The 72,089-nt window shown below is 42.5% G+C and overlaps 1 protein-coding gene across 1 annotated transcript; it reads left to right on the top strand.

Moving 5' to 3' along the window:
• The first annotated feature begins 17,331 nt into the window (after positions 1-17,331).
• LOC145346601 (cysteine-rich secretory protein LCCL domain-containing 1-like) lies at positions 17,332-65,976 on the top strand. Its single transcript, XM_080194066.1, has 15 exons — positions 17,332-17,511; positions 18,069-18,487; positions 33,032-33,150; positions 33,460-33,592; positions 36,523-36,638; positions 37,421-37,521; positions 42,873-43,040; positions 44,067-44,127; positions 45,356-45,422; positions 51,060-51,190; positions 54,317-54,360; positions 54,452-54,524; positions 56,946-57,021; positions 60,990-61,123; positions 64,311-65,976. The coding sequence occupies exons 2-15, from the start codon at positions 18,140-18,142 to the stop codon at positions 64,360-64,362; spliced, it is 1,623 nt and encodes a 540-aa protein (XP_080050192.1). The 5' UTR covers positions 17,332-17,511; positions 18,069-18,139; the 3' UTR covers positions 64,363-65,976.
• The last annotated feature ends 6,113 nt before the right edge of the window (positions 65,977-72,089 follow it).

The following is a 72,089-nucleotide window of genomic DNA, read 5'->3' as shown; positions in this document are numbered from 1 at the left end:
GTGTGGAGAGTCTGCAGAAGGATCTAGATAGGCTGGGCGAATGGGCCAGGAACTGGCAAATGGAATTTAATGTTGGCAAGTGCGAGGTGGTTCACTTTGGTAGGAATAATGGTAGGAAGGACTATTACTTACGTGGCGAAAAACTGCAGCAGGCGACGGTGCAGAGGGACCTCGGGGTCCTTGTGCATGAGTCGCAAAAACCCAGCTTGCAGGTGCAGCAGGTGGTCAGGAAGGCAAATGGGATGCTGGCTTTCATAGCGAGGGGGATTGAATATAAAAGTAGGGAGGTCTTGCTGCGGCTGTATAGGGCATTGGTGAGGCCACAGCTGGAGTACCGTGTGCAATTTTGGTCGCCGCACTTACACAAGGATATTTTGGCTCTGGTTTCCTCCCAAAGTCCGAAAATTGTGTTGATTAGGCACGTTGGCCATGCTAAATTCTCCCTCAGTGTACCCAAACCAGAGTGTGGTGACTAGGGGACTTTCACAGTAACTTCATTGCAGTGTTAATGCAAGCCTATTTGTGACACTAACAAATAAATTTAAACTTTAATCTGTGGTCCCTTGAAATGTAGCACCGGAGGAAACCCAGGCAGACATGGGGAGAATGTGCAGGCTCCACACAGGCAGTGACCCTAGCCAGGAATTGAACTCAAGTCCCTGGCACTGTGAAGCAGCAGCGGTAACCACTGCCACCATGAAGACAATATAGCTACAACCAAGAATTTACCTGACGTAACATTTGAAATAAATAAATGTTATTCATTTGGGGAGCAGAAGTAGTGAAGTGTGAAGGATTCATGTGGCACCTACCAGTTTGCTGATGATTGAGAGTGCGCTGAAGGGGTAGGAATTGGCCTGGTGGGATTTGTTCTGCTTTGTCGGGTCATACCTGGGAGATTTTCCATGTTGTCATGTCGATGCCTGTCTTGTAACTGTCCTGGTGGAGATAGGTTATGAGTGTGGCTGGTTCGGGAGCACAAATCTACAGCACTTTGGTCAAAATGTTGTCGGGACCCAAAGCCCTCTGTATCTAGTGCATTCATGTACTGGGCTCCCCCACCATTGGGGATTGGAATGTTTCTAGATTCTCTGTTTCCAAGAGGCAACAGTTTAGTTGTTTGACTTTACTCCACCGTTTATGACTGGCTGTGGTAGGGCAGCAGAGCTTCGATCTGATCCATTAGTTGTGGATTTGTCTGTGACATCTTATTTCCACTGTGTAGCATGTATGTGGACCTGTGTTGTAGCTCATCAGATTGGCACCTTATTTTAAGGTGCACCGGGTGCTGCTCCTTGCATGGTCAGCTTCATGACGTTATGGATTGTGGGGACACTCTGCTGTTGATGGACTAGTGTCTCCCATTTAGCATGATGCTAGTGCCACATAATAAGGTGGAGCACTTTCTCAGTGTGAACATAGAATATAGAGGAACATAGAAACCATACAGTGCAGAAGGAGGCCATTTGGCCCATTGAGTGTGCACTGACCACAATCCCACCCAGGACCTTTCCCCATATCTCTATATATTTACCTGCCAATCCCCCTAACCTATGCATCTCAGAACACTAAGGGGCAATTTTTAGCATGGCCAATCATTCTAACCCACACATCTTTGTGAAGTTGGGATTTGTTCTCCACAAGAATTGCAGTGTAATAATCATTCTAACTAATACCATCATGGGATAGAAGCACATGCAACAGGTAGATTGGCGAGAATAATGTCAAATAAGCTTTTTGCTTCCCTCACCATAAGACCATAAAATCATAAGATATAGGAGCAGAATTAGGCCATTCAGCCCATTGAGTCTATCCTGCCATTCAATCATGGTTGATATGATTCTCATCCCCATTCTCCTGCCTTCTCCCACATAACACTTAATCTCCTTATTGATCAGGAACATTTTTTCTCTGACTTAAAGACACTCAATATCCTGGCCTCCACAGTCTTCTGTAGCAAAGAATTCTACAGATTTAGCACCCTCTGGCTGAAAAAATTCCTCCTCTTCACAGTTTTAAAGGAACATTCCTTCACTCTAAGGTTGTGCCCTCGAGTTCGAGTCTTCCCCACTAATAGGAACATCTCCTCCATGTCCATTCTATCGCGGTCTCTCAGTATTCTGTAAGTTTCAATTAGATTCCCCCTTCATCCTTCTAAACTCCAATGAATATGGACCCAGACTCCTCAGTCGCTCTTTATATGACACCCTTCATTTATCTGTATCATCTGGCAGATATGTCCTTCAAGACTCAACATGCTCAGTCAATGCTATTGAGATAATCTTGCTGATGAACATTAAAATCATGACCAGGGTACATACTATCCTCAGTGCTGCATTCAAGTCATGTTCAAATAGGATGGGAAGACAGAATGGTATTGGAGAAGATTGAGTATGATGAGGAACAAGGACTCACATGGGAATTAGGTGTAGAAAGGATATTTCTGGAAATATTGTCTCAAACTACAATTTAAACTAACAGTTAAACTCTGACTTAGAACTTCAAATGCTCGTTAAAATACCTAGTTTAACACAAACTATCTGGCTATGGCAGTCATCTGTCAACCTGTTTGATGTAAATGCCTAAATAAATGTTATTTACCTTAGCAGGATGCTGACTTGGCAGTTGTAATTTAAGTGTAAGTCACCAAGGAAAGGGTACTGAGAAAACTATTGGAACTAAAGGCTAAGACAGATAGGTTAATAAGGGGATAAGGGGTCATGGGCAGAAGAAGATGAGAAAAATATCAGCCATGATTGAATGGCGGACCAAACTCGATGGGCCGAATTCTGCTCTTCTGTCTCATGGTCTTATGACAAGTCTCCATGATCTGTTGGTCTGTGTCCTAGGGTCTTAAAATAAGTGATTGCTGAGATAGTAGACTAATTAGTTAGAATTTTCCAGAATTCCCCTGAATCATCAGATTGGAAAATAGTGAATGTAACTCTCCTATTCAAGAAAGGAGGAAAACAGAAAGGAAGTTACAAGGCAATGAGGGAAACTGCTAGAATCTACGATTAAGGAAGTTATAGCAAGGCACTTAGAAAATCTTAATGCAATCAGGCAACGTCAACATGGTTTTTGAAAGGGATATCATGTTTGATTAATTTATTAGGCTTCTCTGAGGAAATAACACAAAAATATCGAGGAGAGTGGATTGTGAAGAGGACATAGGAGTCTGCAAAGGGTTATAGCTGGATTATGTAAATAGGTAAAAATTTGGCAGAAGGAGTTTAATGCGGGAAAAAGTGAATTTATTCACTGTGGCAGGAAGAATAGGAAAGCAGCGTATTATTTCAATGGAAAGAGATTGTAGAACTCTGTGAGACAGAGATAGGCTAGAATTTGAAGAATGAGAAATGATTTTATTGAAACATAAGAACCTGAGGGGACTTGATAGGGTGGATCCGATTTGATGTTTCCCCTTATGGGGGAGACTAGAACAAGGGAACACTAACTCTGAAGTCATCCAAACGCTGGTACCCATGTACTAGTCCCATTCACTCATCACCCCTGCACTTACTGAGCTATAATGGCTGTGGGTCTAGCAACACCTCAATTTTAAAACTTGTATTCTTGTTTTGAACTTGTCTTTACCCCCACCAACACTGCCAGATCCCCCCTGTAACCTCCACCTCCCAATTCCCCAAGATTTCTATGCTCATCTAATTTTGGCCTCATTAGCAACTCTGATTTTAATCATTTCATCACTGGTAGCTATGTCTTCAGCTAAGCTCTGAAATTCCTCCCCTAAACCTCTCCGATTCTCTCCTTTACTTCTCTTCTTTAAGACACTTCATAAAACCAAACCTTTGGGCGGTGACCCTACTGCCTCCATGGATTGATACATGACAGACACATTCAATGTTGCACTGCCTTCCTCGCTGGCAGTAACTCTCAGGTATATCCTAGGAAGGTGTGGGGATAATGAACAGTGGGAAGAGGTTGCTAATCATGACAGCGTTTCTGGGAATATTGTGGAGCTGGGATTCTTGCTCTTCCTCACGGCAGAAGTATAAATTAAATATCCCTTACATTGTCAGTGGCAGCCATTGGTGAGGTTGCATCAATGTCCTGAAATCTTGAGCAGAACCAGCCTGAGACCCACTTGCTCAAGGCAGCACATTTTCCTGTAAGGTTCCTCAGAGATGGTAGGCTCTTGATATTCAATTTTGCAAAGCCCTCAGTTAAATGGGCAATCTGGGAGCCTAAAAAGTGGTCCGACCCAATTCTGAACACAATATTTTTTAAGTGTCTTTGGGCTGCAGGGCATTGCATTCTGAACACAGATTCTTTTTGTCACGATTTGTGTAAAACAGCACAATAAATCAAATTTCTACTCCAATTTGTTAGTTTTACCTTTTTCTGTCCAATTCTTATTTGTTACTCGTAGAAGTGTTTTTGATTCAAGTGGCAATTTTTTTTCCATGAAATGAACTCTGTAGAAGTTCAGTCAGCGTATTTAAAATCATTTTTTGTGTTGTAATTTCAATAAATGTCCACAAGGTGGCTACAATTCCTTACAGTGTTCAAAAGTAATAAAAGTACTAAAGGCCGCACACTTTAGAAACAGATTTCTCCAGGAAAACACTGTAGAAATGATTCCTTAGAGTATAAGTTCTAGGAAAGTAATAGTTTGTTAAAGAAGTGATAGAAACCGAAAGAGATCCACAGGTTTAAATGGCTAGTTTTGCAATTTAGTGTTTCCAGGTTATTAACTGGTAGATCCTTCAGTGAGATGTTTTTCATTACATTTGTGTAGTTCTGTTCAGTTGTTCCTACCCTCATTCAGACCACTTGACTATCTTGAATCCTCCCTGATCACATGATGGACGAAAGCGAGTTAGAAATAAAAATATATTGAAAAACTGCTCATGTGCCTGCTGCCATTTTTTTAAAGGTAGGTTGTGAGGTGTGCCTGTGTCTCATGTCAGTGAGGTGAGCCTTCCTCACGTTTAAATCAGGCTTGCCTGGTGCAATTGGGAACTTCTTTGAAATTTACAGGATAGCAGTTGTGTTTTCCAGGGCTCAGAAAACCTGGCAGTAAAATTGAGCTGGGAGCTCGAAGCACTGCTTGTGGGCCAGGAGGAGAGGGTGTGTTCTCTCCAACCAGACCTCTTGCTGCTGTGATCGGCTGAAGCCCTCCAATACCCAGTCTCATGGGTATTTCTTCATGGAGAAGCAGTGGCCCTGTGGTATTATCACTTGACTAGGGGATCCGAGTTCAAATCCCACCAAGGCAAATTTGAATTCAATAAACATTTGGAATTAGAAGTCAAATGATGACCATGAAACCATTGTTGATTGTTGGTTCACTCATATCATTTAGGAACTTTGTTATCATTGTCTGACCAACATGTCACTCTAGATCCATGGTAATATAGTGGACTGTTAAAGCTCTCTGAGTCCAGCCAGCGATACCCACATCCCATGAATGAACAAAAATAAAACCTACCCAAAATGTCCTCCTCTCCGGATTGTAATGGGTTTCCCGTGGTCAATCTTGTTGGTTATCAGGCACAAAACAGAATCGAAAAATAATAATGAGGTCCTGCTGTTAAATTGGTAGAGTCCATGCATCCCCAGGATTTCTGGGTTTCCTCCCATAACTGTGCTCCTTCGCTCCTACCCTTGCTGCCATAAACAGTGGGACTTTTAACTTAGGCCAATCATTGGATAGTGGCTTAAACTATTTGAATATAATAATGTCCATAGTTCACAACCTTTCATAAGCTTCTGACCACACATCCATACCATAAGATCATGCATTTTCACTTGCATCACATTGCTTTGAGAAGACATGGACATGTAGTCCCAACCCTCTGAGATTTCTGTGCTCACCTACATCCTCAATATTAATTGCTTCGTCACTGATGGCTGTGCATTTAGCTGCATAAACTCTAATGCTGGATTTTAAGTTCCCTGATGGGTGTGTTTTTGATGTGGGGAGAGCGGTGGGCACATAAAATAGGTCAGGTGCCCACCCCAATACTTTCCTGCCCACCCCTGAGTTCACCCCCAGACACAGTGCTGAAATTGGCAGACTGTGAATCATATTTAAATAAATCAACAAGTATCAATTGAGCTTGACAACAAACCAATTGGCCCCAAAAATATGCTGGCCATGCCGTAATATATTTGGACAGTAGGACGGGAGTTGGCTCGTTTCAAAGAGCTTTTTAAAGGGAGTAAAGAGAGGCAGGTTACCTTAAAAAGAGGGGTCATGGGTACCATATCCCATTAGATAGTTTGTTAAAGAAGTTATAGAAACCAAGAGAGCCACAGGACTAAAGGGCTAGTTTTATAATTTCTCTTCCTACCCAGTCTCTCTCAATACAGCATCCATTGGGGCTTTTTCTGAGAACTGATTGCAATCCCAGCAGTGCCCACAATTGCTCTTGCTGATGCTGGGACTGGTGGCCAATCCAATTCTGAAGTCCCTCTGGCAGGCTATTTCGCTCACTGGCAGCACATTACGGTTGCAGGCAGGCTGGCGTGAAGTAAGTCAGCTCAATGCTCAGTTTGAGTTACTGGAGAAAGGGGGCTGCGTAGTCAGATGTTTCGGAATTTCTTCTCAATATCTCGCTGTTGCTCTAACATTCATACTTTCTTTAAGATGCTCCTTGAAGCCCAGTTCTTTGAGTGAGCTTTCAACCTAACCTCATTTCAGCTTTCTAGTCTTTGATCTTCCAGTTGTAGTTACTGATTGCTCAGCTGCATTCTCACTGCCATTTCTGATGCCCTAATGCCCAATAAAACCATTATACTTCCTCACTCTGGCCATACTGCGGGCAAATCTCTCATCTCTGTTTCCTAAGTCCAAGGGGCACAGTCTTCAAAGAATATGGTGGACAACAGGATTGGCCACAACTGGCTGAACCACATGAAGTACCATCAGAACCTGCTCTCGTAATTCTAGGATCATCCTGGAATGAATGGATAATGCCTGAGCTTCTTTGCTTTACTGCAAACTGCTTTCTTAAACTCCTTTCTCTCTCCTGTCCACCCTCACCTCCACTAATAAGTGTGAGGAGCTCATGAACTTCTTTGTCACAGGTGGCAGTGCTAACAACTGTGCCACCGTGCCACCCACTAATGTCCTCCAACTTCTCTCCCCTGTTTTCAATTTCCTCTATGTAATTATGGTTAGAGTATCACTTGCAATGGCTTCTCTTCCTGCTCCCACACTATTGTGGTATCTCCTCGATTCTTGGCTTTTTGCTACTTCTCATCTACATGCTGTTCCTCGGTGAAATCATCTGAAAAGAAAACATTTGTTTTCATGTAAGCTGACAACACCCAGCTCTGCCTCACCACCATCTCTCTTGACCCCTTCACTGTTGCTAATTTACCAGATTGCCTATCATATATTAATTACTGGATGGGCAGAAATTTCCTCCAATTAAATATTGAAAAAACCAGAACCATTATCATTGCTCCCTGCTCCAAACTCTATTCCCTATCCACACCATACCTATCCACATACCCCATTCCTCTCCTTGGAAACTGTCTGAGTGTAAACCATGCTGTTTCAGATCTTGGTGCCATATCTGACCCCGAGATGAGCATCTAACCACATCACAAAGATACTCTGTATCTTAGAGTTACTTTGCCCTGCCTCAGCTCACCTGCTGTTGAAACTCTCATTCAGCCCTTTGTTACCTCTTGACTTGACCAACCTCCCAACTTTTACAGTCTGTAAATTTAAAGATGTCCAAAATTCTGCTGCCCAAATGCCAAGTCCCATTCATCATCACCTCTGTGCTCATTGACTTACATTGGTTCCAGGTCAAACAACCTTTTAATTTTAATATTTTCATCCTTGTTTTCAATTTCCCCCTGACCTCATCCCTCTCATTTTTTGTAATCTCTTGCAGCCCAATCCTCAGAGATCCCTGGGTTCGTCTAACTCTGGCTCTTAAGCATCATCAACCTTAAGTTGCTCAACCATTGGTGGTCATGTTTTCAGCTACCTCTGCCCTCAACTCAGGAACATCTTTCTTGCAACTCTCAGACTGCCTCCCTCCCTTTCTTCTTTGAAGTCTATTCTTAGATCCTACCTCCCTTGACTGCCTGCTCTAGCCTTATGTAGCTCAATGTCTAACTTAGCTTCATATTGCGAGTGTAAAGTGCCTGTGGATATTTCATTATGTTAATGCAGCTATTTAAATGCAAATTGTTGATCCAAAGCAAAATTCTGTGGGGATGCTGGAAATCTGAAATAGAAACAGAAACTGCTGGAATTACAAGCAGCATCTCAGAGACAAAAACTGTGGGTGGGGAGGGGGTGCAGTTTTATGATTCCCCCCAGCCACCACCTTAACTAAAGGTGGGGGAGGAAGTAAAATAAATTGGGTCACAAGTCCACCCTGATCTGTTCCCCATATCACAGAGTGGTTAGGACATCAGGCAACCAACCTACCCTTAGCCTAATGGTGCCCTCAACTGTCTAATTAACTTATCAAATAATTGATGCTACCAACTCATGGTAGTTTAAGGTTTTGATGAAGGGGGGGAATTGTGGTACCGGTCACATTAGTCTGTTTTTTGGTGAGATAGGAATTTATGCATGAATTACATAAGGTACAAAATATAGACCAGCACTTCATTACAAATAAAAACATATAAAGACTTGAAAGTGTTGAAACTGTAGAAAATACATTGGCTTGAAAAGGGATGTCAAAGGTAAGTTACAATAGGACAACAGCATGTGCAGGACAACACATACTGTTTGCACTGACTGAAGAGATGATTGTCCAACTGTTCAACCAACAGGCAACAAAGTGACCACCTCCACATCAGAGTGCTTGGTCTGTGACAATATGTCAATGTGCTGCTGAATGTTTTGGTCAGAACTAAGTATCAGCAATGCCTTTCAAACCTTCAGTTTGAAATCCAACACCCTTTTTAACATATTCACTTCTTACGGTTTAATGCATTTGTAATAAATTAATTAGTATGAGATTCCCAGACTTCCCCGGTGCTTTATTTCTTCCCTCTTACTGCAAAGGTCAACAACAATTTTGATCAGGCGGTCACATTTAATCATGGCAAATCATTACAACAGTGATTACAATTGAAAAAGGTTTCATTGGCTGCAGTGGGGACATAGGACACCATGTGGCTGTGAAAGATGCAACATAAAAACCCATCTTTTGATAGCACTGCACCAGAGATACAATGGCTGGGATACTCCCATCCGGCTATGCTAATTTTTTAGCGTAACAGGCCAGGAGATTCTCGCTTCAGCCGATTTGTGGAGTTCGTGCAAGTTTTCGTGCCCCGCTTGTGTCTCCTGGGACTGGATTTCTGGTGGTGCCTGCTCTGCGCCGGAATTTGGAGGGAAGACGCAGAGACCATTTATGTGGTCATTTTAATATCATTTAAATACAATTAGCAGGCCCAGGGCTAAGGCTCTGGGCTCGCTAGCATCTCCCATCCTGCCAGAATTTTTCATTCCAGCAGTTAAAGTAGTTAAAGTAATTAAAGTAGTTCCCCGCTTTCGGGGAACTAGTAGCCTGGTCTGCTGGACTTAATGGGAGCAATCGGGGCCCCTGGGCATTGGCACCCTGGCAGTATCAGTCGTGCCTCCAGCACTGCTCAAGGGGCAAAGTGTCAATGCCCAGGGGGCACCTTGTCTCTGCCCATCAGGCATGGGGCAGTACCAAGAGGGTGAGGCATATAGAGGTGGGGCCTGATAGGGCAGGGCCCAAGAGGCGATCGGTGAGAGTGGGGGTTCCTTCTGCCACTCTGCAGAGGGATCAGTGGGAGAAGGAAGGAGGCCAGCGATTAGGGGGGGACTGGTGGGGAGACGGTCAGCCTCCTGGGGCATCTGCTCTACTGGGGGGGGCATATTAGGACTGCGGGGGCAGGGGGAAATCAGTAGGGGGGGGGGTGAGGTCATGGCAGGCCGAGGGGTGGGGGGGTTGGGGTTGGGCCCAGGAATGGTTGGCAGGCCAGCGATCAGGCCACTGGGGCTGTGGGGGTGGGGGGCAGAGAGCTGACAGTGCAGGGTTCACAGGGCTGGCCAGTTTAATTCCTGGCCAGTGATTGGGAGGCCTCAGGGCGGGGCCACTGCCCGTACGCCAATCTCGGTGCTGACAGATCGGCACATGTGCAGTGGTTTGCTCAGCGTGCTGGTTTCACCATCTCCAGTAGGAATAGGTCCAGGTCCCTGAAATGTAATGATATTCATAACGGTGGTCTCTGCAGTGCACAGAATCTGGGAGATTCTTCTCTGAACCCCCACTGAAAAAAACTAATGTGAATTACTCCAGTTTTCACGCAAATTCAACACTTAGAAGTTTTTTTAGGAGAGTTCTGCCCAATATCTGGAGTTTTGCTTCATTGGCTGCTTTGGTTACTGGGAACCCTGCTGAATTTTGGCTGACATCTCCACAGTCACCTTCTGAATTGCAGCTTGGAGGGAACACCATCAGAAACAGTGTGGATTGGCCTTAACAGACCTATCACACAGCAAGAGTGTGGAGAGACCATTTGCCAGCTTAGCCTCATTACTTGATAACTTTCTCTTCAAGCGCTGTCATGTTGCTGTTGCTGTTCTATTCTTCAAAAGCCACCTTGAAGTTTATCACCTTGATCTTGCCTGGGCACCTCCACTAACTCTCTCCCTTCCACTACATGAGGTAGAATTTTCTCCACCTTGAAGGCCCTATTTTACCAGTTTGATACCAAGTGCTGGACGGACTTGAAACTGGGAGTGTTTCAGGTCTGACTTTCAGACCCATTCTCAGGTGCCCCCCCATACACACTCTGTCTGCAAAAATATCAGCGAGTCCAAATCGCGCTGCACAAGCCTGCGGGCAGGACTTAATATGCCCGAAACTCTGCAGCTCCGATCGGTGCCTCCAACTGCGCATGCACAGAAAAAAATTATAGAACGCTGCTCCCATAGTTCCCAGGCTGGATAATGCCTTGCCCCGGCCCCCACAGACATTGCTCCACCCCCACACATCATTACTGAACCCCCCTTATCTCCCCACCCCCCCCACCCCCCCACCACCTAGGCCAATCGTGGCCCCTCTCCCTCTCCCCCCACCCCCACCCCCCAAACGATCTCAGGCAGAGTGAGCCACCCTCCTCCTTCCCCTCACTGACCTCAGACAGACTGGCAGTGGACTGCCCTCCGCCTCTCCACCGATCTCAGACAGAGTGGACCCACTCTGCACGCTGTCCTTCATGAGTTCTGGCTCACCGTCCAATGAAGCTGGAGAGTGACCTCTTGAATCCAGCCGGCTGGTGGGAGCTCTCCAGCTCAGCAGAAGCTGCTTGGTCAGGTTAGTCAGAAAACGAGATGAAATCCAGGCCCTGATCCTGAATCTCAGCTGCATCAATTCTGCAATGTTATTTTTAAATGGCCGGGGGTGAGCTTGCCTCAGTACTAAATGCACCAGGGGCCTCTGGGAGACTGGATGTGAAGAGGTGACAATAGCAGTTGGCTCCTCCAGGACCAGCTCTACCTACTGGTGATGAACGGGGCCATGTGGGGAAATGAAAGGCCATTGCATGAGGCAGTCTAATTGGAAGTCAGTTTTAAGGCAAAGAGACATAATGGGTGATTTTACCATCTCATTGAGCCTGTGTTTCAGCAAGGTGAGGTTGTAAAATCGGGAGTGAGTGGATGCGTGGGAATGCACCTATTTTCACGCCCATTCCCACCTTACCAATAAAAGAAAAGGTGCAACCTGGAACTCGCTGAAAATGGGTGAAATGTCAATTAGCATGGTTCTACACGTATCTCAATATGACTAGCACGGTTTACTCGCAATCGTCCCACCTCACTTACCTTAATGACCTTGCTCGTGGCAACTGCAACCAGTGAGTAAAAGACCTGCAGTATGAAAGTCTGCTGCAGGTGCAACAACACTGACGGTGAGCGAGGAGGTAGGTCGCTTTGTGTACAGGGCTCTGTGCATTGTGCTGCCGGTGTTGGGAAGATGGGAGGTTGGGTTGCGGGTTATGGGGGGGGAGAAACTGCCATGTTGCTTTCCAAGTCAGGAATTGCCTGCATGTGCTGCGGTTGGGGGTAGACATTTTTGGGGGGGGTGTGGAATGGTGGTGGGGGGGGGAGGAATGGTGGGGAGGGAGGAATGGTGGGGGGGAATGGCGGGGGGGCGAATGTTGTGGGGGGGAATGGCAGGGGGGAATGGTGGGGGGGGTGGGGGGTGGAATGGTTGGGGGGTGGGGCGGGGAGTTGGGGGAATGGTTGGGGGGGTGGGGGGAGGGGGAGAGATTGTTGGGGGGGCAGGGGGGTGGTGGGGGGGAATGGTTGGGGGGGTGGAGGCAAGCTGCTGGTCCTAACACTGACCTCGGATCATAGCGCTGACCTCGGGTCCTGGCGCTGACCGCGGGTCCTGGTGCTGACCTCGGGTCCTGGCGCTGACCTCGGGTCCTGGTGCTGACCGCGGGTCCTGGCGCTGACCGCGGGTCCTGGTGCTGACCTCGGGTCCTGGCGCTGACCGCGGGTCCTGGCGCTGACCTCGGGTCCTGGCGCTGACCGCGGGTCCTGGCGCTGACCTCGGGTCCTGGCGCTGACCTCGGGTCCTGGTGCTGACCTCGGGTCCTGGCGCTGACCGCGGGTCCTGGCGCTGACCTCGGGTCCTGGCGCTGACCTCGTGTCCTGGCGCTGACCGCGGGTCCTGGCGCTGACCTCGGGTCCTGACGCTGACCTCGGGTCCTGGCGCTGACCGCGGGTCCTGGCGCTGACCTCGTGTCCTGGCGCTGACCGCGGGTCCTGGCGCTGACCTCGTGTCCTGGCGCTGACCTCGTGTCCTGGCGCTGACCGCGGGTCCTGGCGCTGACCTCGGGTCCTGGCGCTGACCTCGTGTCCTGGCGCTGACCGCGGGTCCTGGCGCTGACCTCGTGTCCTGGCGCTGACCGCGGGTCCTGGCGCTGACCTCGGGTCCTGGCGCTGACCTCGTGTCCTGGCGCTGACCGCGGGTCCTGGCGCTGACCTCGTGTCCTGGCGCTGACCGCGGGTCCTGGCGCTGACCTCGTGTCCTGGCGCTGACCTCGTGTCCTGGCGCTGACCGCGGGTCCTGGCGCTGACCTCGGGTCCTGGCGCTGACCGCGGGTCCTGGCGCTGACCTCGTGTCCTGGTGCTGACCGCGGGTCCTGGCGCTGACCGCGGGTCCTGGCGCTGACCGCGGGTCCTGGCGCTGACCTCGTGTCCTGGCGCTGACCGCGGGTCCTGGCGCTGACCTCGGGTCCTGGCGCTGACCTCGTGTCCTGGCGCTGACCTCGTGTCCTGGCGCTGACCGCGGGTCCTGGCGCTGACCGCGGGTCCGATCTGTGACATTGGGTCCTCGAGCTGACCTCGGATCTTGGCGTTTCCAGCAGGCTGCAATGGTGGGGCTGAGTTTATGTAGACAGTGGGGGGGCTGGGGGTGGGGGGCTAGTGGGAGTTTGGGAAGCAGCAGTGTGGTGGCAGCATTGTTTCATTTGAGTCCAGTGAGGCAGCACTGGCTAGGGTCAGTAATGTTGAGACTGGGTGCGGGCCGGGGTGGGGCTTGGGGGAAGGGGGAATGATGGGGGTTGGTGAGAGGGAGGCTTTGTAAATGGGGGGAAGACTGTCATTGGGGGCATGAAGGGAGGGGGAGGTGAGGAGGGGGGAGTTGCGTACTGCAATTGGGGACATGGGACAAAGGGGGTGAGGGACAGTTTGAGATTGGGGTAGGGGAGATGCGAGGAAGTGTGTGTGGGGATGGTGTGCCGGGGATAGGGTACGTGTGGAGGTGGGGGAGGTGTTTGAGACTGTGAGGGAGGGTCTCCGAAGTCCATGGAGGGTGGGGAGAGGCTGTTCCCGTGGTGGGAGGCTGCTGGCTGGTGAGCTGTCATTTTGCAGCTTCTTACACCCATGTGCATTCTGGACCCCTGATCCGAGCTGTTGACAGGTGAGGATCAGTTTCTGCTTTCCTTTTTGTCTGAGTGGATAAGATTGCAGTTTGAACTCACCCAAAAAACTGATCAGAAACTCTCCTATTTTCATGCCTGTCCTGGTCTGAGAATTTTTTTGATAAGATCGGTCCCCATAAAGGTCATTTGGCTCCATGGGTGTACATTAATGTGCACCAGACAATTCAGGTTTGCTGAAATAAAGTTTAAAAATTCCACCTGATTGACCTCTTAACAAATTTCTTCAGGAGCTTAAGGGACCATTATGGGCAGCGAGTGATCTGCCCCTCTTTAAAAATTACAAACTTACTTGGAGGCATCCGAATCTCAAGACCACCTCTGGGACCAGGATTTTCCAATCCTGCCCACACCGAGCTCCAACTTGATGGCCCTTTGGGATTACTATTCAAGTAATATAACTACAATATTACTCAATTCTTCTACTTACTAACATTGGACTTTGAAAAGCAAGATTTACCTTTGCGTAAAAAGCCTAGAATTGGCGGATCGGCTGTATATTTTGCCAGATCTAGTTGACTCAAACATATGCAAAGAGAAGTGCTCTAAATATGGTGAGCTTCTGCATCTACAAGTTTAACTCACAGAGCTTTGCTTTCAAAATGAGAATCTTTTTGCATTATATTTCACAATGAGGGTGCGGGGTAGGGGGTGGTTGGAATTTATATGGAGGGGATGGGATCTCCTTTGTTGTCTGGAGAGCCTGTGAGATGCCCATGCTGTCTCCTCATTGAACGCCCACTGTAATTATGTGCCAATCAGCCAGTTGAGAACTCAGTGGTGGGCATTCCACTGGATAGTGATGGTTGGGTGAAGTCCCACCCACTGAGAGCTGCCAGCCAATCAGAGCCAACAACTCCTCCAGATGACACCTACCGGAAACCCTGGATCGCAGTGTGACCCAAGCCGAGTACAAGTGATGGAGGGCTTCACTGGGAGGGGATTTAGGGGTCGAAGCAGCAAGGACTGGTGGAAGGCTCTTAGTGGGTACCCTTCCTCCCAGTGCTGGTTCCGTCCATCATACACTGAATGCCTTTGAATGAGGATCCCACTTTGAGAGACCATAAGCAAACTACACAGGTTTGCATCTTGTTCTTCCCTTCGGATGCCTGGCCACTGCTGTGTTAATGCCAGTGGTGGCAGGAAAAGACCCTTACCTGGACATTAATTTCCCCTTTTCATCCTCATTCAGCAGCAGGCCTTCCCACCACAGATTTAATCAGGGTGGAGGCAGGAAAGTGGCAGGATATCCATCATCCAGCCCTTTTAAATATCCCCGTCTCCAAACATGCCATGGCAGAGAGTATAAAGTACTGCAAAATAGGTTTCACTTAAACTTGAATGAACTATTGTCAAATGATAGACATATAATTCTGTGAGTCAGTAACACAATGAACTGTTTTGTCTTCCACATATAATAAACTGACATTTTCTCCCTTGATGTTTCAAATAAAAATGATTAAAGGGACATTGAATACTTAGATAATCTGATTGTTTAAGCTCTTCAAAACTGGATTTACTAAGAACCTTATGTGTTTTATGTATTAGTATGCCAAAAATAATAGGTAGCATCACTTCATTAAGCAGGTAGATGTTCAGCAAATGACTCAGTATCTCCGTCCATTACACATACTTGGATCATAACTGATGTTTCTCCGAGCCAAAGGCACACTGATTGTATAATAACTTATACAACTCCAATTGAATTAACAGTGTCCTACATATACCTCACTCATCTGAGTGCTAAGGCTGCTTTATATATATATATATAGAACAAAAGCAAATTGGGAGCTAGCCAACATCATTTGACAAGCATCTCCATAAGTGGATCACAACATTGCTGGGAAGCACTTTAACTACATTAATAAAAATACTAGGATCTTTTACAAAACATGATATTCAGGAGATAAAAAAAGACAGTCATTAATACTGGATAGTTGCAACAGAAAAGGGAAAATATTAAAAATTCAGGGAACACCAACTAGTATTTAAAAGTGGGTGGGACTACTGCAGGCTATTCTGAAAATGCGGATGAGATATTGGACAGTAAAGATAAACTGATTGTAACGGAAGTGGAATCTGTTTAAGTGAGAGACTGTGACGCTGTACTTGAAGTATATAGTGCACATTTAAAATCTAAACACCCCCATTCTCTGCACTGTCCCTGTGTTGGTGTCGTTTCTTTAATTTAGTGTCTCTCTGTATGGTTGCAACCTTGCTACTCCACTTGCTGAATTACTAACGCCCCGGCTCTCTCTCTGCGTTATCCCACCTTATCTCTCGAGATTATTTCCTTTCCAGAACCTCTTTATGGAATTCCTCTACATTTTGGACACTCTGTTTTTCTGCTTTCTCTAGTTTGCTATTTTTGGAAGTATTAAACTATATGAACCTTTCTCTGGACTTTTTTTTGTGTGTTGATCATTCTGAATTGCCCGTATATTTTAAATTGCCACTTATCTATGGATTTCCTCCTTGTTTGGTTGTTCCCCCCTCCCACAATTTGCGGTTCTGCCTGCTCCTCTCCCATCTTCTGGTTTGGATTGTCCCCTTTTTCCTTATTGGTTTCTTGTCCCTCTGATTGCAGTCCAATTTATTTGGATTGTCTGACCTCTAAATTAATTCTCTTTCCTGCCACGTTCTCTGATTAACCTTTTTTGTTCTGTTTCTAGGATTACTACTGAACCTCTCCATCCCTTTGCGCTGATCCGCCTTCTCTAGAGATAACTACAACGAGCCCCCTCTGGATTACCCCTTTTGTCATCGTTGCTCTTACCAATTTACTCCATTATTTGATGTTTTTCCAGCTCCTGGATTGCCTTTCTTTATTATTGCCTTTGTTTTGATTGCCCCTTGAATTTCATTGCCTTTGTTACCGACTGCTCCCTCTGAATTATTTCTCACTTTCTGTTGCCCCATTTCCTGAAAGATCTTTATTGTTTACTGCCTCCTCTCTGTTTAGCTCCTTGTTTTTAGATGATTTCCCCTCCTAAATTACTCTCTCTGCCCCATTACCCTTTTGGCTTAATTACCAATTTTAGGGTCATCTCTCTTCCCTTATTCTGACTTTTTTTTCTGTATTTGCCCCCTCATCCCATTTTCTCTGAGATTTTTTTTCTAGATTTCTCCCATTTTTGGATTGTCTTTTGTGCATTTGTTTTATTTTTTGAATTACAATTGCTCTGTTTGGTTTGCCCTGTCTTTGGGGTTTTCCTTTGTGGCATTGGCCTGTGTGTGCATTCCCAGTGTATCTGGCTCGCTCCTTCCCTCTCTGGATGCTGTTTATGGGAGTGGGCGCTGCGCCGCCGTGTGGGGCGCGGGTGAACACGTCACTGAGCTGTGGATAAAGGCGGCGGCGGAGAGCAGGCGCCCCGCTCTTGGAGCAGCAGCAGCGGCGGAGGCAGCACAGCACTGCCAACACCGGGATAGCACCGTCAACACCCTCCCCCCAGCGAAGGAACGCCTCTCCAATCGCATTTTGTTATTTTCTTCATTCAAAAGTTACAGATACATAGCAATAAAAAAACACTTTATACATCAGAACGAACGCAAGAGTTGGAGATTGTGTGAAGATTGAAGGTGAGTGTCGCCTGAATCATTCAGCAAGGACTGAGCACCAGTTTAAAACTGTTCCAGCTAATTGTGTTCCCAGGATCTCCAAGTACCCGGGTCCAGGGAGTGGATTGACTGTCTCAGGCTGCACACCAGCAGCTTATGGTCCAGAGAACACCGCGCCCCCCAAACATAATTCATGGCCCAGAGACCCCCCCACATAATTGATGGTCCTGAACCTCATCCCAACATCGTTCATGGTTCAGAGACCACCCCCCCTCCCGCCCACAATATTAATGGTCCAGACCCCCCACGTAATTCATGGCTTAGAGACCTCCCCATATGGTTCAGACCTCCCCCACCCCCACTTGCCCACTTGTTTGTAAAAATGGCCTGGGTGCCTGCAGCTAAGGCAGCCTTTGCATGAATGGACATATACATTTACTGGTGTCCTGGGTTGTCTCTATGACAACACAAGTGCCACATTTTTCCTCCCAACACAGGACCATTTACCTTTTGTTATTTGGTAACTTAAGATGCTTGAGTCTTTTCACCTGCAAATAGTGCACTTTTTATCATTTCAGCCTCAAATGTGGAAGGGATTTTGAGTGAAGTGTCTTGGAGCTAATCTCAGAGTGTTTAGAAGTTATTCATCATGAAGTGTTCAAAGTTGGGATGGATAAGGCTGACTGCTCTGCTACTCATTGCACAAACAGCTGCGATGATGAGCCCCAATGTTACTTCCAAATTGGATGTAATGTTGGCAACATTTAAGGAAAACCGGGAAGAACCCTTGACAACTGAAACAGTCACCCAAATGAGCAACAATTTTACTAATACTTTGGATTCAATCATGAGAAAATATATGGATCAAAATGAACAGCAGGAAACATCCAGAAGGTCAAAAAGATCTATCACAGACATTGATAGACAAGTAATCTTGGATCTTCATAATAAATTAAGAGGTCAGGTATCACCAAGTGCCGCTAACATGGAATATATGGTAAGTGCATACATTTCTGCTTCAAAACATCATAAATGCTTAACCATTAAAACTAAGAAATGTTGCTTGTTGGGAATTAGGAGCAGAAGTTTTATTCTTCAAGTTCCATCCTTGGTAACCAGTGCAAAAACCAAGCAGCACTTTCTGGTAAGGAGAAAACAGTTGAAGTGTCTGCTTTCTTTTTAAACAGTCACAAAGTAAAGTGGAAGTTTCTATTAATTTCCTTTAGAAGGATCAAATGACCTTTATGTCATTTATTTGCATTTGAAATTGTTCAGTGTGACATCTCATGTCATGGCCAAAATTGTCCTGGATTTCTGCAGAAATCTCAGTCATGTTAGGAAATTGCTTAAATTTATAGATACAAATAAAATGTGTCCCCTTGTCTCAGCACCAAATGCTTTATATGAATAAAGTCTTACATGGAATTATATAGGATGTGAAACAGGCCATTCAGCCCAGCCAGTCTATACTGATGATTATGAGCCTCCTCCCAGTTTGCCTTATTCCAAATCTATCAATCTCTTCCCTTCTCCCTCAAAATCTTCACCTCAAATTTATCTATTCAATTTGCATCATCCACTTCCTGTGATAGTGAGTTTTATATTCCCACCACTCTGGGTAAAGAGATTTCCTCTGAATTCCCCTTTGGATTACTTGATGAGAATCTTATATCGATGCCTCTAGTTATGGTTGTCCCCAAGAAAGGAAACATTCAGACTCTACCAAAACATTTTTAAAATGTTAAACACCCATCTTTGGTCACCCTCAGTCTTTTTTAGAAATAGAAATAAGAAATAGGAGCAGGAGTAGGCCATCCAGCCCCTCGAGCCTGCCCCGCCATTCAATAAGATCATGGCTGATCTGTCGCGGCTCAGTTCCACCTTCCCGCCCTCTCCCCATAACCCTTAATCCCCTCTCTTATCAAAAACCCATCAACCCGCGTCTTAAAAATATTTAGCGAGGCAGCCTCCACCACTTCAACGGGCAGAGAATTCCAGAGATTCACCACCCTTTGAGTGAAGAAGTTCCTCCTCAACTCCGTTCTAAACCGCCCCCCCTTTATCTTGAGGCTGTGCCCCCTAGTCCTACTGTCTTTTTTGAGTGGGAAGAGTCTCTCCACCTCGATCCTATCCATCCCATTCATCATCTTATACGTCTCAATGAGATCTCCCCTCATTCTTCTAAACTCTAACGAGTACAAGCCTAGTTTATTCAGCCTCTCCTCATAGTTCAACCCCCTCAACTCCGGTATCAGCCTAGTAAACCTCCTCTGCACTCCCTCCAAGGCCAAAATATCTTTGCGCAGGTGCGGCGCCCAAAACTGCACACAGTACTCCAGCTGCGGCCTCACCAATGCCCTATACAGCTGCAGCAAGACCCCCCTACTTTTATATTCAATCCCCCTCGCTATGAAGGCCAGCATCCCATTCGCCTTCCTGACCACCTGCTGCACCTGCAAGCTGGGTTTTTGCGACTCATGCACAAGGACCCCGAGGTCCCTCTGCACCGTCAAGTTGACCCAACCTGTCAATCCCTTTTTGATATGCAGATCCATTTATTTCTGCCATTATCCTTGTGAATCTTCTCTGCATCCTCTCCAGTCCCTGTGTGTCCTCTATATGATATGGTGAGCAGAACTGCATGCAGTACTGTGAGTGTAACCAAAGTCTGATACAGGTTTAGTATAACTTGTCATGTTCTTCAGTTATATCCATCTAGAAATAAAGCCTAGTGCTTGGTTTGCGTTTTTAAGACCATGCTAACTTGGTGGTACAGTATTTAGTGATTCGTGTATCTATACTCTGTGACCTTCTCACTCCTCCACCCTGCCTAGACTTGCACCTTCCAAGTAGTGACGTCCCTTTTTGTCCTACCAGAATGTACTACCCCACATTTGTGTTGAACTTGTTCTGTTATCTTTTTATATTTGTTTTGATAATTTGGAAGGGCAGGGGTAGTGGATGTTGCATAAACTTGGGTATTGTTCCCAGCATCTACCTCAACCACAATATTAGGTGGCCTGAGCCCATGGGGCAATTAAGCTGCCAGTTAATGATCACTTCAGGATGTTCTCCCATCCAAGTGCTATTTTTCCTATGTCAGCCAAAGGCCACTGCTGAATGGGAAGCCTGGCAGCTTTCGCTGCTTAGACTTCTGGCTGGCAAGGGGCGGAGGTACCTCTTTTATGAACTCCACTCCCTAGATCTTCTCCCCCAGGTTTCTTCCCTTGACTGGCCTGTCCACCCAAGCATCCCATCCCCTCATCTGCTTGCCTAACCTACCAAATCCCCCCCCACATCCCTACCACCCTTCCATCTGGCTCCAGTGAAGATTTCTGATGGCTGGATGCAGTCCTACCAGTGATCTGGTGGTGCTGCAAGTCATTTCATTGATTGGCACCTCACTGAAGTGGGACTTCCTCCTTGGATAATGCCCATCATATGTTAAGTGGCAGTGGGGTAAACCACAGAGCAGGCTTGCCCCTGAAATCTACAATGCAGGTGCAGTGGACCCAGCTCAGTTCAAAATTCTGCCCACTGTTCCAAAAGGCAATTGCTGCAATTCTGTTAATTTTGTTGCAGTTACACAATGTGCTCTTGGAATAACTTGCCACCTCTTTTAAAAAGCCTTAATTTCTTTCATCAGTACTGTTAGAGCAAAACATATGAATTGATGCCAGTGGGGGGATTGTTTTTTTTGTTACACTTTCACTTACACTGTTCACTTTCACTGTTTTAGTGTACCGTGTTTCTTCTTGGAAGGCGTAAGGTTCCATGTGTAACAAGCATGCAATCAGAGCATGTGAAATACCTCTTTGGTATTTATGAAGGTGTTAATCAGTTTGAAATAAATGGGTTAACGCACTTGATAAAATATCAGCCGGTGGAATTTTATCAAACACGTTAACCTATTTGATTCAAATACTATTCAGCACCATTTCATTAAATAAAGCTTCTTCCAGAATTTTAAAACCACTGTAAGACTTAGCTGATGACTAGCGCCAACGACCTGGAACGTTCTCTTTACGATAGTGTTTGAATAGGATTTCTCGTATGTTGGTGTTTGGCAGTGTAATAACCACACTGTGCTTTCGCTTTCAATGACATGAAGGAAATATGTAACCGCACCTGTGTCATTTCCTCAGTGATACAGCAAATTCTGCAGAATTCCACTGTGCAGAAGAACGAGAGAGCAAGCTACATAGGGAAGCACTTAATTTGCAGTGTTTCTCTGCAGTGCTCTCATTTTGACATTTTGGTGGTGGCTCAGATGACTGCAAGAAAGCAAAATTACTTGGATGCATTTGAAAAATAAGAATTCGCCCATTTAAGACGGAGATGAGGCCAGTTTTTTTTCTCTCAAAGCGTTGTAAGTCTTTGGAAATTTCTTCCTCAGAAGGTAGTGGAAAGAAAGGGTGGGATTTTATGGCCCTTCCTGCTGGTGGCATGTTCTGGTATCATCAGAATCAGCCCCCATCCCGGGTTCCTTTTTGACGGGATATGTGAACCATGCAAATTGCCATTGATTTTGGCAGGACCACAAGATCCCGATGCAGTGAGCGGCAAAGCCGGGGGAAGCCTGCTGCCTGGGATGTTGCAAAATTCTGGCAAGTGTCTTTGAATATTTTTAAGTCAGAGGTGGATAGATTCTTGTCAAACAAGGAGCTGATAGGTTATTGGAAGTGGGCAGGTTACAGATTTAAGGTTACTGTCAGATCAGTCATGACCTTATTAAATGATGAAACGGGGGCTGACTGGCCTACTCCTGCTCCTTGTTTATATGAATGATTGTTCTATTTGTAATGTCATGTTATTGCTGTCAATTACTGTTTTAATTAATCACACTGAATTTTAAGTCACAGTACAAATAGACTATTTTGCTTGTATATTTTAATAAATAAACGTGTGGTGCGCTTGCACACTTTTGGATTTATAAAGTTGAATCTAGGTCAGGTTGTGTTGACTTTCTCAATATGCAACTTGAATGCCTTTTTTAACTATGGAGTTTTAATTATTTTTTACAATTTCCAATGAAACATTGGGAACAGTAAGTATATAACACTGGATCATCTTAGTTTAGTCCACAATCAATAGATGTCTGACCTAGACTTCAGTAATTTATATGAATTCTTAATTAGCCAACGTGAAGATAACTTGATCCAACTAGAAGAGAGCAGATTTCCTGGTAAACAAATGAAGAAGGCATATCCTGTAACTAGTGCTTTCCAATAATCCCTTCCCTTTAATGTACTTAAACATTAAGAAAACATCAAACACACGATGGTTAGCACTGCTGCTTCACAGTGGCAGGGACCCAGGTTCAAATCTGGTCTCAGGTCACTGTCTATATGGAGTTTGCACATTCTCCCCATGTCTGCATGGGTTTCTTCCAGGTGCTCCGGTTTCCTCCCACAGTCCAAAGATGTGCGGGTTAGGTGGATTGGCCATGATAAATTGAACATTAGTGTTAGGGAATCAGCAGGATAAATAGGTGGGTATGGGGATAGGGCCTGGGTGGGATTGTGGTCGGTGCAGACTCGATGGGCCGAATAGTCTCCTTCTGCACTGTAGGGATTCTAAGGAATAATTAAATATATTTCTTTGCAGTAACAAATGTTGAGACATTGACAAACTTCTTGTGATTTTAGTAAATGTCTTATGTAATCTAACAAAGTGCAGAACTGTCATTCTTTTTGTTAACATAGTTTAAACTGTTTTGTGTCTACTCAGCAATGTTTTGATGTACACAAATATCTCATAGAAACATTATTTAATTACGTTGAAAGTCAGACCTCAAAAGCAAGCCACCATACTCTTTGATCTTTCCCACTCTTTTTAATAATATTTGATAAATTAAAGAAACATACAAAAACATACAAAAATATGTGAAGCAAAAACACACCATGAGAATTAGTACATGAAAATGCTATTTACACGAAGCTCCTTTCACTTCTAAATAGTTTAGCATACAATCAATGTCGTTTTGAAGGATATAAAATAATAGTGGATGCTCTCAAAACGTGGGTCACACTCTCTCTGTAGTCTAATCATAACTGTTAAGGGATATTGATTATATTGGTACTTCTACAGCCTTGGATACACATCAATGCAGAGTAACAGTATCACTCAGGAGTTGGGACCCAAATTGACCCTAGGACACCTTAAAGTTTTGAGTACCTCTCTGGGTGGCTGTTTTAATTGTTTGGATTTCAAATTTTATGAAGTATTAGGACAACAGGATCTGCTAACTGCTTTACTTGGATAATTTTCTGACACTGCTGTGGGTGAAGCTGACTTCACAGTTGCTTATACTGGAAATTCAGACTTGAACAGTGCATAATTTTCCAATGATTTAAATTGTTATTTGGAAAATTGTGTGCAATGTCCACTCAAATTTCTGATATGCGCTCCAGGCAGGACTACCGATGCCAGGAGCCTAAGTGAGGAAATCACTCCTGATAAAATTGATGCAGAGACTTTTTAAATGACTCAGAATTTCCTAGAGACTGTTGCCATTGAGGCAGCACATTTCTCCCATTTACATTGTAGAACAAATTCAAAAGCCTGAGGAATTTGTGGCAGGAGCTATGCCATTATTTATGCTGTGCAATAATTTAATGGGATTTTGGCTTTGCTTTGTTGTTGTTCTCAATGAAACAGTGCAGAATGATTATCATTGCTCTGCTGCCCAAGTTAAGTCCTCGATGATTAAATTTCCAGGAATCATGTCAATTTTCTTCTTGCAGTTGCAGTCACTTTGACAGAAAAATAATGGCATAGGTGAATCTCTTGAAATTCAGGAGTTCAAAGTAGTTAATTAAAGCCAAATAAAATCTTTACTTTTTTTTCATGCTTTTAATTCTCAACTATAATCTATCAAAACATAATGGAGGGAGAATGGGGGCAGAGGGTAGATAGCAGTGGGGAATTGCAGCTTTAAACTGCTGGCTCAGAAGGAGCAGTTGAAGAGTAAAGCTCCTCAGTGCTCTTCAACAACACTGCACCTTAATGTATATATTAGAGAGGAGTCCCCTTATGATCCGGACAAATGCCCACAGTTGTTTCTCAGCAAAAATATTCGTTACTTAGTCAATTAACTGATCTAAAAGAATAAGATAAATGCTTTCACTGGACTCCTCATTGTTTATAAAAGGAAAATATACTCCACTGGAAGTTACAACATGAAGCCAAGGGAATTTGTACAAGTACTAGTTATTGATCAAAGCATGCTGACAGTGTTAACTAGTCTTTCAGAAAAGATGAAAAGAAAAACAACGCAAATACCAAAATATTAAATAAAGGAAGAAAATACTCTAAGTACTCAGGTTATTTAATCCATTGATGTTGGGTTGAAATATAGGCAGCATGCCAACTTCATGTCTGACTGCTTTTTGTAGTCCGCGCTAACCTTGTTTGCACGCATTAGCTGGGGGGTTGGGGAGGGAGTGGTGGGGCGGGGAGGTGGGGGGGGGTGCATATTCATTTCTACCTGGTAACTTTTAAAGCTAAGCCTGCACTCTTGAAAGATGATGAATGATTGTTGATGTAAATTATGACAAAATGCAGGAAATGAATCTGGTCAGGGAAACATTGAAGAGTGGCACAACATGCGACAACATCCATGGTTTTTAGACACTGCACTGGAGACCTTGGTGGAGGAGTGAAATGTAGATTTCTGCCCTGTATCCATAGGAAGCCAGGAATTCCTTCAGGTACATGTTGAAAAGACAGTGGAAATACATAGTTATGGAAGGCAATGCCAAGATCCCTTCCCCAAGGACTTGGATTCAGTGCTGCAAGAAGTTCATTGACCTCACTGAGTCATCAAGGTCAGTGAAAGAATCTTCAAATCTCCTATCCTACCGGCTGCACCACTAGCCTCAACTGCTCAATTCACCACATCACTCACCTAACAACAATTTCTATCAATCATGGTTCAAGTCTAACATTCACAGGCTCCACAGCTTCCTCACAATTATATGACAGTTGCAAGCCTCACACCTACACCTCACAATGTGCATACATCATCCACCACTTTGGACACTGTCTTTTCCCACGTTGTGCCACTCTTTGATGTTTTCCAGACCAGATTTACTTCCTGCATTTTGCCATAACTTACATCAACAGCCATTCATCTATCCTTAAAGAGTACAGGCTTACTTTAAGCAGAATAATTTAACTTTAAAAGTTACCAGGAAGAAATTTAATTTGCAACCCCCCCCGCCCGCCACCGCAGCTGATGTATAGTTAGTGTGAACTACAAAAAGCAATCAGACATGCTGTCTGTATTTCTATGCAACGTCAATACATCATATACTTGTGTACAGTATATTCTGCCTTATTTTGTTTAATATTTTCAGTATTTGCATTTTTTTCTTTTCACCTTTTCTGAAAAAACTGACTGCACATTTTTCTGTCTCTTACAGACAGGAGACATAGAACAGGAAATAACTACTTGCCTTATCTCTTCCCTGCAGCATAGCCTAATGCTTCTGTCTTGCAACTTGTAGACACACAAAAACTGGCCAGGTAGCGGAGCAACAAGAAGATAATGATATGGGAACGGGAGTATATTGGTTCTGTTCATGAACCAATTATTCAAAGGACTGGATGACTGAGCCAGAGAATTCATTTGAGGAATTTGAATTTGATTGACTAATTAACTAAATTGGAAATTTAGAATAAATCAACAATGGTGACCATCTAGCTGCTGGATTGTGGTAAAGACCCATCTGATTCATTAATGTCTTTTAGATAAGAAAATTTGCTCGCTTTATCTGTTCTGGCTTTTATGTCACTCCAGACAGTGTGGCCGACTCTTAACTACTCTTAGGCAGGAATGAAGCAACAATAGTCAGCATCAAACGCTCGGAGAATCAGACCATCAGCCAGATGAAATCAGCCATTATTTAATCTGATCACTTATCAGCCTTTTGGCTCAGATCTGGCATCAGATCAAGCCCAAGATCATCTTCCAGGTTTCTTGTCAGCTTGGATTTTGCATGTCTCTCTTGTGGGGACCATAAATTGAATTTAATTTGAATTATTTTAGGAGCAAGTGAGGAGATGGAGTAACGGATTGCCCTGTCCACTCTGTGCATTGCCTTTGAAACTTGAAGAATGATGTTAAAATTTTTAAGAAAGCTGATGACCTCTTTAAGTAGTGTCAGACGTTCTTTATTGCTATTGAATGCGTGGTCAGTGGTACGAGGTTAAAAGAGGGTATTGGTTCGAGCACTGAGCTCTAAAATAGCAGAGCTGGTGTTAAAGCAGTATCGTAAGGTGGTTGATGTCATGATCTTCCTGCTCTGCATAATTCCAGTGGATGTTAAGTGTACACTGCTAAGGCTTTCAACAACATGACAGCAATTTACAGCACGTGTGTGCACACAATCATCGGACACCTCTGTCCCATAAAAGGTACCCGCAACAATCAAACAACAGGCTGGACTGAACCCAAATTCATATCCAAGCTATTCACATTTTTTTTAGAGAAACATTTGTTCATGTGTTCATATACCTGTGTAAGTCTATAAAAACTTGGTTACCAGAAGACACACAGATAATATTTCCAGGATCTGAAAAGTGTGGAACAAACAGTAGGTTGACCTCACTGGTAATTCTGGTCTGGGAAAAGTAAGTAGAACCGAGTGCCTTCATGGATAAAAAATAAACAGCTACATCCCTTGAGGCACAAAACTGTTGAATGATTGAAATGCAAATGATGTGCAATCATGAATAAAGAGTCTTGGATAGGAAACAAGCTCAGATCGCAAAAGAAGGTTTCTTCATTCCGTAATGTGGGCTACTGAGTCTAGAAACAGATGCCAATTTCTTTCCAGATGCACAATTAATTGTTTTTAACCACATCACATTTCCTTTATGTTTATGATACAACTTTTAGTTGAATTTGTAAAAATTATATGTACTAAATTAACGGTAGGATTGATCTAATAACCATTTCATTGAACTCAACAATATAGGTAACAAAATACTAAGATTGGGACTGTGTTATCACAGCTGTTAAAATAAACAGCAGTGTTAGGTACATGGATATATGGTATTATTATAGCATCGACTTTACAGATAAAAGAGGGGCAGAGGAAGGAAAAGTCATGTTCGTTTTTGTTTATTTCCTCATGGGAGCATTAGAATTTCCAGGAGCAGGAAGCAACCATTAGATATAACAAATCTGTCCCTTTTTTTGGTAGAGTTCGACCCAAGAAAAGAGTCTGTTCTCTTTGGAGGGAATGTGCTCTGTGCAGAAACAAAGAGAAAAGTCAGAACCCAAAGTCCAGGACTGAAAATCAAGGATGGGAAAATAGAAACTGAGAATATATGTACCTTAATAACACTTCTGTTAATGTTAAAAGCGAAGGGACTGTGTTGCTGGAATTCAAAAACATCCAGGATGTACAACGTCATGGTGAATGTCCATAAAGATAAACTTATGAGAAAACAATTTCCTTTTGTAATAAAATTTCAACATAAATAATAAATGAAGATATATGCAAGGAATTTAAATAACTTGCAAAAAATGTTAATATGAAGGTTTCCCTAATCATGAAAATAACTCTTTTTTGCAATCTACTTAAAACAGCAACTTAATTTATTTAGTGCCTTTTACCTAGAGTTATGATACAGAACTCAATCCCTTTTGCCTCATGTTGTAATCTGTTTAACTATTTGGGAAGGTGTTATCTGTTCCTAATTAACATTTCGAGATTCATTAACATAGAGGCCTGACACTCGCTTTAAGTGAAGAATTAACAAGGTAGTTTATTTAAATAACCAGGAACTTTAACTAAACAAGTAACATATTATCTAAGGTACAGTTCTACTGAAAAGCTGTTTGGATAATACAAGGAATATTCATTGCCCAAAACAGAAATAACAATTCTAGTCACTGTCAAAGAAATGATACACCCAGACTTGATGGAATTTGGAAGCTTTTTGGAGTTCTTCTATAGTTGTCTGTTGTCTGTAAGCGCTGATGGATTTTGTACTTTTCGTTGATTAGGGGGTGAATTATTTTAAGACCTATCTGAAGCTGGCAGAGTTAAGAACTAACTGGTCCAGTTGACCTAACTGCCTTTAACTGCTTCAGGTGGTCTGGTCTCCTTCTGGTTGAACTCCTGATGGAACTGAACTCAAAGCAGTTAGCTCCTCTTTTTTAATCCTTATGACCTATCAACATTCCTGTACTCGATTGGCCTCAGATTGACAACAACAGCAAAATCCAAATATGATAGGTTCCTTTTAGCTGAGTGTTTTCTTTAAACTCATAGACTGTCAGCTGAATGTCTTCTTTAAATTCATCGGCTAACAAAAATGCAAAAACCTGCAGAGCCGGTTACCAAGATTTTTGGTCTCTGAAATAAATGTTGCCATTTGTGTACTATGCGTACCTGCATTTTAAATGTTCCAGCATTGAACACAAAAACAACAGTTTTATTCCCTCTAACAGTTTTTACAATTCTTTTACTACTTTATAAGCATTCTTTACATCTTTACAAAGATCAACTTCACAACTCTGAAGAAGTGCCTTAATTCACTTCACCAACAGAGGCAACTAGGGAAATTAATACTAAGGGGCGGACTTTCCAGCGATGCTTGCCCCAAGACCAGAAAAGCCCGCCGGAGGTCAATGGACCTTCGACCTGCCTGCACCAATTCCTGTGGTGGGATAGGAAAATTCCGCCCAAAGATTAATGGGGAGAAATTGGGGAATAACAAAGGTTACTTGCAAAGACTTGTGTTGTGGGTGTTGTCTATATAAATCCGAAGAAGGTGTTTGACAACATACACACGAAAGGCTGGTTAACAAATTGAGACTTATGTGGATTTGGATAAAAATTGGCTGAAGGACAGAGAGCATTGAATCATGGTAGGTGGCTATTTTTCAAACTGAAGGGTGGTAGACAATAATGTCCCCGAGGATCTGTGTTAGAATCACTTCACTGTTTATAAGTGACTTGGCAGCGAAATATGGTGCAAATTTTCCAATGATACTAAATGAATGGCCAAATGTGATGGTGACATGAATTGACTGCAATAGGACATAGATCGGCTAACAGAATGGGCAGAAATGTGATAGTAGGATTTTAATACAGAAAAGTGAGATGGTGCAGTTAGGTGAAATGGTGGGAAGACGCAATACAGACTCAATGGCACAATTTTAAAGCATATACAGGGCAGAGGGACTGAGGGGGTGGTGGCATAGGGGGGTGGTTAGTCACAAAGATAGGTTGGAAAAACTAGGCTTGTTCTTTAGAGCAAAGGAAATTGAGGGGAGAGCTGAAAGAGGTGTGGGACAGATTTTGTTAAGATCAGCAAGGAGAAGTCTTTCCATTAATTGATGGTACACGGACTAGAGGCACAGATTTAACAATTTGGGCAAGAGACAAAGGGAGAATGAGACAAAGAACTTTTTAATGCAGTGAGTGATAATGACTTGGAACCAGCTGCCCATGAGGGTGGTGGATGCGGAAATAATGATTTTAGAAGGGACACTTGAAGGAAGCTGGTATGGATGCAATGGGCTGAATGGCTGTGCTGTTCGTGCCTCACATTTAATAAAAGATACTGGGCACTAAATTCAATGCTTCAGTCCCATTGAAAATGACACAAGGGAGCGCTCAAGCTGTGTTGCTGGAGTGCCACGCAGCACTGAATTATCCTGTGCAACCCAATCTGATGCAAGTGTTTTATCAGGAAATTAGTGCATGCATGAGCATCCCTCTCTGTACATTAGCTGTGAATGTGTGTTATCCTGGGGTCAGAAAAGCCAACCTGCTGAGCAGTGCCAGGATACTAGATTTGGACCAGGCAAATTCCGTGGTAAACAGCAAGCTGGTCCCCGAACACACATTTTTTAAAAGGTCAGCCATTCAGTTTTTTCAAGTAAAGTCATTTTTAGGAACATCTGCTGTCGCCAACTGCCTAGAAATACTCAGGAGAGTTTCTGGATTTGACAAGCATTGCGATAGAACCTCACAGGAGTGACTGGGAATAAATGACCTGTCCACACAAACCAATTTGGGTTCGGCAGTGTCTTTGCCTTTGGGTCTGCACCATAACAGGGAGATGACGCAGAGGTTGCAAAGAATGAAAAAGCCCTGCGCAATGGAAGCTGAATTTTTCTGAAGACTCGTCAGTGACAGGAGGCCACCCAGTGGGCCAATCAATGTACCTGGCATCAGGGTGTACGTGCCCATCAGTGCTGGCCTGTGTGCTTCTCCAACAAGATCCTCTGTAGTAGAACTCGTCTGTGATCTAATCCTCCAGGGAACAGCCAAACAAACCATCCTTTGTCCCTGCTCTGGCTGCAGGCCACTTATGCCTTCAAGATTCACTCACTCAAATCTAACTCTATTCTACCCTCTGAGGTATGCGCAGAGCCAATATTAAGTTGGTGGCTGCAGTATCAGGTCAAGTGACGCAGTTGCTTCATTAGTTCTGTGTGTTTGCTTTCATTTATTTGGGTCGTTAGTGGCTGGCAGTTGGCAGTAAGAGCATGAAAACAGGGAATGTTTCAGGTGAAGGAAGGAGAGGGGTGGAATGGGAAGTAAGGGATCCATAATTACACCATTGGCATTTGGCTCATCATGCCCGTTAGCAACGTGAAGGTGAGCTGGGAACTGAGGCCATAAGCAAGAACATGCTGTCATCCTGTTTCTGCCAGTCTCATGTTTCTGAGAACCATTTCCTCTGAGGGGCTAAAGAAAAGCAGGCAACTTTGTCCCCTGTCATGTCTGCTCTGCTTCTCTCCACTGTTAGACATTCCAGCCCTTCTCTTGCAAGACAAAATGGTATGTTTGTATAGTACTGTGTTTGGACAAAATTCCTACCATAGCTGAGTAGGTGAAAGTAGTCAAGGTGAGAGGCGAATGTGAGATTGGCACCGTCGGTAAATGTGTGAGGATCTAGATGTTAGGATTGACTCCTGAGTGCTAGAGAATGCTGTTGGGTTAGTGATGGGGCAGTGGTGTATAGCTTGTTGTGGTGGGTTAGAGAGATCATTCTCTTTATCCACACGTTAGACCTTTTGTGGCACTTGCCTCATGCATCTCCTTTAACCTTGGCCCTTGAACCTATGCCCCCTAGTAATTGACTCTTCCATTCTTTGAAAAAGCTTCTGACTATCCACCCTGTCCATGCCCCTCAGGGACTGGGAATTTTGTATAATATTGTTCAAGACCTATTTTAAACATCCTCTCTTACCTTGTTGCTCTCAGTTCAAATTCTAAAACCTCTGCTGCTTTAATGCACTCTGTCTCCCTCTATTCCACTTACAGCATCTGAGATCACTGCTCTATACAGATCAAGACTGCTTTGTCTCTGTCACAGACCCTTGCCTATATGTATTTCTCTTAGATTTGTAATCTCTATTTTGCCATGCCACAGTCTGTTTATCATTTCCTATATTGGTGCCTTGTCTCTACTCTTTAATTTAGCACATTTTCCAAAATTTGATCTCTTGCCCACACTATTCAGTTTAAAATGGCACCAGCAGTGCAATACTCTCCTTAATCAATAATGTCTCCTTCCTCATTTCTTTTATTCCCTATCTTTCCTGAACACCTCGTTTTCAGGAATATTTAATACCCAGTTTTGCCCTTATGTTATCAGTCAGGTCTCAATTACCACTCTAACGTCGTATTTCCATGTGGCTATCTGCTTCTATAGCCCACAAACATTCTTTACCACAATTAGTGTGTTTAGATATATGCATCGCAAACATGAATTAGATCTTATTCTATTCCTTAGACTGACCTCGTGTATAATCCCTTACTAATTATAACTCTAGTTCTCTCCTGTCCCTTCCAGTTCTTGGTGCACCTTGTTTCTCCCTTCAAATACTATATCCTGGTTCCCATCACTTTACCAAATTAGTTTAAAACCCTCTTTCATAGCACTTGCAAAGTGAGGACATGAACAGGGCTAGGACATTCTGTTCCCTCTATACTGGTCCCATCTCCCCGATAATAGCTGCCACTATCCCAAGCATCTAAAGCGCTCCCTGCTCTGTCTCTGTCCAGCTAGAGTTCCTCTTTCTATACTCGCTAGCCTGTGGCACTGGGAGTAACCTGAAGAGGACTATTTGGATCCCACTTACTAATCCCTTTCCTACCTCCCAAAACTCGTACCAGCTATGTCATTGGTATCCTGGTGAACTATGATCACTGGCTGTTTAGCCTCCCCTCTTGGACTGTTCCATAGCTGCTCAGTGACATCCTGGACTCCGCCACCAGTGAGGCACAATACTATCCTGGAATCATGCCTATAGCTATAGAAGCCTCTGATTGCTCCCCAACTATAGAACGTCCAATCGCTTATTTTTGCTTTCCCACTCTTCCTGCACCCACTCCCGTCACCCTTCCACCTTGCACAGCTGAGCCACCCTGGTGCAATGGACTTGGCTCATATCACAATTTTCGATTGCCAATGTTATAATTTTAGTTGAAGTTGTCCTGCTAAATAAATTAACGTAATCCAGTAGTGCCTCCAACTATCTTTATTTTAACTACTTCCTTTGCAGACATGGGATATCGAATTGGAGAGGTCTTCGGAAGCTTGGGCTGCAGATTGCCGATGGGAACATGGCCCTGCTTACCTGCTACCTTCTATAGGACAGAATCTGGGTGCACATTGGGGCAGGTATTGTATGCAACCCCTGACTAGGATAAACTAGATTGTTTCAGAGATTGTGGGCAGGATTTTCCAGTTCTTCCGACCAGCGGGATCTTCCAGTCCTGCCAAAGGTGACCTTCCATGGGGTGTCTCCTGGCAGTGGGACATGTGAGCCATGCAAAAGGTGATAAGCATCAGCGGGACCAGAATATCCTGTCAGCAGCCAATGGAGAGCTGACTCTGCTGCCAGGGGAAGGGGAGGGGGGGGGAAATCTCAGCATGGATGCCAGTTTTGTCTGTAAAGATTACTCTTTTTTTAAAATTTTAAATCCACAGGTATCGGCCTCCTACCTTTCATGTTCAAGCATGGTACGATGAAGTTCGAGATTTTATGTATCCTTATCCTCAAGAATGTAACCCTTGGTGTCCCTTTAGATGTGTTGGTCCAGTATGCACCCATTATACTCAGGTATGCCAAATAAAATGTTTAATGTGGTCATTATTGTTAGTAAATTCTTACTGAATCATGCATTTTCTGAACTGGCCAACTGATTCCTCTGACCTCCTTGACAAGATCCAGCACCAGTCTTGAAAGTCCTAAATACTTTTAAAACTCCTCCAGTAACACACATGATATTTTGAAAATCTCTGGACCATCAAATGTAAATCACCTGGAAGTTAAATGGTTAGCCATTTAGATAACTGCAGTGGGGGCCCTTGTGCAGCTGAGTGCCAAGTGAGTGTTAGAATCTGGATCCACCCATTCTGCCACCTTGGTTACATGGATGACATTCTAACATTCTACTAGTCAGGATGAGCTGCACTGGAACTTGTCGGCAAAAGGATAGCAAGAGTTGTTATAAATATATAAAAAGGAAGAGGCTGGCTAGGGTGAACGTTGGACCCTTAGAGGATGAGAGGGGGGACTTAGTGGTAGGGGATGGGGAAATGGCTGAGGTCTTGAATAACTTTTTTGTTTCGGTCTTCACGGAGGAGGACGTGAATAATTTGCCGGGTGTTAGCGATGGAAAGGTGGTAGGACTGGAGGGTCTCAATGACATTATTGTTACTAGAGAGGCGGTGCTAGACAGACTGGAGGGGCTGATTGTGGACAAGTCCCCAGGACCGGATGGAATGCATCCGAGGGTTCTGAAAGACATGGCGGAGGTGGTAGTGGATGCCTTGGTGGTTATTTTCCAAACGTCGCTGGATTCCGGGGAAGTGTCGGAAGATTGGAAAATGGCTAATGTTACGCCGTTGTTTAAGAAGGGTGGCAGGGAATTATAGGCCGGTTAGTTTAACGTCTGTTGTAGGTAAAATGTTAGAATCCGTCATCAAGGAGGAAATAGCAAGGCATCTTGAGGGGAATTGCTTGATAGAGCAGACGCAGCACGGTTTTGTTAAGGGGAAGTCGTGACTGACAAATTTATTGGAGTTCTATGAGGATGTGTCTAGGGCGGTGGATAGAGGAGAGCCGGTGGATGTGGTCTTTCTTGATTTTCAGAAGGCGTTTGACAAGGTACCTCACAAGAGGTTATTGCAGAGGTAAGGGGACATGGAGTTGGGGGTAGGGTGTTAGCGTGGATAGAAGATTGGTTGTCAAATAGGAGGCAGAGAGTGGGTTAATGGGTGCTATTCGGATTGGCGGATGGTGACTAGTGGAGTGCCCCAGGGGTCGGTGCTGGGGCCTCAGCTATTTACCATTTATGTAGATGATCTGGAGGAGGGAACTGAGTGTATGGTGTCGAAATTTGCTGATGACACCAAGATTGGTGGAACGGCAAATTACACGGAGGGTGTGGAGAGTCTCCAGAAGGATCTAGACAGGCTGGGCGAATGGGCCAGGAACTGGCAAATGGAATTTAATGTTGGCAAGTGCGAGGTGGTCCACTTTGGTAGGAATAATGGTAGGAAGGACTATTACTTATGTGGCGAAAAACTGCAGCAGGCGACGGTGCAGGGGGACCTCGGGGTCCTTGTGCATGAGTCGCAAAAGCCCAGCCTGCAGGTGCAGCAGGTGGTCAGGAAGGCAAATGGGATGCTGGCCTTCATAGCGAGGGGGATTGAATATAAAAGTAGGGAGGTCTTGCTGCAGCTGTATAGGGCATTGGTGAGGCCGCAGCTGGAGTACTGTGTGCAGTTTTGGTCGCTGCACTTGCGCAAGGATATTTTGGCCTTGGAGGGAGTGCAGAGGAGGTTTACTAGGCTGATACCAGAGTTGAGGGGGTTGAGCTATGAGGAGAGGCTGAATAAACTAGGCTTGTGCTCGTTAGAGTTTAGAAGAATGAGGGGAGATCTCATTGAGACATATAAGATGATGAATGGGATGAATAGGATAGAGGTGGAGAGGCTCTTCCCGCTCAGAAAGGACAGTAGGACTAGAGGGCACAGCCTCAAGATAAAGGGGGAGGTGGTTTAGAACAGAGCTGAGGAGGAACTTCTCCACTCAAAGGGTGGTGAATCTCTGGAATTCTCTGCCCGTTGAAGTGGTGGAGGCTACCTCGCTAAATATTTTTAAGACGCGGGTTGATGGGTTTTTGATAAGAGAGGGGATTAAGGGTTATGGGGAGAGGGCGGGAATGTGGAACTGTGCCACGACAGATCAGCCATGATCTTATTGAATGGCGGGGCAGGCTCGAAGGGCTAAATGGCCTACTCCTGCTCCTAGTTCTTATGTTCTTATGTTACGTTCAATCTTTGTGCTGCTACCTGTTGAGTTTAGGCTTCCACAGTGCTGGCACCAATAGCTCAATAGAATCCAATTCCAAGACCATTATCCACAAGAATGCATAGAAAAGGAAAGAAAACTTTGCTTTTTTCCCACTGGCATAGGTTTTTCAAGTTCTGTCATTACATTAGTGAATTAATATTCACTTTTTTGACCTTTTGCATGGTTTCATGCTAAAAATGCTATAAAAGAATATTTTACATGTCCTAAAACTTAAGGGAATCAATTTCTTCTACTATGTGGCTGAGGAATACCCATCTTCCAAGCACTAAGCAGCTCCCTTTACATTGGGAAAGCACAATGTTGCAATGGAAGCAGGATAGGATGTTGGCAGCCCTGCAGCCTCATTTTCTTTACCCAAGATCCATTTGGTGGGGCACCAAGAAGTGGCTTCTGAACTTAGCCACTCTCAGATTTAATCCGAAAATTTAGCATTCAATAAGGTGAAACCTATAAAATATTAGGCAAGTATCTTTCTTTTGCAAGTACTGAACACCATCTTTGAGTGTGGAGGCATTCTGGCTACCGTTTCTATTTGGTAATTGTGGGATCAGGTGATCCAATTACTGTAGTTGGCTTGATATGTTGATTACTTCATGTCAGTATCTCTGTCAATGCAAGGCTGATATTGGACACATTACAACTTTATTTCCTTATTGTCTTTCTTCTAGGTAGTATGGGCAACGAGTAACAAAATTGGCTGTGCCATTAACTTATGTACCAACATGAATATCTGGGGCCAGGTGTGGCAAAAAGCCATTTACTTGGTTTGCAACTATTCTCCTAAGTGAGTAAGACAAAAAGAGTTAGTAACAGTAAACATATTTACACTGTTAGTATAATTGTGAGAATTATTATAAAATTATACATCATTTGTTAAGGTAATCTATTGCATCTTTGGGCTAAACACTAATAACACATCTTATATACTGACTCTAGAAGTTCCTGATGCTTAACTGTAAATTATTTTCTGAACTTTTGTACAACTGTTTTCACAATTACTATTCCAGCATTGTCAGCGTAATTATCTCAGGCTCAGTCAACAACAGTCTGCACTGAAAACCACAGCCAGCAAATAAATTTAGTCCAAAAACTAGATGAAACTATTCTAAGTAATTTGAACAGTGTGTGTTATACCTAACTGGAATCAGGGACTTATTTCCAGGCTGGAATGTGATCTTGGATTTCAGACAAAAGTTAGTGTTATCCAAATTTTATTCTCTGCCCTGATAATGATTCTGAATCCTTCAATTATGTTATTGTCTTGTAATTATTCCTTGATATTTATTATTTTCATTATAACTACTTATTTATATAGATCAGCCTGAATTATATTATTGTAACAGACAACTTTGGAATTTGAATCAATGCTATTTGTAAAAACTGATTCTCGTAACGACACCAACTCACATGTTTTCTGTCTCCAGTCAGTGCTCAAGCTGAACAAAACATTTGGAGTGAAAAATGAGCAATTTATCATTGTGCCTTTTTAATAATCTACAAGAACACATTTTCTGAAAGAATATTTAATACCTTATATACTGTAACATTTTTTTGTGTATCTTTCAGGGGGAACTGGTGGGGCCATGCTCCTTATAAACATGGACCTCCCTGTTCTGCTTGCCCTCCTAGTTATGGGGGAGGCTGTAGAGATAATCTGTGTTATAAAGGTATGTATGTGCCTTTTACCTTGCTTTGCTATATAAATTTGTGAATGTTATTTATAAGCCAAGACGTAACTAATCCTTGACATCTAAACTAGCAGAGTATTTGCATATCCTAAGTACTGGCCTTATTGTAGTCCTGGTGCTGAGGTTGCCCGATCACCTCGCTGGATGCATATTTAACTATTTTATTTACATTTGTGTTGGTTTGACATGGAAGTGGAATATGAATTAAAATATCACAGATGTACAAGAAAAAAAATGGTCTTCTGGGTTTAAACGAGTGCATCCAGAATGACACTAATCTGTAGAGACATTGGCTGGAGCTCTACCACCTTGCCCGACATGGAATTGGAACGGGCGAGGGTCGGACAATGGAAATGCCCATTAATGTCGGGTGGGAATTTCCAGTCTCACTCGAGCGAGACCATAAAATCCCACCCAATGGGTTGTCAGTGTGGAATGCTTAACTACAGATCATTTGTTGAGGTAAAGACATTTGCACCTTTTATGGAAAATTCGATAAATATTTGAAAATAAGAGTAGAGAAAAGGGCTATAGAGAGAGTATATGACAATGGAATTAGCTATGGATTGCTTTGGTAAACAGCCAGCGCAGATACAATGGGCAGAGTGGCCTTTTGAACTTCCCGGCTGTTCACACTGGTGGGATCTTCTGGTTCTACCGATGCTATATCCCTGCTGCAGATTTCCCGGAACTATGGGGTGGATTTGATGGGAAATCCCATTGAGAGCAGCAGGACCAGATGATCCCACCATTGGCCAATGGAACACCATTTCCCACTGTGAGAAAGGCCTCATGGAAAGATCAGAGTATCCTGCCCATTGTTTGTATATAGACCTTTTCCTTGTGATACCTTGGGGCAGAATTAGCAAATATTGCATCCATTTTTTAGGCATAATGTGATGTTCAGGGTAAAAGGAATTCCAGGCATTTCAGAATTATTAAGGGGTTAAGGGTTTGATTTTACAATCAAAAGACCTCTGCTGCTTGCAAATCAGTAAATTTTACTATTTGTTTTAAAGTTTCTACAAGCATCATCACCACACAACAGTGCAAATGTACCAGCAACATCTCTCCCTCAGCCCAATGGGGGATGGTGAGCTGGTGGGAGCAATAAATTGCTTGGGGCTTGCCATGAATATCATGATGATCTGTTATAGTTAAGGTGGAATGGAACAGGTGGACATCATGCCTTCACCACCAGTTTGGCGGAATCATTGAGAGATTAAAAATGTGTCTTTTTGTTTACACAATGAAGTTACAAGTAGCAATCGTGCTCTTCCTGTTTTTAAGTATTGATCAAATCCAGAAGCTCCCACAGACTGCCAACACATTCCAGAAAATCACTGCCTTTCAGAATGGCTACGCATGAGGCTAGTTTTATATCAATCACTGCATGAAATAAACTCAGATTTGATCTGCATGAACTGGTTCTAGTCCCTGAACCATCTGGAGAACTTCTTCTCAGTTACCTACATCTCTCAATGTCAGCTAATATGTTACATGCAAATATACCGTGTACGGCATTTCTTTTCACAGCCCCTTTCACACATTGCCATTGTCTCTGTCTCTGAGCTGAATTATGAGCAGAATATAAGAGGACTGTTCACAGACATCTTTCTAATCCAAAACTCTTCCTGCTTTGCTTTTAAACTGATTCCTAAAATCTGGAAACATGTCTCCCTTTTTCGGTTACTAAAATGAAACATGATTAAAGTAATCCAATCTACTAATCCATGAAAATTTTCATCCAAAATATTCATGCCCCTATCAATTTCAGCTCGCTATGTTGTTAATATTAATAGAGTTTTGTGAGGCCCCATTGCTACCTGTGGTGTCTTGGATACTGCCAGTAGGTATTTAAAAAATCACAATTATAATGCCTGTAGTTTTCCATCCACTGAATTAAACAATGGAGCCTTGCCAAATTTATCTTCATAATTTTAGTGCCATTCATGCACACTGACTGTTAAATGCATTTCGGGGATTTTCCAGGGTCAGTAGCGTAGTTTGCAGCCTAAACCTTATCTGTATCATTGTTGTAAAGGCACTAACTCTATTTTGGCAGGTTGATAACACTTTTATATAAAGTAATCAGTAGGCTTATGTTGTCATCTTGATATTTGGTATAAATTTGTGATTTTATGTGCATATTTGTAGGTGACTACGTTCACTTGATGGAACGTCAAATGAATGTAGACAGACATCAGAATAATATAGCAGATGAAATGGGAGGCACGGTGGCACAGTGGAGAGCACTGCTGCCTCATAGTACCAGGGACCTAGGTTCAATTCCTGGCTTGGATTACTGCCTGTGTGGAGTCTGCATGTTCTCCCTGTGTCTGCATGGGTTTCCTCTGGGTGCTCTGGTTTCCTCCCACAGTCTGAAAGACGTGCTGGTTAGATGCATTGGCCATGCTAAATTCTCTCTGTGTACCTGAATAGGTGCCAGAGTGTGGTGATTAGGGGATTTTCACAGTGACTTAATTGCAGCGTTAATGTAAGCCTCCTTGTGACACTAATAAATCAGTAAAAGTGAATTGGAGACTGAATTTCCCGGAAGTCTGAACATAATGTGATGCTGAAGTTTTTAGTTTTTATGAAGATGTTTCGAAGCCCAACACCTTAAGTTCTACTGATTATGACTATTCTTCAAAAAATTGTAATTGCAGTGTTTTTCACATCATCTCAAATTCTAATTACTAGAACTTTGCAAATCAGAATGATAAGCATGTTCAAATTTGAACCTTGTCCTATTAATACATTGCATGATGCGTGCGTAATTGACAAATGAGTTTCAACACAAAGCTGTGAAGCATCATATTTGGATAAAAAAATGAGATCACATATTGCTTAAAAAATAAGAATTTTAAATAGAGCAGAGGATAGAAGGGATCTGAGAGTACAGGTAAAACATGTCATTAAAAATAAATAACGCAGGCTAATAAGACCATTAGAAAAAACAAACTGTGCACTATTTTAGTTTATTTCTAGCAGAATAGAATTAAAAAGAGAGAAGTTGTTCTAAACTTGTATCAAGTCTTGATTAAACTCCACCCTTGGAACAGAATTTTACTGTCCCTCGTGGGTGGATTTGAAGGTAAGGAGGTGGCTCATGTGTCTTGTGGATCTCCTGTCCACCTACCCCAACCTGTCAACCTGCCTCCCACTTTATGGGGAAGCAGTGGATGCCATATTTGTACCTACTGAGGTCGTGAATTGAAGTGGCTAATTACTGACCACTTAATGTCTCATCTGGTCCCAACACTGTTTGATCCATGGTAGGGGAAGGCCCACGACAAGTGCATCTGGTTGTGGTTCTTTAAAAATAATAATTGGAAAAAAAGATGAAAAAGATTTACAAGGATGATCAGAAATGAGACCCTATAACTCTTGGGAAAGAATGAATAAACTGAATCTCTGTTTGCTTGAGTCGAGAAGGTTAGGGGTGATTTCAGGGTTAGAGGTGATCTTGTCATTTACCAGGTGCTTGGTAAATGACAAGGGACTTGGTGATTTCATTTCATGATAATCCTTCTCCGTGCCTTACATCTCTCTACATCCCCATTCCTCAGAGCAATGAAAATTTGGAGACTGAAAATTAAATGAGCCTTTTTGATTTGATTTATTATTGTCACATGCATTAGTATACAATGAAAAGTGATGTTTCTAATGCGCTGTACAGATAAAGCATACTGTACAGAGGGAAGGTAAGGACAGGATGCAGAATGAAATATTACAGTCATAGCTAGGGTGCAGAGAAAGATCAACTTGATATGAGGTAGGCCCATTCAAAAGTCTGATAGCAGCAGGGAAGAACTTGTTCTTGAGTCAATTGGTATGTGATCTCAGACTTTTGTATCTTTTTCCTGATGGAAGAAGGTGGAAGAAAGAATGTCTGGGATACATGAGGTCCTTAATTATGGTGGCTGTTTTGCTGAAGCAGCGTGAAGTGTAGACAGAGTCAGTGAATGGGAGGTTGGTTTGCGTGTTGGATTGGGCTACATTTGTGAATTTTTGTAGTTCCTTGCAGTCTTGGACAAAGCAGGAGCCATACCAAGCTGTGATACAACCAGAAAGAATGCTTTCTATGGGGGTGCATCTGTAAAAATTGGTGAGAGTCACAGCTGACATCCCAAGTTTCCTTAGACTTCTGAGAAAGTAGAGGCGTTGGTGGACTTTCTTAGTTATAGTGTCCACATAGAGGGACCAGGACAGGCTGTTCATGATCTAAAACCTTGAAGCTCTCAACCATGACTTTAATCTCAAACAGGTATTCTGCTTTGGGTGATTGGAAAATTAACCGATAGCTCAGTTTCCTATTAGAGCAAGGCCTCAGTATCTGTTATTTTTATTTTTGTTTCTTGTATTCTACCCATGCCAATTATCAAACAAGGGTGGCCCAGAGACCACTACCCAAGTCTTTGCTATTGCTGCTTCTACTTGATCTCCAGGTTTTTTGAAGAGAAAATATCTCTTGTGCGCGATTGATAGCAACCACAGTGACGTTGTTGAAATAAATCCCTGATTTGGAGACCTGATGAAGCAACCCAAATTCTCTGTCATGTTACGCAGAATATTAAAACCCGAATATGTCTTTGTCCCACTGCATGTGCACATTCTTCACTGAAGAGGGAAAAATATTTATGTAGTACCTATCCTCTCAGAACGTTTCAATGTAATTCACATACAATGAATTATTTAGAGGCTGTTATATAGGCAAACTTACACAGTGAATTTCTGCAAGTGGCAGAGTTGGATCACTAGTTTTTGGCGATGATTAAGACAAGAATGTTGGTCAGGTTGCCTGGAGAATATCCTATCCTTCTTTCCAAATTGTGTCAGGGGATTTGTAGTAGAACTGATAAAAGGGTGCACTGGGTTCATCTAAAAGACAGCATCGTGGACAACACGGTAAAACATTGCAGTTTCATCTCGGCTTGTGTACTCAGTTGTGGACCAATGTTTAAACCAGTAAATGCTGCCAACAGAGAGAAATGTTAACACTTTTAATGTAGTCACTACTTGGAAATATTTGAAATCAAGGCTAATGCATAGTTTTTTTTTCTATATTTTCTGTTCCTTTGTTATAAAACTCTAGATATTTGATAGTCCAGACCCACACCAAAGTACTATCTGATTAACCCCTGGTTTACAAAAAATATATTATTGTTTAATGATGTCCCTGACTGACTGAAAACTATAAGAAACTGTTTTTCTACCCTGTTGAGCAATTGTGTAGTTTATAAAGCACAAACTTTAGAATGCAATTTATGAAAATCATCCATGTTTATCTATACATTCCTTTCCATTTCTGATTCAACTTGACACAGATGGCACAGACCACCACTATTCGCCTTCAGAACCAGAGGAGGAAACCAATGAGGTTGAGAGACAGAGAACAGGAACTCAGGAAATGCATTCCAAAGTTCGAACACAAACAGATTCTTCAAGGACAGAACATCTTGACTTGAATGAGGTTACAAATACCCAACAAATGTGTAAGAACAACTTGTTTTATACTCTCATACTATGTTACTGGAAGTCACAAATATAAATACAAAGTACTGGAAATATTCAGAAGGTCTTGCAGCATCTGTGGAGAGAGAAACAGAATTAACTTTCCAGGTTATTTTCCCTCAGAACTGGAAAATGTTATAGATGCAATTGGTTATGACCTGAAATTGCTGAACTCAGTGTTGAGTTCAGAAGATTGTAAGGCACCCAACGTGAAGACAAGATGCTGTTCTTGGAGCTCGCACTGCATTTCAGTGTAAAAGGCTGACGACGGAATGAAAGTGAGACGCAAAATTAAAATAGCAAGCAACCGGAAACTCAGGGTCGTTGTTGTGGACTGAATGGAGGTGTTCAGCAAAACAGTTATCCAATCTGTATTTGCTCTCCCAAAGGTTGAATGGACTGCATCATCAGCAATGAAGATAATGTATTGGAAATATGTTGCAAGTAAATCACTGTTATTGAGAATGAATATTTGGGGCTCTGAATGGTGGGAAGGGAAGAGTTGGAAAGACAATTGAGAAGTGTTGTGGACAGGGGAGGGGTATTTGGTGTGATGAAACAGTGGACCAGAATGTTGTAGAGGGAATAATCGTTTGCAATGTTGGAAGGGGGGTAGAGGTATGTTTGGTGGTAGCATCAACATACCTTACACCGTGTTATATAAAATGCATTCATTTGGAAAATTCTTAATTTTTTTTGTCACTAGTGCTAAAATTACCAAAAGATGACTTTTTGCAGCTCTGTGACATTACCTATGAAAACTTGGGTAGAGGAGCAAATTTTTTGATAGAATATAAATTTTATTTTCCTTTTTCTTGACTATAAAGAAGTTCTTCAACTCCAAATATAATCTCATGATAGAAAAAATCTCCTTCAGAACTGAATGTTGAGTTTGTTGAATAATTGAGTTCTGTATCACCTTGAGATACCGAAGTGATTCTGAAGAATGTAACACGTCATGAAAGAAATCTGGAAAACTCTCATTCTCAGTATAATCTTTTCCCCAGCTCAGCTGGTGTCTTGTGAAACCAAACTGCGTGATCGATGCAAGGGAACAACTTGCAATAGGTGAGGAACTGAGAAACACCAATTCCTATTCTAGTAAATAATGTGAACTTGAGAACCTATTTTTCAACAGAATTCACATATTAATTGTCTGCAACATACTTTCAAAGTTGGTTTCTTGATAGCAGTGGCCTAACAGAAATTAATCAGCAAAATAGTGTTACAAAGGGGAGAGTGATCTCCTCTGTGAACTAACACTCAACTATTCAGAGAGAAGTACCTCCCTTCATAATCTGTTAAAAACGGCGTGAGGAGGGGGATTCTCTGAACTTCAACAGCTTTTAGTGGTCAAATCAAAATAACTACCTGAGACTCTGGAAAAAAACAGGTGACACTTTATTCTTCTAACTAACAGTAAACAGGTTAACTAAATATTAACAAACTGAATAAAACAACACTCTAATGGAATGCTGTTTAGATAATTACAATTCTCACTTATTAACAAAAAAATAGAACTTTTAGTCACACTCAAAATGTAATCAGGTTTGTCATCTCCCGAAATCTTCTTTCTTCTTCGCTGATTTCTTCTGCCTTCACTATCTTCTTTGCATATCTTTACGATTGAGATGAGGCTTTCTTTTAAGACATCAAATGTGGCTGTTACACTGGCAAGAACAGTGACTGTGTCTCTCTCTAGCTGTGAGCCGAACTAAGCTGTTATTTGGCAGGTGGTCTTCTGGCTGTTTGGAGCTGAGAGCTTGTTTTATATCTCCAATGGTATACCAAAACCCCCCACAATAGGATTGGTTTACAGGTTATCAAAACATCAAAATTTAAATCTGATAAGCTGCTGGCATTCAAATGTCCATTTTTAAATTGATTGGTTAAAATTCAAAAACAACCTGTTGTCTTGGCAGCAATTACTATCTAACCTAGCGATACAATGTTTTACTCTGTTTGCTGTGTACTGCACAGCTGCATTTTTTTTAATGGCAAAAAACTACCCTTTTTTAAACAGACTATCTATTTTACAATTCTTAGCATATTTACACTTTTTAAACAATTTTACAAACACTAACTTCACAACAATAGTACTTAAAAAAACAGTTGTTTTTTTTTTATCTGGTGCCTGTTCAAATTTAAACCAAGCAGGAAGTACAAAGTTCACATTCAGAAAATTCTTTTAATAGAAGTTTTAATGTATAACACTAAAATCTTTTACTCTGGGAAATGTTGATAGAAATGGAAACAAGTCTCCAACCTTTGATCTTCTGCTACTTCCTTAATCCAGATATGAATGCCCAGCTGGTTGTTTGTACAGTAAAGGAAAAGTAATTGGGACACTGCATTATGAAATGGTGAGTAAAAGGACATAATGAAATGCCATTATCTAGTCCCAAGGTTTGTCAATTCGTTAGGTACACACTGGAGTATATTACTCCATATTTTACAAAATTAAGTTTTTATATTGTAATAAATAAGCAACTTATGCAAGATGGAAAGCTGAAATGCCATAACCTGATGCTTCTTTTGCCAAAAGCATACTGACCTGCTGTGTGCTTCTAACAATTTTTGCTTTTATTAAACTTGATAGCATTTTGATTAACAACTTATTAAATCTGAAACAAAAACAGGAAATACTGGAAAATCTCCAAAGGGTCATCCAGACTTGAAATGTTGGCTCTATTTTCTCTCCACAGAAGCTGTCAGATGTGCTGAGATTTTCCAGCATTTTCTGTTTTTGTTTCAGATTCCAGCATCTGCTATATTTGACTATGTTATTAAATTTCAAATTCTATTTAACAGATTATTCTTGTTTGTGGCAACCTATTTTGTTGTTATTATTAATGTTAAGCATCCATGATTTTAGTCATGCCCTGCTGAGCCTGAACTGTGTTGAACACTATTTATTTGGACAACTTTTAGCCATTCTGGAATTAGTGCAGATAAGTTTCATGTTGACCAGGGAAGCCATTGATTTCTACTTTTTAGTCATGCTCATCCTTATCTACTCTCCCCATCCAACACTACCAAAAAGGAACAAGTAAGTTCCCCCTCCTTTCCAGTTTAGCCAGTTAAATGATGGACTTGGCAAGAGCAGAAGGAAAAGGAATTTAAGAAGTGTTAGTTGACTAACATTGAATTTTTGAGGAGGTAACAGAGAGAGTAGACAATGCTAATGCAGTGGAGGTAATTTGTCTAGATTTCTAAATGGCTTTGATACAGTGTTCCGTAATAGACTAATCAATAAGATCAGATAGCATGGAGTCAGGGTATTAAGTGGCAGAATGATTTCAAGCCGGCTTCAATCCATCAAGAGATTAGGAGTAAATGGTAGTTATTCAGAGTGACAGAAGGTGGGAAATGATGATCACAGGATCCAGTACTCTGTCCACTGTGGTTCACAATTTACATTCATGTTTTGGATCTTTCTAAATGCGCAGATGACACCAAATTGGGGTAACATCAATACTAGAGAGGATCACAAATTACAGGAGGACATTAATAAACCTACAGAATGGGCAGATAATTGTCAAATGAAGTTCAACACAGGCAAATATGAGGCAGTACATTCCCAGAGAACAGGGAGGCCATTTATTACTTAGAAGTTGCAAGACTAGCTGGGATAGAGGAACAAATGGATCTCTGCTTACAAATACACCAGTCATCAAAGTTTGTGCCAAAAATTAGCATTACCGCAATAATAGCAAACCAAGCATGAAGCTTTACTTTGAGAGGGGTTGAATGAAAAAATAGGGAAGTTATGCCAAAGCTCAACTGAACCGTGGTTACACCACACTTTGGACAATATAGTTCTGGCCAACATATTATACAAAAGATATAGAGGCAGTGGAGAGAGTGCAGAGAAGGTCACAAGGATGGTACCAGAAATACATAGATCTTTTTGTTAGGAAAGGATTGATGGACTGCATCTCATTTCTTTTAAAAGCAAAATAAGGCTGAGGGATGACCTAATAGTGACAGAAGCTTTCTGTCTCATAACTTGGTGGTTTGCACTATGTTGGTCAAGTTTGGCTGAAGACTCCCAGTCTGACATGGCAGTCTCTGTCCCATTTGCTGCTGCGGAATACAGAGGACTGGGAAGGTGCACAGTTGTCTGGCCTCAGTTTCCTCTGGGTCAAGTTGAGCTGAGCTTTTTGTTTTTGATCACCTCTCCCAATAGCATGCCAAACTGTCAGCCTCCAGAGGACAACACCACCAGTGACTGTCTCCCAGTTGTCCGTGTCACCATCCATCATCTTCATATCTTATTGACAGGTGTCCTTGTAGTAGAGATGTGGACATCAAGAAGATTGTGACCTCATGGCCTAATGCCAATGCACACTTCAGGACCTTTGAGTTGGGGACATTGTCCAGCCATGAGCTGTTGAGGATGCATCTGATGTAGTGAAGAACACCTTCACTACATCAGCCTCTTCTCCTGCCTAATATATGTTATCCAGGTCTCATTATTAAAGAATGTGCTGAGGATGCCTGCTTGGTGGACTCACTGTTTGATGTTCTGTCACAGGTTGCTATTGTTCCACACACTCCTATTCAGCTTGGATATAATAGCTGCAGTTTTTGTGATAAGTGTGTTGATTTCAGCATCAAGAGACAGATTGTAGAGTCTAGATATGTGAAGCTATCAACAACCTTCAGTGCCACATTGTCAGTGTTGATTGATGACAGTATGGCCACATCCTGGACCATGATACTTACCTTCCTGATGCTGATGGTCAAACCAAACTCTTTACAAGGTGAGAGAGTCTGTCCATTTTCTGCAAAGGTAATCCTCGTATTGGAATGCTAGTACAGCAGCATCAGCATAGAGTAACTCTCTGATAAGGACCTGGCATTCCTTTGTCTTTGATCTCCAATGAGCAAGGCTGAAATCTTTCCATCCGTGCTGCCAAGTAAATGGACACTCTCTGCAAGAAGACCTGAAGACATGAGACAGCAGCAGAGAGAAGGATATACCAGAGAGTATTAGTGCTAGAACACAACCCTGTTTGACTCCATCTCAAAGGGTTCCAATATTTCCCTGTTGTAGATTACCTTATCCAGCATATTATGGAAAGAGGGATCAAACTGAGCAGCTTCAGTGGGAGCCAGTTTTCTCTAGCAGCTTAAATAGACCAAGTCTGCTCATCTAGTTAAATGCCTTGGTGAAATCAGTGAAGGCAATATATAGAATGGAATTTTTCTGTCCTGTATGCCATGGAAATCACAGCAGGTGGGACACGGATCATGCAAAGGTCCATTGACCCAGGGTGGGGTTTTCCAGCTTTGGGGTGAACGTGGATTGAAAATCCTGCCCAAAGTGTCTGCTTAGTTCATGGCATTTCATCATGCAGCTACCAGACTCAGAGAGTCATGTCAGTTGTAGATCTTGCAGTTCTGATGACACACCAGGATGCTGAATAGATGCATTCAGCCAGGATGCACAATCAGGTCCTGGAAACACAGGAAACCTCTCCCACTACGCTCAGCAGGGGTGATGCCCGAGTAGTTGTTTCAATCGCTGCTCATGCCCCTTTTCTTGTACAGGGTCACAATCTTTGAATCACATATATTGCAAACCAATGCCTATTACCATCTAGAAGGACAAGAGCAGCAGATACTTGGGAATACCACCCCCTAGAGATTCCCTTCCAAGTATTCACCTTCCTGACTTGGAAATATATCAACATTCCTTCATTATTACTGGGTCAAAATCCTGAAATGCCCTCCCTAACAGCACTGTAGGTGTACCTACACCTCTGATAGCAGCCGTTCAAGAAGACAGCTCAACATCAACCTCGAGGGCAGCTAGGGATGGACAATAAATGTTGGCCTAGCTAGCAATGTCCACATTCCACAAATGAATTAATCCACAAATTAATTAAAAATATATATCTTGGGGCATTGTCCCTTCTCCCAGCAGAAACAGAAGTTCATAGAGATGCTGCAGGATTGTTGACTTCTCTTCTGTGATCAGTTCAGGTGGTATAGGTTTAGTACCTAGACAGTCAATGGCTTTTTTGCTAAGTCCCTAAACTGTGTATTTAATATCCAGCTCAGCCATAACGTGCAGGCTTTCCATGGCAACTAGAACTTTCTTGGTGACCATGTTGTCCCTAGTATAGCTTGCGCTAGCCTTCTACCTATCTCTTCAACTATCTATTACTGTTTGTGGTGACTTCTCCAACCTTTGTTTTCATTGGAGCCGTTTTCTTCGTTGATGTTGCCTTATTACTCCCTTCATTCATGTGTTTAGCATTCAGCCCCTAGCATTCCCTGTGTTCAAGGACATTTGGACATCTAGATATTGTGCCAAAGATGTAATTAGTAATTTTTGGTACACCAGCTGTAGTTTGTTAGACTTTACTTTTGAGTAGCTCTCAGTGCAAAGTCATCTTGCTCAGATCTCTCTTGTAATTAATGAGAGCAGATCACTTGATTTCAATGACAAGTTCCATTTCTGTGATGTTGGCCTTGAACCAGTCAGCATTTTTCCATTCCTGCTTCCCATGTTTTGAGAGTGTGGTATTAATATCTGGATAGACAGTAGGGCTAATCTTGTTACAAGAATGGCATTTCTGTTTTGGATAGAAAATCTAAAGGGTTGCATTCTAACCCTGGTGCACTCCAGGGAGTGATCTATACCACAGTCAGTGCTGTGATAGCTGTGCATGTTGAGAATGCTGCTCAGAGAGTCACATTTGGCAATGATCAGATCTAGTTGGTGCCAATGCCCTGATCCTGCATGTCTCCAGGATACATTGGGCCCTATTTTGCCATTTTGATTCGAAGTGCTGGGCAGACTTGAAACTGGGTCTGTTTGCGATCTGACTTTTAGACCCATTCTCAGGCGCCCCATACACACTCTGCCTGAAAAAAATCCAGCAATTCTGAATTGTGCTGCAGAAGCCTGTGATTGGGGTCCCGATATCCCGCAGTTCCGATTGGTGCCTCCAACTGCGCATGCGCAGAAAAAAATTGATAGAACGCGACTCCCCAGCCACATCACTCCTGGGACAGATAATGCCTCTCCCTGGTCATCACAGACATGGCCTCACCCCTACAACATTACTGACCCCCATATCTCCCCACACCCTTAACCATCCCAGGCTGATCGTGGGCAACTCCCACTGGATGCTCAGCACTTACCTCCTCACTAACTGGAGCACCCAAATCGGACATTTGTAGAGCATGTCTGTTTTGCACCGATTCTGGATGGGTGAATAAGTGCTGGTAACGTTGGGCGTGCAGCCAATTAATTTATTTTAAATGCATGCAAATACACTTAAATAGTTGTCGTGCCCGGTCCAGGCACAGTCCCAATCATGGCCATTTTTAGTCCTTGGTAAAGGGGGAACCAGCACGGAGACAGGTGCAGATTGTGCTACTCGCCTCATGCCCGACTTTACCAAGTTTTTGCACCCAAATTTGATAATATTTTTAAGAAGCGGGTTGATGGGTTTTTGATAAGAGAGGGGATTAAGGGTTATGGGGAGAGGGCGGGAAAGTGGAACTGAGCCACGACAGATCAGCCATGATCTTATTGAATGGCGGGGCAGGCTCGAAGGGCCAGATGGCCTACTCCTGCTCCTATTTCTTATGTTCTTATGTTCTTATATCATGATGGATTGTCACAGTGTACATAATCAGGATGCAGTATTGTGAATGGTCCATAAAAGACCGTACAGTAGTGGGGAAGTGGAGGGAATAATTATTAGGGCAGAATGTGCCTATAATAACACAAGGGATTACTGTGGAGTATACTGCTGTGAGTGAAGGCTTGCGTACTGGGGCTACAGATGTTGCAAGACTAAGTAGAGCTTAAAATAAGACATGAGTTAGAAACACTAATCGTTGAAATTCTTGTAGCATCCAGATCATTGATGCATTGTTGTTCACATTTATCTTCTCTGCCTCTTCTGGCCATTCCTGCAGGGTGAGTTGCCTTGGTAATTTTCTCATTCTGTTAATTTTATATGCATTTTTTTCAGCAATCAAGTATTTGTAGAGCAGCAATGCATTACGGAGTGCTGGACAATGAAGGTGGCTGGGTAGACGTTACCAGACAAGGAAGGAAACCTTTCTTTATAAAAGCCTATCGGAATGGTGTTCAATCAGTTGGGTGAGTATTGTTGACTCCAATTGCAAACCATTCATAAACTGCAAAAGGAATGCCAGGGAGGAAGGCTTTAGAACAATGCTCCTTCAATTAAAACTTGCCATTGGGAGTGTAGGAGTGCTTAATTTGCCTGTAAATTGCAGTTAGTGTAATCTCCATGTAGACATTGTTTTACCTAATGTGAAGGATTTAAAAATAGCAGCCCTTAAAGTGCATAGTCAGTGATCATGACAGCCATATATTAATCAAGCTTTCAAGATCCTCATCGCTAACTGCATTATAGCTACAGAGGGTGCTATAGGAGGATACCTCATTTACATGGGGCTGAAAGATACTCTTGTTACTATGGGTGCATCTTGTGCACCTATCTGATCCACATTGTCAGATGTTCCCCCAAACCACCCTCCCCCTGCTTCCCTGCTCACCACTGCCCCGCCCCCTCCTCACACATACACATGAATTTTTAGAGGGAACAGGAGAGAAGAGTAGCGTAGAGAAGGAGAGATGACAGGGCAGAGGAGTGGAGGTGCAAGGAAACAGGTTAAAGATTGGATGGAAAGTAACAGGAGAAATAAGGAGGGAGAAGGTGGAGAGTTGAAGGAAGGAGAGGGAACAGGAAGAAGAAATGGGAAGAACAGTTGGGCAGGAAAAGAGGGAGGAGAAGGAGTGGGAGGTAAAGTGCCAAACAAGAGGGGTAATGTCAAGGACAGGAAGAGGAAGTGATGAGGGGAAAGAAGGCATGGAGATGTAAGGAAAGGGAGAGTGGATGAAAGGAGATGCAGGGAAGCACTTCATGATTTTTGAAGGAAAAGGGAGGTGAGAAATAGGACAATAATTGAAAAGGTTGATGGTCACTGAAACAGGAGGTAATGATAGTGGTTTTTACAGGTAGACTGACAGTGTTTGTGCAAAATAGATTTTTAATAGAGGACATACACGGTAGCAACTGAAAAGAGGAGACCTCTCTTTAAAGGTGGAAGAAGCATGTAAAGATTGAGAACCTTCATTGAAGTGTAAGCCTCTTGCTGAACCAAAGCCTAAAGAAGTCTACCTCAAACGTCCATGGGATTCTTTCAGTCTCCTGCTGTAGCTTTAGTGAGAAACTGGTAGAACTCCTGAATTGTGTTGGATCTTTGTGCTTTTTTTCTCCAACAGCCCAAACCCCACCTTACAATGCAAATAATGGGACTTCCTCAGCTCTGAGTTCCCATTACAGGGTTTCACTCGGGACCTGCTGTATGCATGATCCAAGTACACTGAGATAGAAGAGGCATTTTGACCTCCACGAGGATACATGTAAGCCTCACCAATAAATTCCTCAGGCAAATGACAGGGCAGTGAAAGGTTAAAAACCAGCATATCCAACTGGAGTGAGAGGATGGAAATTAAGTTGTGACGAGGATGAAGCCGTAAGCTTTCCTGCCCAAGCTCATCCCTCTAGCATTCAAGTATTGGTTCTTTTGTAATATGAAATAACTTTGTAAACAAAATGTAAAAATATGGACTAACTCGGTGCCCATAACCAAGAGTGACAGTGGCACAACTACTGACCAAACCTGGCTGAGTAATGAAGGACTTACCTGCCTGACTGGACCTGCGGCAGGTTGTAGAAGTACCAACACGCGGGGGGGAAGAAGACCTTAGCCTGTCTGCCTGCCACTGCTGTACCTATCCATGACAGTGTTGGTCGAGTAACGTAAGCACAGTCCTTGAGAAGGCCAAGAATCATCAACACAAAGGAAGATGGTTGTGGTTAAAGTCATCTCAGCCCCAGGACATCACTGCTGGAGTTCTTCAGGGTAGTGTCACAGATTCAGTCATCTTTAGCTGCTTCGTCAATGACTGTTCCTCCATCATAAATTCTGAAATGGGGATGATTGCACAGTGTTCACTAATTCATAACTCTTAAGATAATTAAGCAGTCCATGCTCACATGCAGCAAGATCTGGGGTTATCATTGATCAGGAACTGAATTGGACCAGCCATGTACACTGCAGCTAGAATAACAGGTCACAAGCTGGAAATTCTGCAATGAGAGCTCACCTCCTGACACCCAAAGACTGTGCACCATCTACAAAACACAAATCAGGAGCGTTATGGAATACTCTCCAGTAGCCTGGATGAGAGCAATTTCAACCGCATTCAAGAAGATTGATATCATCAGGACAAAGCAGTTACATGCCTGACACCCCATCCACCACCAGAAACATTCATCCCCTCCACCACTGGCTCATTGTGTCTGCAATGTGTGTCATCTACAGGACGCTCTGAGCAACTTGTCGAGACTCCTTCAACACCATTTTCTACCAGCAACTTCTATCATCTGGAAGAACAAGGGCAGCAAATGTATGAGAACAGCATTAACAGAAGATTCTCCACCAGGTCACAGACGATCCTGACTTGGAACTACATTGCCTTTCTTCACTGTCTCTGGGTCAAAATCCTGAATTTCCTCCCTCACATGTGGCCCTTGCAACACATGGACAGTGGCAGTTCAAAAAGGCCACCTTCTCGATAATTGCTGGCCAGTGGTGCACACATCCTGTGGTATGAATGAAGAAAATAAAATCGTCAGTACGTCAGAGTAATAAACGGAATTAAAGACTTGTGTTTATATAGAAGTTTTCACAACCACTGGATGCATCAATGCATTTTACAGTCAACAAAGTATTTTTGAGGGAGAAGTATTGGGCAGGACACCTTGAATAGCTCCTCAATGTTTTTTGGAATAGTGTTATGGGATCTTTGATATCCAGCTCCAGAGAGCAGATAGGGCTTCAGTTTAACATGCTATCCAAAAGACAGTGGTTTTTACATTGTTGCACCTTCTCAGCACTGAACTCCTCATGTCCTCGAGTGCAACTAACTCACAACCTTCTGACTCAGAGACCAGGGAGCTTCCAACTGATCCACCTAACAACTGAGTCAGCAAAATAATTAAAGAGTTCAATGTACAGATAATATTTAGAATCAAAAACACCTTTTAAACTCAGTGATAATTACTATTATATAATCATCTATTTTGTAACTGAACTGCTTCAACAATTGTTCCAACAATGTAAGTTTTTGAAATTGAAGATCTGTTATCCTCACTATCACAAATTTACAGATTTCTCCCTTTTCCTTTAGTAAATATAAAGCTGCCAATTCATTTACCGTCTCTAAAGTAACAGGTTAGTACTTTTAAGACATATTTTACAGTTTTTAGTTTATTGCAGTTATGTATATCTTAATTATTAAATTTAATTTTTATTTTCTACATAGTCCAATCTGCTAACTGCCAGACAAGAGGACATCAAATATGCACGTACAAAAAACCAACTTCACATTGTCCCAGGTAAATAAATGTATGATGCACTATCTCATATTAATTATCAATTTACAAATGGATTTTGCAGTTTGTCCTCATTCCACCCCTGCCGCTCCCACTCACCCCCAAATCATCAGCTTTGCATCCTCTGTGCTGCCAGGATCGTTCTGCCTCATTTTTGGGAACATTCTGCAGCTCCATACCCTTGAGTTTCCTAACCCTGCCGCTATGTTTTGGTACATCCCTCACATCCATAGCGGATGTGGAGTTAGCCTGCTGACTGCTACGCTCTGTTGTATGTGTTGACCTTGGCAAGTGTCCTTTGCTGGGCCAAGATCTGGAGGGCCCTGGCCTGCTTTGGGCTCCTGTTGTGTGGCAATGGCACATTTCTTGGTGTGTGGAGCTGCAGTGGATGGGGTCACAGGGAGGGGATTGGGAACAGCCGAATATTCCAGGAATCACCAGGATGGATGGTCCTATGGTGTCATACTGCAGCTCTTCTTCCCTATGAGTGCTCAAGGACCCCTTAGTTGATTCCTTGAGGAGAACTGGCAGCTGGAGTGAGATTGAGATACCCTGCAACCTTCTTGCACTGATATTAATAGATATCAACAAGTCTGTCAATTACAGAATAAAGCTTTTTTTTTAGAGTAAAGCTTATTTCTTAGTGTCACACACAGGCTCACATTAACGCTGCAATGAAGTTATTGTGAAAATCCCCTGGTGGCCTCACGCTGGCATCTGTTTGGATACGCTGAAGGAGAATTTAGCGTGGCCAATGCACCTAACCCACACATCTTTCGGAGTATGGGAGGAAACCCATGCAGACACGGATGGAATGTAGAAACTCCACACAGACAAGGACCTAAACCGGGAATTGAATCCGGGTCTCTGGTGCTGTGAGGCAGCAGTGTTAATCACGTGCCACCATGCTGCTAGGACCAATGTCTCCATGGCAGCCACCATCCTACCAGTGTTGACCTCAATGTGCTGGCATGCTGGCACAGTCACTTTAGACAGAAGCTGCATGGATTCTTTCATCCTGTATTGCAATCTTAGGAGTGCAGCAGACATCCTTTCCAATGTTGCTGAACTTGTCTTTGCAGATAAAGCAACTGAGAGCCAAGTCCAGAGAATAATCATCTGACTCAAACTCAGCAAATGCCCAGCCTCAAACTGTCTCCAAGTACCTGCACACTGGGATGTCCCTGCCTCCTCCTGCGCTGCAGGGACTGCGGAACAGGAGCCGTCATCACAGTGTGGTTGCCTGATGAATGTTGCAATGCTGGATCCTCACTGGGTTGAGTGCCACTGGCTTCACTGTCAGCACAGGAATGGTTCACATCCTGGCCAGCCAGTTGGATGGCCCTATTCTCAAAGTCCATCAGGACTTAATTCATACTCTTCCTGCACTGAGTGGCTGTCCTCTTTTGTAGGGCACTGGTGCTCACCAACACAGCCACCAATCTCATGCTGGATTGGTCACCATGGATGCGGCTCTGCCCAGAGCTGGGGAGAGAACTTTGTGTTGCTCCTCCAGTGTGTCTAGTATATGCTCCATAGAGGCCTCATTGGATTTGGAGGCAACCTGCTTCCTCCCTTTTTGAAGCTATGACTTCCCAGCAGCTTTTGATCCCTTAGAGAGGGGCAGCCTTTAATATGGTGCCAGATTACTGAAAGCCTGAAATCACGGCGGGGCAGATGAATCAGAGGCCATTCCATCAGTTATCTGATGTGAAACCCATACCTCAGCGCTTTTTTTCAACAAAGTTCCGCATGAGACAATGGAAACAGTCGCCGTTGCCTGTGGAGGGTTAACTGCTGATTTCCCTGCCTGATATCAGATTTTTCCAGTTTCTGGGACAATTCCACTGAGTCTCTTTTAATGTAAAAATAATTGAATTCCTCATATGTGATAAACAGACACTGAGCCACAATGAGACCACCTGAAGTTAATACCCAAGACAACTGCCATCTGTGGAATCACAGCCCATTTTCAGGAAAAGATCAGGTGGGAGAAAGTTGGAGGAGAAAGAGGCACAGCACAACTCGGAAAAAGTTATTTCACTGACTCTTATATAAAGGACTTTTTGTGTAGTATTGTTGAAATCCATGCTGAATAATTCGGGGTGAGGGTGTGTGTAATGTAATAGATTTGTATTGGACACAACTGACTATGAGAAACTAGGACTAGATCCATAGATGTTGAAATCCTTAAGATAAAGACATTAATGTGTCTTAATATACATTTGAGGATTTCCACTAAGAATGATTTTGAATTGTTAAGCATGAGACTGAAGTAAAGGCAATATTTAATAAGGGTAGGAAATGTGTCAAAGCATTTTGGTTATTCCTTTCTGTGAACAGTGCCCACATGGTCACCATTGCTTGTGAAGAATTTAGTTGGACTGAAATATTGAACCCATGCATTTTGCTCTGTAATTTCAGGATATATTGTCCACAAAATTGCATGCAGGAAAATCCACATCTGGCTCGTGTAATTGGAACACATGTCTATTCCGATGTAAGTAACTGGAATGCATAGTGTTAGGTGATGTATATTAGTTATTAAATGAAGTTTCAGTTTTATATCATGGTTAATGCATTATAATCCAATTAACAGTTCTAATTAACAGCACAACATGATGCATCATCTCATTCTCCTCTGATGATTGTTATGACTCTGCTTCATTTTTAATGCATATCATTGCTAGATACAGGTTGACCAAGCAAAGAGAGCATCCAGTATAACACGTACCTCCATCACACTCAACGTTATTACTGTTATGTAGCTCCTCCTTTTGAGGTTTTTCTCTGTCTGGTTGGTGTTCTATAATTAAGAGGATGAAAAAAATATTTTTATTAAGAACTTCCATCTCATTGAGGAGCCTTCATGCCAATCCATATCCAACAACTCGCTCTGAAAACTCTGCAAACATTTTGACAACCGTGACAAATTCCACACAGCAGCTGAGACAATCCGCAATATTCAAAAACAATCAACAACATTCCAAGTAAAGCAACCTGCAACATTCTTTAAGAAGTCTATTTGCTATAGCCCCAAGTATTAACAGAGCCGGAAAAAAAAATCCTAGATCTGGCTTTTCCTTTTTGCCAAAAACTAATCATTTTTGTTGGACTGCTGAGATTCTGCAAGCCTCTTTGATTGCTGATCTCCAGAGCCATGATGGCAGCAGTCATAATTTACTAGGCAAAAAGCTGAGCTTGCATGACTCCAACCTGAAATTCCACTGCAGCACACCAACTTTGAGTGGTTTCTGCTTGTGTTGCAATGAGACATCATTGATGCTGCATCATGGTTGGATCCATAAGTGTGCCAGTGAGTTTGCCATGACTGCCCCACTATAAAGCATGTACATGGTGCCACTGGCATGGCACCCAATTTTAAGGTTCACTGTCCTCCACAACTGCCTGCCATCCCATCCCTGGGTATAGTAAAATTTCAGCCTACAAGTTAACCATTGGTGATAATTGCATTGTACAATTTTAATTTGCGTGCGTCTGACCCATAGTTGAAATTTTCAAACTACTCTAGGAAAAAGAAAGTAGCCGTTTGTTTCCAGACAGAATATATGCATGCACACAAGCATTTACAGTGGCTTTTGGGAGCATCCAGCCCCCTTTTTTTAATGATGCCATAAATTGCCCGTACAATATATTCTTAGAAGGATGCTACCACTGGTACCAGCTAGTTCTCTGCATCTGGGCTACGACACTTTCCAGCGAGCTTGGACTCAAAACCGAGCCAATATTTGTTTATTTTGTATTACTCCTGTTTGCCAAAACTGTGTGGAAAGTTTTGCAGTCCAAGTATAGAGAACAAGGGAGTCACAGTGATGCCATCCTTTCCAGAATGAATGAAGTAAAGTAAGTCATATCCATGGGTGGCAAAAACATGTAATGTTATAAGTGGGAGTTCCCCCAATTCAAATTTACACTTAAAAATAATAAAATGGATTTATATTTTCATCTTCATTTTTCTTTCAACCTCAAATGTTCTTGGTGCAGACTTTTGCCCAGTTTGCAGAATTTTATATGCATTAAAATTTGCTGTGTTCATTTGCAGCACCAGAAAAAACACCCCACAGTAAAATGTCTCTTTTATGTTATCAAATGCCTATACAACAATAATGTGTGAAGAGATACCTTTATGACATTCAAATTCAGTTCTTAACCTTTTTATATTCAGTGATATTGATTATTGGTAGCATGCCAATAATTTATGCCTGTTCAGCAAGCTCAGGGTTTTTCGAATCTTTATTCACCAAATTCCAGGACGTAAACTCCAATTACAGTTATAGCCCAGGACTTCAATCTCCTTCAAACATTGACAGTCTTATGACAGAATTGTTTCAGATGAATTGACTTTTAAAATAATTGCATGTGCAAGATTTGCATGTGTGCATTTACTTATTGATTGTGTTAATAGTTTCTGAGTTATTGCATTGTACAAATGCGCACCTTAATTGGGAATCGTAGCGGCGGGACAAAAAATTTGGCGAACCATGTAAAGGTCCATTGATCTCAGGTAGCGGGAATTTCCAACCTTGGGGGTGTGTGCAGTTGGAATATCCTGTCCAGGATGTTTAGAATTGTGTGAACTCTTAATCTAGAAGTGACATTGAACTTTACAGTGTTATAAACTTTGGGCTTAAGATTGCTTGATTATATAAAAATGTTTTTAATTATTTCAGTAAGGTTGCTGTTAGTTCTTGACCATGGTTCTCAGGCTCCTCCTGGCCCCACAGAAATTTTCCCGATGTGTCTTTTCTTGAACAGCCTCCAATGATAGTATTCTGACTTTTGCTGTGTGGATTTGAAAAGGAGAATGAAGAACCAAACTCAAGTGATAACCTGGATTATGTGACGCCTGAAACATTAAACCATATAAATGAGTTTCAGCACAGTGCTAAAGAAGGGGTGGCACGGTAGCACAGTGATTAGCACTGCCGCTTCACAGCCCCAGGGACTCGGGTTCCATTCCTGCCTTGGGTCACTGTCTGTGTGGAGTTTGTGCATTCTCCCCATGTCTGTGTGGGTTTCCTCTGGGCGCTCCAGTTTCCTCCCACAGTCCAAAGATGTGTGAGTTAGGTTGATTGGCTATGCTAAATTGCCCCTCTAAATCAGCCCATGAGGAACCATGAGGCCCTATGCTAAATTGGCCCATGAGGAACATGAAATCAGGAAATGTTTGAGACAGGATAATTTGGTACCAGACATTTCTACACACTGACATTTATTAATGATTAGTTATAAAACCATGCTCTATTAAAAAAATGATTTTATGAATTTACTGGCTGGAACCATTGATTGGATTTTAAAACACGTTCCAGTGACTCGAACCCGCAACTTCAAAGATGGCTGGAAATTTGCATCACCAAACCCAACATATTCAAAAGCCATTATCTCAGCCCAGCTTGTCTGCAGGAGCTGATCAGTTGCCTTGGGGAAATGTGAATGAACCAGAGCTCTGCTTCCCCATTCACAGGACGTCAGGTCTCAACTGATTTAGGGACCAGCACTAGACATAATCACTTCAGACAAAGGACTTTGGCTGGGAGAGAAATTCCTAGGCATAATGTAATCAAATTACAACTGGAACACACTAGCCTTGGCCATATTTGGGTCATCAATCAGTTGAAGAGAGATGATCATGTGATAGGTCAGCCTAACTTTTTCTGCTTACGAAACTATTTTCCCCAGACGAGACAGGAGCAGAAAAAATCCTGAAGTAACAAGATCCCTGTATAAAAGTCATTCTCTCTCTCTCTCCACCCATCATGCAAGTTCAAACTCTAGTTACTGCTTGACTATCCATGTGCCATTAACTGAGATCTATCTGCATCTTTAAACCACTATGATGCTGAAACTAGAAGGACCCTGAGCTCAACCTACAAGAACTGTATCACATGGATCTTTATTGGACTTTAGTATTGTTATGGCATTGAAATATGGTCAGAGACTCATTTTGGGGTCAGAATGAAATGAAAGTCTTGCTTTTATAAACCTTTTTTTACAATCTCTGGATGTCTCAAAACACTTTTACAGGCAGTAGTTTGCACACGAACAACGAGACACCAAGTTAATGGTCACCAACACCAATGTAACCCAATGAACGATTTCTGTTCTATGTTGCAATCATAGTTAGCCATGTATCTGTGGTCAGCTCCTCTGGACTTCACTTTATGCTTCTCAGCTATCCTCATCTATTTATTGTCTTTATGTTTTCAGTGTTTTGGTCCAAAGACTTCCTGCACAAACAGTTATACTGTGACTTATTTTACACAACCAAGTGAAGATACCAACTGCAAGCAGCAGTTTCACTTTCAAATATATTGGTTTGCTTTGGCTGTCTAACATCATTTCAAAACCAAAGTGGTTTGTGTTTCCTGATGGTTGTGGAGGGGTGGAGCCGCACAGAGACAAATTTATTTCATATACTAATTACCTTGTAATTTTATTCTCCTCCAGAGATCCAGCGTTTGCAGAGCAGCCGTACACGCCGGGGTCATTCACAATCAAGACGGAGGTTATATTGACATGATGCCAGTTGACAAAAAGAAACATTATATTGGCTCATACCAGAATGGAATATTCTCTGAAAGGTTGGAACAATAATCTAAAGCAGCAGACTTAGTCAGATGCCAAAGTTAATTTTTGAACAGCAGAGCTTATTCAACTTCTTGGCTAAAGAAAAAAAAATCATAAACAGGCTGAAACAGTCTGTCCCATCCCAATGTTCTGCAAAGTAATTAATGATTTCAGTGGAGAGCATGGTATGCAGAACTGCCAGGCTCCAGTAAGCTGATAAAACATATCCCTTTAAAAGCTGCTTACTAATACAGCATCACAACAAATATTGTTTTCTTTTATAACTAGTTGATAAAGTGTCTGGACTTTATAGACAAATAGAACATGCTATGGGATGAATTTTGATATTATAAATAATTGAGTTTCTTGTCTTTGGAATCATCCTGAATATTAGTCTTTTACTTCATAGGAACTAAATTCTGAAAACTATTGTAAGACACATAAATGAACCTCACATGTAGTGCAAGATCATAAAAACATGATGAACATTCTAAGGATATGTTCATTGTGATTAAGACACTAAGAAACAGGATGGTATCATGGAATTTCTACAGTGCAGAAGGAGACCATTCGACTTATAGGGTGGGATTTTCTGGCTGTGCTCGCCCCAAAACCGGAAAAGCCAGCCAAAGGTCAACAAACCCTTGTATGATCTGCTACCCCCCCCCCCCCCCCCCAAATTCCCCGGCTATGATTTCTTTGGTGAGTGGGATGGGAAAATCACCCCCCCACCCCCCACCGTAAAGTCTGCATTGACTTTCTGACCCAACACCTCACTCAGGCTCTATCCTGGCAACCCCACGTATTAACCCTGCCAATTCCCCTAATCCATACATCTTGGGACAAAAAGGGACAATTTTGCATGGCCAATCCACCTAACCTGCACATCCTTGAACTATGGGAGGAAACCAGAGCATCTGGAGGAAACCCATGCAAGACAAGGGGAAAAGGTGCAAACTTCATACAGCAGGAAAGAAAACCAGTTTGGAAAAAAATGTTAACTCTTTTTACGGCTGCATATCCTTCTATTAAATAACTGCATTGCTAATATAAATAAGACCAATAATTGGGTTTATTAACACAGTGAACCTTGTACCTCACCATCTAGGAAGTTTCCACTTGATATGTTTTTTTGTGTTGGGGCATGCAAGAGTGAGGTAATGATCCCAGAAATACAAACACACACTACCAGATAAAAATCATTGGTGTTCTTTTCCTTCAACATATCTTATTGAATGGTCTATTCTGAAATTGCTCCCTCCTAAATTACTCCCTGCTATTGAAATATTTCTGTTTTAAATCAAACTACAATGCACAGAGTTTGTATTCAAGCTCTGCCCAAACTTTCACAGCACTAGTAGCGAAACCATTATCATTATGGTCAGGCACTAAGGACTAGTGACAAATATACTGATAATGGCCTAACTTCACCCTGTTCAAAATTTATGTTAGTGCAATGTTCATAATATAGCATTAGAACTAGGAGCAGGAATAGGCCATGTTGCCCTCGAGCCTGCTCCGCCATTCAATAAGATCATGGCTGATCTTTTTGTGGACTCAGTTTCACTTACCCGCCCGCTCATCATAACCCTTAATTCCTTTACTGTTCAAAAATTTATCTATTCTTGCCTTAAAAACATTCAATAAGGTAGCCTGAACTGCTTCACTTGGCAGGGAATTCCACAGATTCACAACCCTTTGTGAGAAGAAGTTCCTCCTCAACTCAGTCCTAAATCTACTTCCCCTTATTTTGAGGCTATGTCCCCTAGTTTTAGTTGCATCCTCCAGTGAAAACAACTTCCCTGTTTCTATCTTATCTACTCTCTTCATAATCTTATATTTTTCTGTAAGTTCTCCCCTCATTCTCCTGCATTCCAACGAGTAAAGCCCCCCGTCTACTCAGTCTCTCCTCATAAGCCAATCCTCTGAACTCCGGAATCAACCTAATGAATCTCCTCTGCACCCCCTCCAGTGCCAGTATATCCTTTCTCAGGTAAGGAGACCAAAACTGTACACAGTACTCCAGGTATGGCCTCACCAGCACCTGAGACAGCTGCAACATAGCCTTGCTGTTTTTAAACTCCATCCCTCTAGCAATGAAAGACAAGATTCCATTTGCCTTCTTAATTACTGGCTGCATCTGCAAACCAACTCCTTGAGATTCATGCACAAGGACACCCAGGTTCCTCTGCACAGTGGCATGCTGTAATTTTTTACCAATTAAATAACAGTCCACTTTGCTGTTATTCTTACGAAAATGGATGACGACACATTTACCAACATCGTACTCCATCTCCAGACCCTCACCCACTCACTTAGACTACCTATATCCCTTTGCAAACTTTCAGCACCCTCTGCACACTTTGCTCTTCCACTCAATCCCCAACGCCAAATCATCTATATAAATCGTAAAAAATTGCAGTTGCAACACTGATCCCTAAGGCATATCACTAGTCACTGCCAACTAGAAAAACAGCCATTTACCCCCAATCTTTGCTTTCTGTTAGTTAATCAGTCCTCTATCCATGCTAATACATTACCTGTAACACCGTGCACCTTTATCTTATGTAGCAGTCTTTAGTGTGGCACCTTGCCAAATGCCTTCTGGAAATCCAGATGCACCACATCCACAGGTTCCCCATTGCCCACTGCACATGTAATGTTCTCAAAGAATTCCACCAAATTAGTTAAACATGACCTTCCCTTCATGAAGCCATGCTGTGTCTTACCAGTGGGATAATGTATATCTAGATGTCTTGCTATTTCTTCCTTGATAGATTCAAGCATTTTCCCTACTACTGAAGTTAAGCTAACCAGCCTATAGTTAACATAAGACATTGATTATCCTCCTTACAATACACCAGATCTACAACATTTTCTGAACACAGGAGTAAAGTACTGTGGATACTGGAAATCTGAAATAAAAAAAATGCTGGAAATGCTTAGCAGATCAAGCAACATATGTGGAGAGAAATGTTTCAGGTTGATGACCTTCAATCAGAATAGTTGAGCATTTTTGTTTTTACAATATTTCAGGATCCATTTGCAATTTGATGCAAACAGTGAATATTTTTCCTGTTTTCTAAAGTTTTTAAACAAACTATAAAATTAGATGTTTAATCAAGTTGTTAGTCCTTTGGGAACAGCTATTGAAAAAGAATATGTATTAACATTTAACTCATGTTTTTCTCTCTCTCTTAGCCTTAAAAATCCACCTGGAGCTAAAGCATTCAGAATATTTGCAGTCATTTGATTCCAGCCAGAAAATAATCCAGAAAAGTTAGTAAAAGACTTGGAAGAAGCAAAGGAAAGTGTTTCAACTATTTGCTGTGCTTTTTGCTGAGTTGTGATATTGGCAGAAACATTTTAGTCCATTGCAAACCAAACATTTCTGTACCATATATTGAAAAAAAATAATTGCTGAACATCAGAAACAAAGACTAGATGTTCCTAATCAGCTAATAATAAACTTATTATGTTCAAATGCCCCAATTTTTATTATAAGTAGTAAATTTACACTTCTATAATTACTGTTTTCTAACAGAATGCTGCTAACTCAATGACACAACAAAAAGATACAACATTCAAAACTGAAAACCAGGATTAGATAGGACTAAACTAATGCTTTATAAACCTGGCAGTTACTCCTGCAGGCCAGGATGTAATTCAAATATAATAATGTATTATTGGTAGCAATGAAAAATTTGTAGGAAAAATTTGAGAAAAAAATAGAACTTATCATGTCCATTTTTGGATGGGAGGAGAGCATTGGGGAGACTAATTTTGTGGCACCATCTCTTGTAGCCAGTCTTTTTCAGGAGCACGCCAACCCCCAGAGTGGAAGCCAGCAACTTCCAATGCTCCAGGTTGTGCATCTGAAACAGATGTTGGGCACCTGGATTAAGCCAATGTCGAACTCCACACCATCTTTGTCATCAGCTGAGCAGAACTAGATTCTCGTATGTTCTGTCCAGTTGATCAGGCTGTTCAGTGACCTAACAAATGGTCCTAAAAGGGACCATTGGAGATCACCACCTCCCCCTGCCCTCACGATGCCCCAAAGGTATGTCAACTTATTATTAGTTTCAAGTCTGCGGAACCTGGTGGAATATGAGTACTCTTCCTGTCACCGTAAAGATACCATGGGCTATTGCCAAGACAAGTGTGCTCACTCCTCAGTCCCCTCCTGCTGGTTTGCTTCCCCTTCTTCAAGACCTAGCTGGTAGTTGGTTTAGTGTTGAAACTAGCTGTATTTCTTGAAGCCTCAGCCTGTGAGCTGAATTGGACAGTCTGTTGCATCTGCAGATAAAGCCTGAATTTCCAGTGAGCTCAGGCGTTATATACAGGTGCATGTTCATTTTGTGACACTCACTTCACAGCAGTTATCAACACTACCCCAAGTTCTTGGCCAATATGGTAAAATTCTTCACACCAGCATTTGTAATTTCATTAAAAGAAATTCTTGGCAAAGTTAGCGTAGTGTATGCACAAGTGGACCATATAACTTAGATTATAAAGCACTACTTTGGAAAATAAGCTAGCACATATACATTCCATGTTTTGGTATGTGAAACATGGCGTTAAGGTGATGGTTGTTCTTATAAAAAACTATATTGCTTACAGACCACAGATCTGTTGAAAATTATTTATGTTATTTTGTTATCATGGTTAAATTGCCTTTTGTACTCGTAACTTTTAAACATTTTATGATATCGGTCTTTCAAACAATACTGTCTGCCATTATGTATCTTTACTACCTCAGATACTGTACTTGGTTGTAGTATATGTGCTTACACAGATTTTTTTCAATTCTGAAAATGCATTCTATCAAATATTTTGAATTAAAGACTCCAAAGAGTAAATTGCACCTTTATTGTTCAGCGTGTCTTCCATTATTTGTACACAAAAAGAGGATCTCTTTTACTGTATCTCCTGCTGCTGACCAGGTAAATGAAATCAGCTCCCACTCTGTTCGCAGTTGTCCAGGCACGTCCAGTTGTGCCTGGGACATCACTGTCAGCGGTGATGACACTGCAAGGCTGTGGGGAGTGTGTCCTCGGCCCTTGTGGCATCAGCAAACGTGGTTCATCTTTTTAGAAGCAGTTTTATTTATCTATGTCCTTCTTTGGAAGAAATGAACAAATTAGGAGACTAATGAATTCAAACCTTTGTAAATTATTTTAAGCATTTTGTTTTCGTAAATCTGAGGAGAAACAGATGTGCGTGAAGAGCCTTCACTGATAGTTAAATTATTTTTATTGAAGTTTGAAAGGAGTATACAGAACTGAATATTATCTCTGTAAGGGGGAAAATTGTAAGGTGAGTGTTTAAAGTGTTTAAGCAGAACAAACTAAGGGATTCTCCAATCTTGTTTGCACACCACCACTGCTAGAAAGAATGGAGAATTTGGAGCTCAGCCAAATCTCCGTTCACTACAGTGGGACTGGAGAATCCCAGCCATGGGCGAGGTCAGAGAATTTCAGCCTAGATCTTAACTGTAATCTGCCCATATCTGCTTTTAATGGAGGTGAGATGTGGATAAACAACTAACCCTCAAGAAGGCGGGTTGACACATTGGGTGGAATTTTACGAGCAGGATTGTAAGTGTCCAGCTCGTATGAAAATGGGAGAGTTGCATATCCATTTTTTGGGTGTGTTTTCACGTTCAATTTTGTGCATATAATGCATGGAGAAATGGTCTAAACAATTCTGCAGGCCAGTTGGCAAAGGAAGCTATTGCACATGCGCAGACCTCTGCAGACCTCTGTGCCTGTGCCTTCACATGCACAGTAGCAACTGTAGAGGGAACTATTGCGCTGGATGTAGCCTTTGATTCTGCACATGCACAGCAGCAGCAGAGGCCTGACAGAATGAGAGTTGTCAGGCTGCTGCTGTTGCAGGCAGCCTGAACAAACTTCCTCGCTCCCCCTCCCTATAATTGCAGGGGCTCGTGACTGATCATGAGCCACATACCACCCAAAATGCAGCCTCCACCAACCGACTAGGTTGCTCCCCATCCCCAGCAATGATTGCAATGCAGAGCAGGCCCCCCCCCCGATCTGACTGCAGGCAGAGGTGGGCCGCGGCCCCCCCCTTCCTCTCCAATCGGGCTGCGTCTTCAGGCCCCACCACCATAGGCCCAGCCCACATTGACCCTCCCCATTGGGCAGTGCCAAGTTGCCAGACTGTTGGTGCCTGGCTGGCATTGTCTAAGGCCCCCCTCTATGCCATCAGCTTCCCTGGGTGGCCTTAATGGTCTCCAGTTCTACCGGCAAGGCCAACACAGCTGTTCCCTGTTCATGGGGAGCAGGTGATTTCCTTGCCAGAGAGAACCTCCCCGGCGAGATTATAAATGCAAGTGAGCCTGGGCAATTCAGTGTGGAGCTCACTGATGCCATGTGAATCCTCATTAAGGTATATATGAATAAATTACTCAGCCATTCACCCATTTCCAGTGAGTGGCAATCCTGATTTCTTGGCTCTTGCACAATTTTACTAGTTCACTCTGCCTATTGATAGGTGAGGTGAACCAGTAAAATTCTGCCCATTAAGTACTATATTGAAGCTGCATACCTCATTTGTATTCAGCATTTTGAATTTAACTGGAGACTGCTGAAACTGTCAACTGCTAGCTTCTTGTCCACCATCCTCCACTCATTTCATCGACCCCAGAAAAATGCCACTTCTTTGGAATTTATCCATCTTCCTGGGGCACAGACAGAGCTGACACTGCAACTGCCTCTCAATTGTCCCCCTATAATTGAAACCCAGGCCAGAATCTTCCAATCCTGGCAGCAGTGGCAATTGTGAAGAGCAGGGGAACTTAATTTGACACAAGGCCAAATATCAGATTCCTTGGGATCCACTGGCGGAACTTTGTTTTTCTTTATTCATTCATGGTTCATAAGCGTCACTGACTGGCAAGAATTTATTACCCATTTCTTGTTGCCCCTGTACAACAGTGGCTTCCTAGGCCATTTTAGGGGCCAGTTGAGAGTCAACTGCATTGCTGTGGATCTGGAGTCAAATGTAGACCAGACCAGGTAAAGATGGCAGATTTCCTTCCCTAAAGGACAACAGTGAACCAGACGGGTTTTTCCCGACAATTGACAATGGTTTCACGATCATTGGTAGATCCTTAATTCCGCTGTCTTAATTATTGGTTCACTCCATGGAGAACAAGGCTCAGCTGAGTTCTGCTCTAGAGATTGCAGCACCCTGTGCACTAGCATTCTGTAGTGGATCGTATTCCATGGACTACGGAGACCACAAACCATAGCCATCTGAACTGCCTTCTGTGGAACCTTAGTGGAAGCTCAGAGCTGCAATCAATGGGGAGTTTCATTGTTGCTACACCAGAATAAGTAACAATGCAGAAGAAATGGGCACTAGGGTGATAGCCAATTCTTAATTATTCAAGATCTGGAATGAAGAATATCAAATCTTTGAATCTTCTAACACTATATGATGGTATTAGGTTTCTTTGCATTACTGTTGGTTTTAACATTCCTTAATAAAGAAGGTGTGGACTTGAAAATACTTTGAAAGGTGAATGTGAAGTCCTTTGTGACGAGGTAGGAGTGACTTAGTTATTGGAGAGATGAGGTAACATTCAACTGAATCACTCCTACATTCCATTCAACCAATCATCATCACCGTCAGTCTTTGACCAACTCACCTCCCCTGGCTGAAATTGCCTCCTGTCCACCAAATTGGTTGTGTGTTTGCAAAAGGTAATCTACTATGGAACATCTATGCTAACCTAAACCTACACTTGTTCACTGATTTCCTCAACCCACCAGCAGTACATCTTTCATCATATCACATCACCCAAATGGGACAGCACAGTAGCACAATGGTTAGCATACTGCCTCACAGAGCCAAGGACCCAGGTTCAATTCCTAATTGGGGCACTGGCTGTGTGGAGTTTTGATGTGGAGATGCCGGCATTGGACTGGGGTAAACACAGTAGGAAATCTGACAACAGTTGGACTTAACCTGGTGTTGTCAGATTTCTTACAGTGTGGAGTTTGTACATTCTTCCCATGCCTGCGTGGGTTTCCTCTGGGGCTCTGGTTTCCTCCCACAGACCAAAGATGTGCGGGTTAGGTTGATTGGCCATGTTAAACTGATTCTAGTGTCAGGGGATTAGTTGGGTAAATAAGTGGGGTTATGGGAATAGGGCCTGAGTGGGACTGTGTTCAGTGCAGATTCAATGGCTTGAATGGCCTCCTTCTGCACTGAAGGGATTTTATAATATGGAAATAACCAAAAATAATATTCCCCAAGCGCATAACATGACTGTACAGTAATTTACCTGACTGAGGTGAGGACAAAGTGAATTTTGTTCCTCCAGACTGATTCACTACTATTCCCATCATAAATTGTTGGGGGAGCTTAGGAATGAACAAATCCATTACTAACCAATATCACAAAAAGGATTTAAATCAGATGAAGGTCCCAAAATTTAATTTTTGATTTGGTTGAACCCTCTTTTTAACTAGTGAAGACTAGACCAACATGATGGTTGTCGCACTTCCAACACAATTTGTACATATGAGTAATCAGCATCTATAATTTGTATATTTAACACTCAGTTTACATCAGAGAAATGGGCAAAATGAGGTCTAATTCCTCCCTCATCCTGAAGAGTCGCAAAATCTTGATGTTCCCATAGATCTCCAGTCTATCACTCAAGCCAGCCTTCCATCCATTGACATTGTCTGTATTTCCTGCTGCCTCAGAAAAGCAGCCAGCCTAATCAAGGACTCCTTGCATCCCAGACATTCTTCCACCTTCTTCCGTTGGAATAAGATAACAAAATTCTGAGATCACATACCAACCGGCTCAAAAACAGCTTCTTCCCTACTGCCATTAGACTTTTGAATGGACCTACTTCACATTTTGATCTTTCTCTGCACCCTTTCTATGACTATAAAATTCTGCACCCTCTCCTTTCCCTCTCTATGAACGGTATGCTTTATCTGTATATCATGCAAGAAACAATACTTTTCAGTGTATGTGACAATAATAAATCAAATCAAATGCCAGGAGAAACCACACTATAAGTGTATCAAGTATTTGTTTGTACAGCATAGCTGGCTATAATTCATGCTAACATTATTTTATTTTACAAGTTACAGGCTGCAGAGTGTATTTTTTTAGGAAAAAAAGGGCTCATGGGGTAAGACTTCCTCTGCACGTGGGCTACAGTGAAATCATAGATGTGTTTATAAAGAATGGGTATTGGCATCTGCCAGAGGGAACAGTTTCAGCAATAGATCGATCCCAACGTCTTAATTTCTAGGTAATTATTACTTTGAGCGTTTAGTAAGAGAGAGCATTTTTAAGGGTTTGGGAGGAGAGAGAATTTTATTTGATTTTTATATAAATTAAGATAACATCTAATATTACTCTTCTTATAATATCTGTGAAGCGACGCCCAGGTATTCATGGCTTAGGTATCTGTTCATAATGTTGAATGATCATTTGAAACTTGGGTGATTCAGCATCATATTCATGCATCTCAGGTAAAACTCTATGGTGAATAATCCAGCCTCAGGATCATTTTAGAAAAGGCTTTTCATTCTGATATTGTTAACAAACTTAAATGAAGGAGAAGTTTGTAGCTGTTCTATAGTCACCTGCCAAAATTATGGTGAGGATCAATCGGAAAGTTTGAACAATTTTGGTCCCATAACTTGTATTCAACCTTTTTTTATTTCTACGGGAGAAATCAAGAAATATTTAATAGGTGAAGCTTAACGTGGAATCATTCTATACTTGCTGTGGAGTTGGAAGAAGGATAAGGCAAAGCCCTGATGCCAGTTTAGTGACTGCATGGCTATATGGTCTGTGCAGAACACACCATAAGTTTCTAAATCACCCTTTGGTTCTTTTAATTATCCTTGTCCTCACCTTTCCTGTAGATCTACCAAAAACAGCAAACTGAGGAAGATAATAGTGGTGGTGGTGATGATGAGAGACTGAATTGCTTCCTAGTGAGAAAGTTGCATTTAATTTTCCATAGTTCCCTAGATTCAGGCAAGGTTCCATTAGGTTGGAAAATGACAAAATGCAACTCCTTTATTCAAAAACGAAAGGAGACAAAAAGCAGGAAACCTCAGCTTAACATCTGTCACAGGAAAATGTTAGAAGCTATTACTAGAGGCATTACAGCAGGGCACGAAATAAGCTCAAGGAAATCAGGCAGAGTCAACACGGTTATGGCTGCGATTCACTGAGCCTGCTAGCCTCTGGCGGATGTCCCGATAGCCTATTGAATCAGGTGTTGTGCTAAGCTGGGTAACAAACCTGTAGAGATGTTCCTGGCCCACCACGTTTCCACCACACTCTCAGGGTTTCTAATACAGAGCCTAACCAGTTGCCGGACAAAAAAAGATTCTCCTCAGACTTCCAAAGGTTTATTTGGTGTCCTCAGGTTTTCAAATCTTTCACCAGGGAGAACAGATGTTTTCTAGCTACTCTATTTGCTGTTATGTGCTCTGACCAAAGGCACGTCCTTGTTTCAATGGCTCAGGCTGAAGGATCAGCAGACATTCTCTTGGTAAATTTTGTCAGCGGTGCTTTGCCATTGCCTCTCACTCTCAGGAGCAGATCAAGGAGGCAATTCTCAAGTCTAAGCCAGCTGAAACAGCAATGAAACCTGCACTGATGGCATTCTGCTAAATAACACACTCGCCATCGAGTCAACTGAGCTGACTGGCTCCATATTATTTTGTCTATGCCTCTTATGATTTTGAACACTTTCATCAAATCTCCTCTGAACCTTTTCTTCTTTACGGAGAACGGTGCAAGCTTCTCAAACAATCCACGCAGCTGAAATCCTTCAATCCTTGATACATTTGTTGCATTGCTCATGTTCTTATTTAAGTAAATAAAATTTATTTAAATAAGTAAATTTCTTAAAATTTATTTATAAAACCACAGAAAAGACTAAATCTTAATGGGAACCTCAGA

This window comes from Carcharhinus amblyrhynchos, chromosome 8 (genome assembly GCF_965287045.1).
Source record: "Carcharhinus amblyrhynchos chromosome 8, sCarAmb.v2.hapA, whole genome shotgun sequence".
Taxonomy (NCBI): Eukaryota; Metazoa; Chordata; class Chondrichthyes; order Carcharhiniformes; family Carcharhinidae; genus Carcharhinus; species Carcharhinus amblyrhynchos.
Note: the sequence above shows the minus strand (reverse complement) of the source record. Positions and strands in the feature narration are given on the sequence as shown.

What these genes read in the sequence shown, in the direction of transcription:
- LOC145346601 (XM_080194066.1), top strand. Translation starts at nt 18,140, where the DNA reads ATGAAGTGTTCAAAGTTGGGATGGATAAGGCTGACTGCTCTGCTACTC. An exon ending in GGACACTGCATTATGAAATG is followed by an intron (nt 45,423 to 51,059) that starts GTGAGTAAAAGG and finishes CATTTTTTTCAG; the next exon opens with CAATCAAGTATTTGTAGAGC. An exon ending in AATGGAATATTCTCTGAAAG is followed by an intron (nt 61,124 to 64,310) that starts GTTGGAACAATA and finishes TCTCTCTCTTAG; the next exon opens with CCTTAAAAATCCACCTGGAG.